Genomic DNA, 71,304 nt, shown 5'->3' on the forward strand with positions numbered 1-71,304 from the left:
TGCTGAACTAAAAATGAAAATAATAATAATAATAATAAAAAAGACCAGTCAATTTCCATAAAGTTGACTAGATTCTAGATCAAGAGGGAATGGCCTCAAGTTGCACCAGGGGAGGTTCAGGTTGGAAATGAGGAGACATTTCTGCTCAGAAAGAGCAGTCAGGCATTGGGACGGCTTGCCCAGGGAGGTGGAGGTCACTGTCCCTGTTCAAGGAGAGGTTGGACGTGGTGCTTGGGGACATGGCTTAGTGGTGACATTGGTGGTAGGGATGTTGGACCAGACGATCTCGGGAGGGCTTTTCCAGCCCTAATGATTCTGCGATTCGATGATTCTATAAAGGTGCGCTTAGCTTCATTTCTCACTCCTCGCTATGCAACCAACACGCTTTTTTATCACCGCTTTCCCCTCAAATCTCTCCCCACACTGAAGCGGGGCACTGCAGGGCCGCCAAGTCTACCCCCCACAGGCTGCTCAGCCCCGGTCCTCCCGCGCTCCCCCCCCCGCGCGGCGCCCGGCGGCCTCCCCGCTCCCGTCGTGCCCCGCGCCGCGGCCGCTCTGGCCGCCGTCTCTGTGGGCGGAAGGGAGCGGGGCGGCTGGGGTGAGGTGAGCGGCGGCCCCGGGGCCTTGCTCCTCTCCCTCCTCCTCCTCTTCTTCATCTTCATCCCCTGCCGAGCCCCGGGGAGGGGTTTTGAGGGTGCCCGCGGGGGTTGGGAAGCGTGAGGGGGTGAGGGGGAGGGTGTATGGGGGGGGCTGTGGTGTGGGTGTGGGGTTTGGGGGGGGGCTGAGGGAGCCCTGAGGGGGTCTGGGGGAACCCTGAGGGGATTTGGGGGAACCCTGAGGAGGTTTGGGGGTGAGCAGGGGGCCTGGAGGGCGCTGTGGGGTGAAAGTGAGGTTTTGGGGGAGGTTTGGGAGGGTAGAGGGGGAGGTGAGGGAGATGTGGGGTTTTGGGGCTTGCTTGGGAGGGAAGTGAGGTTTGGGGTTGTGGAGGGGTGTGAGGGGAGGGAGCTTGGGGCGCTGAGGAAGGCTTGAGGTGGGCTGGGGATGCCTGGAGGTGGTCTGGAGAGGTTGTGGGATGGGGTGAGGTTTGGGGATGTGGGGGTGTTTGGGGGGGGTGTGGGACTTGTCAGTATGGGAGGGCCCTTGTGGAGTGGCTTTCAGGTGTCTGGGGTGTTGGAAGGGTGTGAAGAGGGATGCTTGGGGGGCTCTGGGGACCCCTAATGAGGAGAAGGAGTTGAGCTGGACATACATAATGTGGTGAATGGAGTGGGGTGGGAAGGAGTCTGAAGGCTTGTGAGCTGCTGGAAGTACAGAGATTGTTTTTTAGGAGACCTCAGGTTGTTGAGGGGTGGGTGTGTACATTCCTGGTGGGTGCCAAATGTGTTCTCTGCAAGGAAGGCTAACGGTGTCCTGGGCTGCATGAGTCAGGGTGTCCCCAGCAGGACAAGGAGGGGACCCTTTCTGTCCTTTCTGCACCTGTGGGGTCACACCTAGAGCGCTGGGCCCAGCTCCCAGAGATGGATGTGGGACTGGAAACCAGCTCAGGGTGGCCCTGCTGGGGCAGGGGGAGCTGAACGTTGGGCTTTGAGCTCCTTGTGACACGTGGTATTTGTGATATTGATAGCCCTGTGTCTGAGCAGGTTGTTGGTGCTGGAAGGCTCTGAACGTCCCTTTGGTGATGATTACAGAACCTGGGGGCTTCTTAGTGGCCTAAAGGCTCTTATTGTCCACAAATAACATTTTAAAAGTTACGATACTGTGCTTTCAGGTGATTTTTTTGTTCACTGCTCAATCTGGAGAGATTTACTCTGAGCGTGGTGCTCGTTGCAGTGCAGGTCTGTGATTTCAGGAAGCTGGACAGCACTGGTGTGAGTGATGAGGGACAGAAGGGACACGGATATACTTACTGCAGTCTTAAAATATGAGAAATTTGACTGGACTTCAGTTTTGCCTCTACATATGTGAGAAAAGGAGAAAATCCACCTTGTAATCCTGAAAATTAGTAGTAACTGGCTTTAATCCTCCTTTTAAACCATTTCTAAATTCCTTTTCCTGTTAGGTGAGGTTCAAATCAACGTGGAGCTGCAGCTCTTTTCCATGTTTCATGTTTGATTGAGGGAATTTGAGTCTCTTTCACATTCTGTCATCCCACTTCTGGCTGCTTTTGACTCCCTCTGACTCTGACCCAGCTGAGGAAAGGGACGTTTGGTGCAGTAGGTTGCTACCACATATTGAGCCATTGTGTACAAAAACAACTTCTTAGCCTGCTTCAGGAGCCTCTTGGGTTATGGTAACACCCATGAAAGCTTTCTGCAGTCAGATCAGACCTTGACAAAACAGTTGCATGGTGTTAGGTTTGAACCTGACCTCTGTGCTGCCCTTAGAGAAAGGGGAAATTCTGACCAGGGAGAGGGAACGAATTCCTCGAGAGAGGAGCTGGTAGCGAGGTGTTCCCTGCTAGTGCTGTGCCATTCTTAAAAGGAAACTGCTTTTGATGGTTGGATAAAATCACTTCTTAAAGAACAGCATTTTAAACGTAATCCCCTCCCTCACCTACTTAGGGGTTTACATTTGCTCAGAGCCTTGCTTGCCAGCACAGAAGTTGAGGCAGGGGGTTACTACTTGTAGTTCAGGAAGTTTTGATGTGTAATTAATCAAAAGACCTGAGGACGTTGTCAGAGTTCGGGACGTGAGTTCAAAGGCCTGCCACGTAAAGGCCGTTGCAGATACTTTAGGCAGCGAGTCACACGCAGACAGAGAGACCAGAGGAGGAAAGGGTAGGTCAGGCTTCAAGAGCAGGATCAGATCTCCCTGGTTATGCTCGGTCTGGTAAGTTGTGACAGCATTTTCTTCACGGAGAGGGTGGACAAGTGTTGGGATGGGTTTAGTGATGGGATTTGGTGATCTTAGAGATCTTGGAGGTCTTCTCCAGCCCATCTGATGCCACAATTCTGTGCATTCCCTTACAGGTGGCGTGGCAAAACTGCTTGTGAGTAGTTAAATATTTGAGGTGTGTTAGTAACTTGTTGCCGTGGGCACAGAACACCTCCGGTGTGCGAGTAATGAGGCTGTGGTGAAAAACAAATAAAGGTGGTTGTGGTGCTGTGCCAGAGCAGGTGTGCTGGGGGAATTGGAGAGGAGAGGAGAGTTGGGTGAGCCTGAGTGGCAGCTGTTGGTGATGAGAAGACAGGTGAAGCAGCTGCATTAATTTATTTGTAGGTTTTGCCTTCTCTTATGGCTCTCACCTCTCTCAGCTACATCTATGCTACACTTCAAATAAACCCCTGAATTGCTGAAAACCTCTTTTCATTTTTTTTTAACGTTTGCACAGCAACCGCCCTACTCCCATTTTGCATTGTTGGGGAGCAGGGAGAAAGCTGTGCAAACGGAGAGCTCCGTGAGAAGCAGATCGGTGAACGTGTCCCCAGGTGATTCCCCCTGGGGTTGTGCTCACCTGCTCTCAGACATCTGAAGGTTTGAGTCACTGCATCACCTTACAATCTCTCGGGGATGTTTGTGGCCCTTCTGTTCCGTGCATTCACCGATTTTCACCAAACCAAAAGGCACGTAAGATACATGTCCCATGTGCTTGACTGTGTGTTCCTTAGACATCAAAGGTAAAAATGCACGGATTTAAAGCCAGAAATAAACACAGCCTTTTGGGATAAACACAGCCGTGGCAGGACGTTTTAGGACTCTACTCTCCTACTAAGGGGCACTGACTCGATCTGGCTTTCGGTTTGGAAGTCTCCTGGTGGGGACTGATACCCTGCTCTCTCCCAGGAGAGCACAGAGCCCCTTGGAGGGGTGTGCTGATGCTTGGTGCGAGCCTTTAGCCCTGAAGCATGAAGTTTTGTACACCCTGGGGAGTTGTGTCCCTGTCCATGCAGCTAACTGCAGGTGGTGATGTCCGTAGTGAGGGGTGTATATGTACATTTTTTATCTTAAAGTGGCACAGTGAGTTGAGTAATTTTGTAGGGTAGATATATTAGAGCAAATGTCTTTGTTTTCTAAATTTGTTTCCATTTTCCTGGTTGTTTTCTGGGTGTTTCTGAAAGGCAAATGAGAACATTTGATAGATAGATAGATAAATAGTTTTAATTTGCTTTTTAAGGAAATGACTTACTATGCTTTCTGCCTGTTCTCCGGACAAGCGTTAGTTCCTTTACCATGCTGGCAAATGCCAGCCACCTTTGGTAAAGGGGTTCTGGTCTGAAATTGCTAAGTTTTTGCAAGTTATGTGGAAGTGATGCCTGTGGAGCAGAACTGACACCCTCTTGGTGCAGCTCATGATGAGAACTCAGCTCCTGTTAGACATCCGACAAGCTCTCTGGGTGAGGGAGATGACAAAGGGCTGAACTGTAGGGGACTTTGCTCTCTTACCTTCTTAGATAGCAAAACCACTTGACAGTGAGACATGTTTTAAACCATCTTGGAGCGTTGGCAGTGATTCTTGATACAGGGCTGCTTACAGCAACCCTCTATCAAAAGTTAGACTTCACAGTGGTTTGTTTTGTCTAATGCTTCATTTATGTTGTTTGCCTGAAGCAGATTAAATGTTTGTTTTTTTATTTTCTTTAGAGTTTGTGGTAATCACTGCCTGTCTGCTGAGTTGGAGCTGTTGGTTTACAGCACTTTAAAGGCGGTGATTAGGGCAGCAGAAATACTTTGCATATCATTTCAGAGGAGGTGATCTGAGTGCCTTTGAGTGCCTCTAGCAACTGATGTCTGGGTTAAGGAAATGAGTTGTTTGTTTTCCTTGGGGCAAAATACTCCTTCGGTTAGGTTCACCCACTGCAGGCAGGTTTTACATATTGGTATGGATAAGGGTCATTAGTGAGTTATCTAAACTGCTCGTTATGGTTTATCTTCCAGAGACGACGTGAGCTGTGTTAGTCCTCTAACATCTTGTGCTGACTCCTCGTGGTATGTCCAAAGGACAGATCTCTTGTGTGATGTGAATGTACCAGGTAAATCCCAGTAATAATGACTTTTTGTGGGAGATGGTGACCTGCCAAAGAGTAAGAAGTCGAGAGAGAGCAACGTTTATTCTATTTTTAGCCATAATTGCTTCTGTAAAAAGAGCCTGATGGGCTATAGCCATTTTTTAAAATCTATTTCTGTGTTACGCTGGAAAATCAGGCCTGATCTGCAACGCTAATGCAACTGGAGACTTACCGAGGCTGCAGAGTGTCCGTGGGAGTGAGCTGCTTTCCATAAATACTTGTAAGAAGTTTACTCAGCATTTCTGGTACTGAGGTAAAGCAGAAGGAGAGAAAATAGTGGAAGTTTTCAGACAGGTAGCTCCCTGGCAGATCCCCAGCCTCACCTTTTTGTCTGAGAGAGGCAGCAGAGGGATGCAGCTCTGATCTTTGGGGCTGGTTTGTCTGTCTTCCGGGGCAGAGGTTGTACACAAGGTGTTGGTCAGCAGCAGTGGTGAATAAACTCCAACCTTGAGATGTTTCAGGCTTGTGTATTGGCTGGTAAATAACCGAGGTGGATTGTTAACCTAAAGCCACGTTTCGTTTTCAGGTTGTCCTCATGAGTACTCCAGCGGAGAATGTCCATGATCTTCTTTGCCTGCGTGGTGCGGGTGAGGGACGGGCTTCCCCTCTCAGCCTCCACAGATTTTCATTTCAACCAGGACTTTCTGGAATGCAGGAAAAGATTAAAGGCGTTGTCCTCGATTCTGGCCCGGTACCCAAGTCGAGGCACAGCGAAAGGACGTGACCTTAGCATCCAGTAAGTCACTGCTTCTGTCAGTTGCTTTCTGACTTGAATTCTTTAGATGGTTGTTCTGAGGATCGGTACAACGTCAAGGATTAGGTGTCTTCTACAGTGCCTAACTCCCATAGGAAATCCTATCATAGATTTGTAAACCCCTAGCCATATTTTGCAACTTTTTAGTCAGTACCAGAGCCACACAGCCCTGTCTCAGTTTAGGTAAGCATCTGTTAAGAATTGCTCATTTCAGTTGTTGTTATTTTTTGTACTAAATGCATTCAGCTCAATGGGCAATACTTGTTAGTAGTGGCAATTGGAGGAGGTGGAACTTCTCTAAATATCTTCTGAGCCCTTGTGCCTTGGAATTCAATAGCTTTGTCTAAAACTGAGCCCAGACACCTTTCTTCAGTGACAATCAGATCTTCCTGATGCTTGCTCTCAGTAGGTGATACGAAACCCCCTGGGCTCCTCCAGTTCTTATTCTGGTCAGCACAGAACTGATTCCTTCTTGACAGTGGCCTGTACCTGTGGAAAGATGATAAATCTCTGCTTTTATTTTTTTGGAGGAGGATCTGCGAGTCTTTACTATAAGAAATTAAGGTTCTTTTCAGAGAGGAGCATTTTATTTCCTATTCAGTCCAGTGTAGTTATAAAACTGCGTTTTAGCTTGTGACTCCATTCCTGATTAGCAAATGTAAGAGAACTTACAGTTCTAGCTCAGGGTCACTGCATCCATTTTTGGGGGGAGTGATTGGAGAAATAAGATCTATAAACTTGCACCGAATGACTTGGGAAAGCAGAGATTAGCATTTTAATTCCTTCTCCTTCACATTGAACTTACGCCCTCTGACAGTAATGTGTTCTGCTGCTTTTAATCTTCTTTAGTCTCTACAAAAGTAGTTACGTGTCTGGCTCTGAAATGAGAAGAGTGCAAACAGATACGTGGCAAAAAGACTATAAATAGTTGGCAAATGGGGAAAAGTAGTTTTATACTCAGGCATGGTGTTGATTCTTAGCTCGAGCTGGGGACAAAGGGAGTTTAGGGAACACACGCAGACTAATTAGGCAGTCACGGAGCTCATCAGAGCCATAAATCCCAAGTACACAGTTTAATGAATAAATAGAACTGCGATAAAATAGAAACCACAAATATTTCTGTGTGAGAGGGATGAAATAGAACAGAACCATAGAATCACAGAATCATTTAGGTTGGAAAAGCCCTCCAAGATCATCTGGTCCAACTGTTAACCTAGCACTGACAAGTCCACCACTAAACCCTGTCCCTAAGCTCTACATCTGCATGTCTTTTGAACACCTCCAGGGATGGTGACTCAACCACTTCCCTGAGCAGCCTGTTCTGATGCCTCACAACCCTTTCAGTGAAGAAGCTTTTCCTAATATCCAACCTAAACCTCCCCTGGTGCAACTTAAGGCCGTTTCTTCTTCTCTTATCACCTGGTGCTTGGAAGAAGCAAGGTGAAACAGCAGAAGAGAGATAATACAGAAAGTGTAACTGTTCAGCTCCAAAATGTAGTCTTTATACTAACATATTGTTAACAAATTGCTAGCCTGTGAGAAAAGATTTCCTCATTCCGTTAAGTTTCTTAGTAGGTTTTGGCGCATCTGTGGGTAGAAACCTCTGTATAAATATGGCTTTTGTGTTAGAGGGACACTTTAGAATGAGAATTTTTATTATGGTGCCTCTGATGCAAAATCATCTTACTTTGCTGTAGATGACACAGCAGTAAAAGTGTCCTTGGTTTTGTGCAAGATGACCCATACCTCTTGCTGTTAGTACAACGTCATGGTGTTCGAGGGGCACAAGGAGTACCTCTGCCTGCTTCTTGTGAAAAGCTTGCTTGTTCCTGTTCGTGGACCACCACTGAGCTTTGTAAAGCTCCTTCCCTCTGCTGTTTTCTGGCTCCCTCTTTTGTTATTAGCCTGATTTAAGGCCAGTCTGGGAAAGTAATGCCCTCTGTTTTACTGATGTTGCAATTTCAAAAATATTGGTGTTTTGTTCTTCAGTATGCTCAGGCCTGCCGAAGGAGTTGCAGTGGGTGATGGATTGGCAGGGGTTGCAGGACCTACACGTTTTTTTTAGTCTGCTCTTCCAGTCAGTGCAGTCTGTACATTTTGTTTCGATAGAAAGCACAGTTTACTTCTCACCTTCAGCGTGACCCTCCTGCCTTTGTATGTTGATACTACTTTTTTTCTTTTTTTAACGTGTATTTCAGTTTCCTTTCTTCTGGGGATATTGCCTGCATGGCGATCTGTTCCAGCAATTACTCAACCATCATGGCGTTTTGCTTCCTGGAAGAGCTTCAGTGGGAATTTGCTGCTTCCTATGATACAACGAGCATCAGTTTAGCTTCCAGACCGTATGCTTTTCTGGAGTTTGGTTTGTAGCTTTGTTCTCTAATAAGAATATCTTGTCTGATACTTTTTTTGTTAAGCAATGTCTCCTGGCCAAAGCCTGATCATAAAAATGACCGTGTGTGTGTGTGTCTTTGCATGCTTGTGTAGGAGGAGGAGGGAGTCTTGTAACTGCATTAAACTATTAGATTATTGTTCCTCCAGTTCCTGAGAGCCCCTGTAACAGATGAGCAAAACGCTGTGGTGGTTAATAAACAAGCACAGAAGAAAAAGAAATCCACGTCTCAAACACTTTATAACTTAATTAAAAAAAAAATCTGACAGGTGGAGACAGATGGGCACAAGGAAAAAGAGAAACAAAATAGATTATTAGGGACAGATTTACTTCTGGCACGATTTAGATTCACATAGTACTTGATAATCATGCCTAGTGTTTCTTTTTTAACCTGATATAAATGTTGTTTTTTTCTGCTAAGCAGCAGATGCTCTGCTGAACCTCACACCTTTTGAAAAACACGATTCCCTTGCAGTGAGAAACTCTATTTTGGGAAAGGATAAGATACTGGAGTAGGTTAGCACATTTCTACCCAGATTTCTGTAATATCGTTAAGCCCGCGCTTAAAAGATTGAGAAATCCCCAAGGAAAGTGCATTATGCAGCCATCTTATGTTTGTTTTTTGGGTACATTCCAGGTGTAATTTTATGCTGAGATCCAAATTATTCCTTTTTTAACTCGATTAAGAATTTTTAGCTTCTTTTAATACCATAATGCTCCTTCTTAAAGAAAACGCATTTTTCTAATTTTTAATGTCATACCATATTTTGTTACTGAGTCTACCTAAAGCTGCATGATTTTCTTGTGTTGGGATTGAAGATACGTAAGATCTTGACCTTTTGCCTGGTAGTTACAGATCATTATAGCAAGCTGACTTACTGAAAAATCCTATATTTTACTTTAATGAATGCTCATGGCACCGTGTATTCCAGCACAACATCCAGGTCCTGTGTGGTCTCTAAACTCACGCCTAAGCTATTCCATATGTATCATATCCAGTAGAGCTGTGCTCAATCTATGCAAGTCTTCTAGCATAGCAATACTTTAAGGATCTGGATCTTAATTATAGGATGTCTTAGCAAAATTAATGTTAGAGAATTTTATTTGCCAAAGCATGTGAAATTTTCCCATGTCTTTGCACAGTTAAATAGGAAGCAGCAGTATCCTCGGCTTGGTCCTTCAGCTCTGGGTGCGTGGGCAGTTCTTCCTCAGACACATTCTCAGTTTTGTCTCGGTGCTGTGGTAACTCCTGTCAAACCTGCAGCCACATTCGTGAAAAGGGACTCGCTTATGAATGGTTTTAAATGTAAAGTGTGAGAGGCAGAGCAGGTTGATCTGTACCTAAACCCGTGGCTTGGAGTTTGGTGGAGTCACTGCAATTGCCTCAGAACTGTTTTATAACTTGAATATGGGTTGAATTAGTTTTTCTGTGTGCCGAAAAATCCCTAATCCTTGGCATTATTAAAACATGAAGCAGATTTACTTGATTCAGGCCTCATGCTAGTTCATGGGTAGTTGAAAATGTGTTACATCTTCAGTCCTCTGCAGGCAGGATGTTGAGGTGGCTTATATAGAGCATCCTGAAGGGATTAGGTGTGATATAAAATACCTAGGGAAGGTCCTTTATTTGTTAACCAACAGTAGACTTTTATACCTGAAACTAGTAAGAAAAGAAGTGAGGGAAGTAATTAAAAAAAATCCAAAAAGCAAAGAATGTAGTGATTTGAGGAATAATGACCTAAAATTCTGCAGAGCTAATCAAAGTGTGTTTTATAACGTTTCAGATAACGTCATTCAGAAAGTAAAATGGCATTTCAACTGTACGAGCGGCTCTCGAGCGAAGGTGAACTGGGAGAAGGTTGAGGAGGAGATGAAGTTTCAGCCCCCAGTTGAGCTGAAGCTGGAGGACGCGGAGCTGATGAACGGGCTGGCTAACGGTGGGCACGCAGAAGTTCATGTGGAGGTTGGTAAGTTGCTACTCTGCACAGGTGACAGCAGACTTCCTAAACCTAACTGCAAAGGACAACGAAGCATATATGAAAGCGTACAGCAGCAGTTGTTCCTTTTACACTGAGAAATAGGGGTAACGTGTACAAAACCTGGGAGAAAAGGCTGCCTTTTTGCCACATTGAAGAGCGTGTGGGCTTTGGATTGTAGCAGGTATGCGTTAAGTATTCAGGGTAGTGCATTTTTTCCCCCCCAATTTTAGATAAGCTGCTCCACATGGGCAATCAGTTATAACCGGGCTTGGCATTTTGCATGTGAAAGTATTCTGCTTTTAAAGTTGCTGATTGTTAAATTTGATTTGGCAGAAGCAGTGCCAGTATTTTCACCGGCTGTTGCAGACTCAGATAGAAGATATGTAATTACAGACTCGTTGAGTTACTTCAGCCCTGAGGAAAGAAAAGATCAGAAGAACGTGTTTGAGCTGAGGGCAGAACTCTCATACTACCCACCTTGGGTTGTTCTCCCACCTGCACTTTCTGCTTTTACCCTGTTCTTTAAAATTTAGTGCATTTGACTAAATTTTTCGGAAGATGTGTCTGCACAAACAATGTGTAGAGGCTTGGCACAGGAACTTTCTGTAACAAAAGCTGATATTTTTCTTCCTTTTAAAAGTGCTACCCTCTACTTAATTTTCTCTGAAGTTGGTGTCTTGTTTGTGTTTCAGTTGCGTAGTCAAAGTCCTGCCTACTTCCTTTGCAAAATAAAATGATTTTAATCCTATTAGCATTGCAGTTTAAATGCAGCTTCTGGGGTACCATGAGCTTGTATTTCTTCTTCTTTCGTTGCTCTTGGCTTATGAAGCATTAACAAAATTAATTTCTACCTGCTTGGTCTTAATGTTTCTGATGGATGAGCTGGAATCTAATTTGACAAAGGTATTTTAAGGTAAAATGAAAAGGATCAGTGACCAGGAAGAATTAAAAATAGAAAACATTTGATTTACAAGTCAGACTTGAAAGTGTGCCTCCAAACCATGCTTGGAGGTTAAATATTTTCATGGTGTGGCAGGGCTTAGAAATTCTTTGCACTAGTGTGAACAATTTCAGTGCCAGTGAACATTTGCTAGCTAGTCTGTGTCTACAGATCAGAAATATGTTTTCAGTTTTCCCCATCTTCCTAATTACTTTCTTTTATTTTCCATCTGGCTTGTGTTTCTGGCTTCTTTTTTTCTCTCTGTTCTAACCCAAATACTCATACAAATTGTTCCATCTTTATTTTAAGGGCTGTGTTTATGGTCATCTGTTTCCATCAGCTGGAGTCAGCTTGCCTGGTTTGTTCCTCTCTCCTCTCATCACCACCGAGCTGCTGAATCCCACTTAGCTGCTCTAAGTTTAGCCGTGTGCATAGTGTCTGTTGCCTTATTACTGTTATTTATATTGCAGCTCTGCAATACAGGAGTCTTACTGAGCATATGTTGAAGTGGTTCCAGGAGAGCAGAACTTAATCACGTCTGCATTCTGTACTGACGAGAAATCCTGGACTGATCAAAACATCAGTCTCCTCACGTGGATGTAACCAGCTCCTGTCTGTTCATCTGTGTGAGCACATCCCCTGGCTCCTCTTCTTTGTAGTGTGAAAGGAGTCTGAAAAGTCAGGGCAGTTTTGTCATTGTCAAGTGTATATATAGAAACAAGACATTTTTTCATTTTTTCATTCTATCTTCCTTTTATTACTCCATTTGTTAACGAAATCCAGCTCAGTTCTTCCTAGAAAGACACTAACACCGTATCCTTGCTCAACATCTCCACAGCCTCAGCTTTTGTTGCAAAAGCTTAACCTTGTGCCCCAATCTAGGCTAGCTGGTAAAGCTTTGGAAGGCAGTGGGCTGTGTATATAAAAGAAAAGTGAAATGGAAGTGGCTTTCTGCATAGAGGGAGAGTTTTTTCCTCAGAACTGGCTATAAGAAATGGAAGAACAACTTGTACTATTTGTCTAGTAAGCAGGCTATTAAATTATGCAGCATTGTGCTCCCCTTGATGAATGTTCTTAGTCTTTTGGAGGCACACGGGGAGTACTTCAGAGTCCTTTTCAAGATGTTTTTTGAAGATTTGATAACCTCTTCTTACATCTCTGTTTTTCAGTTGCTCGCATTTTATTTTTAAAGTGCTTGAATCTGATTTCATCTTTTCACTCCCGGTGCTGTCTTTATCTGGAGCTTTGTGTAAGTGAGTCATTGTCAAACCCTTGAAGAGACAGAATGGAGTATGGCATTGGCACTGATGTCAGCCAGTTAAATAGCCAGAGGCTTCTGCTCAGAAAATCTCTTACAAATTTCCTCGTCTTCATTGTTCGAGTGTGTTTTCACAGAATTGTTCTACACCTGTTGAAACCTGCAGACGCATTTTTCTGGGTGCTGGATAACCCACGGTGCCCAAAATACCTCTGTACAGTTCTTGTACTCTGAAGTGCCTGACTTTCCTACTGAACAGTCAGATCAGTTTGAATCCCAGCTAGCATTTAATTGTGTGTGTGTGCGTGTGCAAAACTGCTGTTCTGGGCTAACAGAGCTTATAGTCTCTTGTTCTCTTATTTCGTGTAATAAACAATTCTAGTATTAAAGTGTTTTTATGAAAACATGATTGAATCTGCACACAGAATTGTAATAATCTTGTTCTAGCAGTACCCATTTCTCTTGCTCTGTGCAATTTGCAGTTCGTGGATTAAACCTCAGGAAGATGCAGCAGAAACAAAACTCCCCAGCAAACAATTTAAAGATCAGTTTTCACAGACTGTGAGCCCTGAGCAACTAGATACTGTAATCTCCCCTGCGTCTGTGAAAGCAATTCTTTTTATCCTAGTGGACAAAAATGTCACTTTTAAATAATATTTCATGCTCTTGTCTTCAGCCTGCAGAAGCAATATATTCCCCCTTGTTCTTCACTGGGGTCTGGAAACTCTTGATGCGTGTAGTTTGCAAGATCCTGTGCAGTGAACGACACTTGTACTTGATGATTTCTCTGTGTCTGAGAGACACAGCCTGCCTCTGAAGCAAATCTTAGCAATTCAGGAAGAAGAAATGGTAGTCTTTATCAGGAAATTTCCATGAGAGAGAAATACATAGCTGCAACATTATTTAATTTATCAAAAATAATAGGAAACTGAATGCTGCTGTCAGTATAAAAACAAACATGTTGGTACAGCTTCTGTTCAGCGTGTTGCTTGGATTTAAAATTTCCCTGTATAGCAGAAAAGCAAAATTGCCTTTAAATGATCGGGTTTCTTGCACCATTTATTTACGTGAAAATGTGCATGACAATAATACACAGTAATACTAAATAATGTGACATATTGCAAATGAGATTAATACAGTTCCCTTTGCAGCAGCTTTCGGGATGAAATTACGGAGGTATGAGTGCGTGCCAGAGAAATTAATTACAAAGACATTTATAAAAGAGGATTTATATCCCTACATTAATTTGGCACCAAGCTTTTTCACATCCATCTATCAAAATCCCTCTTAAAGGAGGAGACACAAAGTGTTTTCCTTTTTGAACTGTGCAGTAGTAGTGCAGTGCTCAAGTAGGTACGGGAATTTCACCTGGTACTGAAGCAAAACCAGAGTTGATCTCTGTTTTGCATAGTTTATCTCCTTGTCGGGAGCTTTCTACAGCTGGTCAGGGGACAGAACATCGTGAGACTGGGGAAGCTTCTTGAGGGCTCATCCGTTCTGTCCTGTATCATCTGTTGGTGCAGGAGAGGACCTGGATTTGATGCCTGAGGTGCAAATTGCCATTGTTGTTATGCTGAAAGTACTCTATTTGTGGTGAGCCACGGATAGAATATGGCAAGAAATAAACATAGGTGAAGATCAAGGTGTGGTATGTATTGTTGCACTAGCTAGGTTGAAAAATAGGCAAGCTTTTGGACAACCAAACCCTTAATTAGAAGTGGCAAATAGCAAACTTAAATACAAATCAATAATAATTGCTTTGGCCTTAGCTAGGTATGTATCAATTAGGTTGTCCTGAGGAAATGGTGTTTGGGTGTTCAAACAAATGCTAGTAGCAGAGGAGGTGAGACAGGTAGTTCCCTACCTGTGAGATGTGGGCAGAAAGGGGATGAAAGAAACTGTAGCGGGCTGTGAAATGTGTCTCAAAGGCCAAAAACTTCAGAATCCAATCCGTAGGCACCAGTTTTGATTGTGATTTGTCAGTCTGCCTTGAAGACTGGCACCGACAGTTTGTGTCATCCTGAGAACTGCCCCAGTAACTATTCCTGCAGCAAGGCATCTAAATCCTTGGTCTTGGTACAGTTTTATATTACACTGTGGCAACAGCTTAATTAGGGCACAAAGTGTGGTATGGAAATGATGCAGGAGAAACTAGATTTCCCTGTGCAGGATTAAACCCTCAAATTATCTGTCGGGAGGTGTGTGGTTACCAGTTGAGGGGGAAACAAATTGGTCTCTTGCTGTTACATGTGCCAGAAATCTAAGGTTTTTACTATCCCTTTGAGTGCTTAAAGCCTCTGATTTTTCTCCTGACCCATGAAGAATGGTCAGTTCTGTTAATCTGCTGTAATAAAGAGTTGAAAAATACCTATATGCAGCACAAAAGAAGAAATCAATGCTAAATAGTTCAAGAACAAATTCTATTACTTAACCTGTTTAAAAAGTGCTCCAGAGCTGTTGTATATTTTTTTAGATGTCAAAAAAATTGAGCAGTGTAATGCAACAACAAATGTGGTTCTATTCATAATTGGTCTTCTCCGGAACAAGCATGAAAGGTTTGGAAAATCCAGATAAGCTGATTTGAGTTGCTTTATGTTGAAATGTTTGAAGTTGTAGTGCTAACTTAGTACTGTAGTACTAATGGCTATCTTTTCATTCTCTTTTGTTGTTCTTTTTTTTTTTTTTTTTTTATTTTAAGTCCCTACTTACAGAATGCAACGTGTGACTCCCCTGGGCATCCTGTCCCTTGTTCTGAACATCATGTGTGGGGCTTTGAATCTCATTCGAGGAGTTCACCTAGCAGAGCATTCATTTCAGGTAATCCTGGTTGGGTTGAAACCTGAAAATGAGATGAAGGAAGAGAGTTATTGCAGTAACCAGATGAGGGGTGGCTTTTCCGCTTCATAGCAGACCACACATCTCATAAAAACTTTTGTTTGTCCAGGAACCGTACAGTTCTGATTGCTTACCTTCTAGAGCGAGTGTTTTGTTGTATATTCAAGCATGTTGCATTCTACTTTTTTTCTGGTGACACTGGAATTTGGAGAATGTTGTAATCTTGCTAGGCTGGTTGGATATATTATTATTATTTGTCTTGTATTTTGTTCTAGATGCTTCTGTGTAATTTTTGTTAAATATGTAACTGCAAACAACTTTAAAAAGAGGAAAAAAAGTGTCCTGATCTTGCAGGGTCTCACAGTCTTATTTCAGTCTTATTTATCTGTTTATAACAATCATTATTTAGTTATTTGTTGTCACATAAGCCTCAGTTCTTGGTATCTTGTTGAACGGTAGTGATCTTGCTGCTGTTTGATACTGTTCCAGTCAATTAACAGAAATTAGGATGAGGGGTACTTGATGATATACATTATTCCAAAATATCAAGTAGTGCTTGCTAAAAAAAAAAAAGTGTAGTTTATTTAATTCCTTGTTTGTTTTATCCAAACAGGAGGACCGTGAAGTAATTGGAAATGTGATAGCCTTTTTTCTACCTTTTCTAGCCTGTGTTTTTCAGGTATGTTAACTTAATGCTTTCTGAGTTTTGACATTATGAGTTACGATACAAAACCATTTTCAGCTAAGCAGAGGAACAACTTGTTTTTTAGCATCCTATCTAGTCAATTCCACAAAGGTGCTCCAGTGAAGTGGCACAAATATAATTAAGAGCACAATTTAACCTTGTCAAATTGGAGTTGCAGGCTGGCTTTTCAGTGTTTCCATGCTGTGGCATGCCAAATAGAGCTGAGTGTGATAAAGAAGTGCTAGCCCAAAGATGCTTCTCTTCCCAAAGTGATTGATGTGTTGTCTTTCTGACCTAGTGATGGGCTTTTGTAGCATAACCACTGTAAAAGAAAAGGACATATAGAATAACACCACCACTGAAAGTCTTCTAATTTACATGAAAAGTTATTTTAAAGTCTTGGGACAAATACAGTTCCCAACTTCCTTAGATTTTCTTTTTTTTCCAATGGATTATTTTCTCTTACCTCCTTATGCAGAAGAGTTTGAATGAGGAAAATAATATATGCTCCAAACAGGTTCTTCCTGAAAGGTTTATTAAATGCCTAACGTAGTGGTCCACAACCTTTAGGTTTCAGGGAAATCTGCAGTTTGCAAAATCTTCCATTTTTAGCCTGTTGTCACAGGAAGCTGCTATAGTTAGGATGCTAATTGACAGTATAACATAATACAATGTGTTTTTAGTGCTGTTGCCTTTGGCCAACCAAATTTGGGGGTAGCTATCTGAAGGCTTCTGTTCATCTGTGATATTTAAAACTGGTAATGATGCTATTTGTCATATCGTAAGAGACAATTGAGTGTCTTTCAGCCTTTTTACACCTCTGCTCGTGGCAGAGCTTTAAAATGGAGATAATAATCGGGATCTGAAAACTGGATGCAAGTCAGTCATCACACAGAAAGGCTCTGTCCTGCTTTATTCCAGTTAGCACCTGAAGCTAAAGAAGCTTTAAAAAAAAAAAAAGGTGTTCTTTCTTGTCCTTTTGATCTGTAGCAGTCATCTTCACAAAATGCTCGTGCATAAATTGAGCTCAAATGTGAAGTGCTTTCTACTTTATGGTATCTACTTGTGTCATCGGCACAGTTGGAAGCTGTGACCTTAAGTGAGAAAGCCTGATCTGTTACTGCCTGACTTAGAAAAGTAGCTCTTCTGCCAGCAATTTGTGAAGTTTTTAGTTCTCTCCTGCAAGGCTTGTTGCTCTTCACACTTGCTTAGCAAGTGGGTTCCAGCTGGTTTCGAGTATAAAAATACAGAAAGCCCCAAAACACTTTTGAGCCCTGTGTTGGCAGAAATGATGCTCTTGCTGCCAAGTCAAGTCTAGAGAATGAAATCCTTTACTTACCCCTAGAGCAAATCCAGCAGCAGCAGTTTGGGGTTTGCTTGTTTCCTGCCTCTGAGCCTTTGCCTTGCAAGAATCACAGGTGGGTTTTGAAAGCTGGTTCAAACTTTATACTCCTTTTAGTCCAGGCTGGGGTGGGCAGGAGGGACACCGAGTGTGCTGACAGGCTTCGTTTGCTGCCTACGTTTAACCAGTAGGTTTTGGACTGAGGCTGCTGTTTCTGGAGAACCTTTCAGGATGGGAGCAGGAGGAAAGCTTTGAAATTCTTAGTGGTCATGGCAATGGTTGGCATGTCCGAGAGGCGTGGATGTGCCAGCAGTCCCCAGCTTGCCTGTACGTGTTTATATGCGTAACTCTGGTCTTCTATATACATACTTTAATGCTAATGATCTCTCTTTGTCCTTTTGTAGTGTTACTTGTACCTATTCTACAGCTCGACGAGGAAAGTGAAGACATTTATACTCTTTTTCTTGGTCTGTTTATGCAATGTTTACTTGTACGGATTGCGGAATGTCTGGCAAATAGCCTTTCACATAGGAGTGGCATCTCTGTCTTCCTACCAGATACTGACAAGGCAGCTCATGGAGAAACAGCCTGACTATGGAGTATGAAAAAGACTGTGGGTTTGCTATTCTCTTTTTACGGCTCATTTTTTGTATTAAAAGGGGCAAAAATAGCTTGGAGTATTTTTAAAGCCTTGTGACAGTGGTTATTGCGCAGAGGATGTCTCAAAGCAACCTGAAACGAAGTGGGATCCATGTAGCAATGTCAAACACACAGTGAAGAATTTAACTGTATTCAACATGGCATGTGGTGATTGTGCATGGTAGATTTTGTTAGGTGTCGTCAGCGGATGGAGGTTCACCTTAAAACCGGCGCTTACTCCTTGACTGCTACCACCTAGACAGTATTTTACCATTTGTCTTACTGGCTCTGTAACAGTTTGGCAGGTCAATGTCTTGGCGTGGAAATGCTTCTGAAAATCCTAAAATTGTATTATAAGGAGAAGATAAAGTGGTGGGTAACACTTCTGTCTGTAGACTCTTGGTAAGTGTAAGTAAAGGAGTAGTTTGCCGTAGTTAGACGAGTTCATTATCAATGGGGAAAAAAAATGTTAGGATGAGATTCAGGGTATTTTTTTCTGGGTTTTCAATGAAAGGAAAAGGCTGTAGCTTCTTTAAAAAAACATACAGGTTTTAAATATTTCCTGGCTATACAGCACATTTTAAAGTACATGCTTGTTGGTTAATTACAAATATGCTTGGGGCAGCATAAAATAAACCAAGGGGATATTAGTGCCCTTTCAGCTCAGGCGGCCTTTATTTCCCCAGTTAAGGTCACCCTTACTGTATGGGCAGTTCCATGTTTGCTTGGTCTGTACAGATAATAAATCTTCCAAGCCTACTTACGACAGGCCACCGACTCCTTCACCTTTAGAAAAACGAATAGCTGGTGAGTGGAAAGCCATCTCCAGTAATGGAGAGCAAGAGCAGGTTCTCTTTATTATATAAAACACCTTTAGCTAATGGTGTTGAGTTCTTACCCTAAGAAGAATTTATGAGTGTGCACTTTTGAATATAGTACTTAGGAGCTGAATTTCTTAACCTCTGCTGCACTGGGTATTCTTGTAAGTGATATACCGAGGTGCATATGGGCATTTTAGCACGTATACGAATACTTTAGGCTGCTTGCGTTTAAAAAAATGAATAGCATTTTGATGCAGCTGTCCCCGAAGGATTGTAAAGACTCAAACTGAGATGATGTAGGGAGCTGTAGGTGTGTTATTGTCCCAGTATGGTCCTAGATTTCTTTATTTTTTTATTTTTTTTTCTGATGACCTCATTTCCTTCACCAACAGTCTCTCACCAAAGACTTATTTTTCTCTCACATAGTCTCTACCTCTAGTGGTTGCAAGGAGGTTAACACGATGCAGAGTTGTCTTTCTGAGTTTGCAGAAATACTTAACAAAATTATTTCCTTGCATCTCGGTATGTTTTCCTGAAATCCCAAGATGTAAACACACCAAGTATCAGTGGACCAAAAATGTGTGGCCTTTGAAGCACTTCTGGGATGCATCTAACTGCAGCCTGTTAGCCTGGACAGTTTCTAGGACATCTAGAGACTTGGTTCCAGAGCTTTTTCCAGTAATAAAATAGAGGCATTTCTCTTCCAACTCATGCTTACCCCGTTTACTGTAACAATTATGTAATGAGGTCCTTTAAACCATGAGGAATAGCCTAGTAGAAGTGATGGAGGAATGTTTTAGCCAGCCAGTTATGAAAACAGCTGGAGCTCTGTGCCATGAGGTAATGCTGTTCCGTTCTAGAGGAGTGGATTAAAATGGATTGCCTGTCGTTCACTCTGGCACAAAACTGGCGGTAAGTGGATGAATGAAGCCAGGACTCACACATTCTCATTAAGACACCCAGATGACCCCGCAGATGTGGGAGTTTTAGTGCTGTCAAGCTTTAAGTTTCTGTACAGTTCAGTCCCGGTTTTACTTGTCAAGGTTCTCTTTCTGTGTGATTGGAGGCTGCAGGAAATTAAGCCATGATGTTGGGTTACAAGTCAGGAGAAACAGAACAAAACTAAATGCACAGAGTATTGACAGCAGGGGGGGCAGTGAACCATGATGTGCTTTGTGTTCCTCAGCCTTTTATTTAGCTGATGGGAGGAAAGAGCAATGGTCCTGATGCTCCGTGAGTATTCGACTGCTTTATCCTAAAGCAACCACCTCTCTGTGCCAGGTGATGTGAGCAGCAGCTCTGCAATGCAAGCGATACAATGAGGTGTTCGGATAGCTCGTGTAATTAACATCATTAGAGTTGATGAAGGTTAAAATCAGCTTTTGGTTAATGCTTTCTTTTTTCCTGAGAACACTTTGTTGAACAAACTCCGTTGGTACAATTCTGCCTTCATATAATTTTTTTTGGCTTTGTGGATTAGGCAGAGGATGCAACAAGGTCTCTTCTGCTCACGGACAAAGCTCTGCTTTGCTGTTTGCTTGATCCCTTTGCAACTTTTCTGTAATGTGTGCAACCTGTGCTAAGGAATCTGTGTGGATTAATCTGTGTGCATTGGTATCTGTGCACTTTGTAGTTCTGGATTGTGATTTGGGAGCGAGGAAGAGCAAGCATTATTTGTTTTTATTTTGTGTTATTATTTAGGATGGCTTCTGTATCTGTGGTATTTATACAATTAAACTTTTTGTCCAGTGAAACAGCAAGAGGAATAGAATAGCTTGCATCGATCTCAGTGCTTTAAGATTTAATAAAAAAGAATGACTTGCAGTTTGAGTACATGAAATCTGACTCATAACGTGGGATTACTCTGGTGTTGAATCAAATCCCCAAACAGGAATCCATCCCTTTTTGTTCGACTTCAAACTGTTTAATGTGGTTTGACTTGTATCTCCTTAACTCTGTCAGTTTTCAAGATAAGTCCCTTGGAAATTCTTTTCCTCACCCAGCAGCATAGCACAAGGAAATCGGCAACAAATGAACTTCATTAATTTAAAAGATTCACAGTGCATAGTCACTTTATGAAACTGTTTATTTTTTGTGTGTTGTTTTTTTTTCTTCTCCCAAAGACCTGTTAAGTTTATAGAAGGTGGGCTGGTACCTTTTTAGACATTTTTGCACTGTGTTAATAACTGAACCTGTGTAAATGTGTATAAAATCATTTTGCATGTATGTGTATATATGTACATACCTAATAAATGGCTTTTTTGTAATGGTTGCCTTCATTTATACCTTCGTTTGTAGTTTGGAAATAGCTGGGTACACTGGACACAAGGTAGATGAACTGTTTGATGCATATGAAAATGAGTGTTCCCTGTGGCAGTGTCCGAAATATCTCAAAAATAAGAGTGTCTGAGTGACTGAGCTGCATAAAATGTCTATAAAAATGTATACAGAGACTTGCTTTTCCAGGCAGCAGGCTATGATATAGTCTCTGTAGCTTCAGCAATCTTGCTTTTTACTTTGAGACCACATTAGAGAGGCTTTTCCTGCAAAACTTGCATTTTGGAGCATTGAATTATGTGAAGTCTGATGCTACACAGTCCTGTAGGTCCTTTTCCAGCTGCTTGGCAGAGAGAGATGGGGATTTTGCAGATTGTTACTAGATTTTTTTTGTAGCCTAGTTGGTTAAATGAACTAGGCCTAGTAAGTATCCCTACTAGGGATGGTCCTTAACCCTTCCCTTGTGAACTTTACTTTTATTTTTCCCAGTTTCAGCTACCTTTGAAGCAACCTCATCAGGTTTTGATGAAATGCATGACTGAGTCCCGCATCCCCACCATCTGAACACGGCAGGGTCAGGTCTCAGCGACCAGGCTTTGGGAGAGAGATGCTTTGAAGGGCAAGACTTGCAGAGGGGGTATCTTTGGAGCCTGCCTAATCAGACACCAAAGAATCAGGTAAAAATCACAAAATTGGAAGAAATCAGGCTTGTGCGCCAAATCCTAGAATCACAGAGTCATTAAGGTTGGAAGCAACCTCCAAGCTTCATCAGGTCCAACATCTCCTACCCCCAATGCCACCACTAAGCCATGTCCCCAAGCACCACGTCCAACCTCTCCTTAAACACCCCCAGGGACGGGGATGCCACCACCTCCCTGGGCAACCCGTCCCAGTGCCTGACTGCTCTTTCTGAGCAGAAATGTCTCCTCATTTCCAACCTGAACCTCCCCTGGCTCAAGGCACTGCAGTGTCAGCAGTGGGTTCGAGATGGTTGCGGTGCCGCAGCTCATCGCTGCGCTGACAAAAGGAAAGGAGAAGCCCGTGGCTGGCCCTGTAATGAGGGGAAGGCAGTGCAGACAGCAGGCGGTAATGAGCAAAACTGGGGGGGGGGAGCCTTATTCTTCTGAACTGCTCTGCTTTTTGAAATCTAGGAGTGTTTTTTTTTTCCTTCCTGTACATAAACAGTTGCTCAAAGCATCTTTTTTTTTTTTTTTTTTCTTAAGATGCCAGCAGAGAAGAACAGCAGCCTTATTTCCCCCCCCCCCCCCCCCCCTTTTTCCCCTCTTAAGGTGAGGGGAGAAAGCAATTATAACTCCCTTTTTCTTTTGAAGATGCTGATAAAAGGAGGTGGGAGGATCAGAGGGCCCCTGCGCCAAAAAGGAAACAACTCCTCAGGTGATAGAAATGCACGGGTTTGTTTTAAACAAAGTAACTCGGCTTGTGCTGTGCGCTGTCTTTCCAATGTGACCTAACTGCATGTAAAAACTGGGGAATGGGGAAGGCAACAGAAGCCAGAAGAAGCAGCTGAGCTCCGTTTTCACACACGTTGCCTCCTTGGGGTGGCTGGCTTGTCTCGGCTGTTGTAGGGCAGGGAGAAAAAGTGGCATGAAACCCCTTGCAGCAAGGCCAGGAGCTTGTAGGTAGGAGGTGAGGGCAGCTGAGAGCCTCTGTTGGGTGCTGGCTGCCTCTAAAAGCATGTCTTGGCACAGGCAGAGGAGCTCAGATGCTTTATTCTGCAGCTGGTGCCTTTTGTAGGTGGTTTTGTAGGGTTGTTGGCAAATAAATGCCTGCTTGAGACATTCGGAGAATGTTTTTGGAAAGAAGCAGCATCCTGTTGAAAGGGAATGAAGGTGTGTTTGAGCTCCCTGGGGACGGGAGTGCTCTTCCACCTCTCGTTTCTTTTCCAACAGGCTTAACAAAGAGATTTTAAAATATGACCGATTCACTTGCTTACAGTGCTGTGTTTCCCCTCCAAAGCATCATTCTGGCAAAAATGAGGACCTGGGAGGGGCAATGAATGGTATCCGTGTACGTGTGCCCTACTGCAATGTCTGATGTCATTGACTTGTGCTCTGCAGCCACTTCAGGTAGGGTTGGTGGCTCATGTTTGGAGACCAGGGCTGTTAACCTCTGCCCATGGGCAGACCGACCAGGAAAGGTCCCTTCCCTTGATGGGAGGAGATGGGGCAGTGCCCCCTTATTGCAGTCTTAGTAAAGAGGAACACGAGTTCACTCATCCTTCTTTAACAGCTGGCTCAGGCTCATCCACCAGGAGGACTTGGCTAAAAGGTTGGGTGGCTCCCCATTATTTCTACCCTCTTTTTCTAGCCCTAGAAATGCTGTTTCAAGGCTGCCTTGGAGAACTGGGTGTGTAAGGTAAGGAAATGGTCATGCAAACCTCAAAGAGCCCTTAAAAGCCAGCACTTTCTGCTCTTACTTCAGTTACAAGAATAGCAAAACGTGGAAGCGTGTAGAATTCCCTTAGCTGGGATAAATCTCGTTCATGCAAGAGCGGTAAGAAAGGCTCGAAGTAATGACCGTTAAAATGTAGGGCACCAGTCGGTATAGCCTGACGTACAGCTGGGGAGCCCTGAGATTTATTCCTTCATTATGCGAGGCAAGACATTAACATACAAAATCCCTTACTCCGTGGCTCTTGTAGGGAAGCACTAAAAAGCAATTAGGCGGAACGTTCAGCTCCGAAACACATTAGTGCTCATCGGTATGCACCCTGCGAAACAACCACGGGGCCTTCTGCTAGGAGATGCCAACTCCTCCAACTTGCTCAGCACTAAGGGCCCAGCTCTCCTGGCACGTTGAGCCCCCCAGAAAATTTGTGTGTGCCTGCTGGATGAGGCCGGCTGGAGGCTCAAGTGGGGATCCTGGCCTAGGATTTGGAACTAGAGCATCCTTCCAAAATATGGCACTCCTGGCAAGGTAAAGGGGCCTGTGCACAGGAAAAGTTGTTCATATTTGAGAAACTTACTGGTCACGGAACAGCAACCTCTGATGCTTGAGGTATCTCCAGAGCTGGCAGTGTAGTCAAGCCGGCTTGGATTCAAAAGCCAAAATTCCTCCATAGTGTCCCATGCTGGTGCTGAAGCTGCTGCTCTGGATCCACACCTCACTCACGGGGTCATTTTTCTCCTCTTGCTTTGGAGCTTCTCTCTGAGGCTGGTTTGCTCTGAGGATGCTGGGGTCAGAGGGCGCAGGCTCTGCAGGTGAAGGTGCTAAACCCAGCTGGTTCCCCTCCCATGTCCTTGGCTGCACTGCCCACGCTCACACAGGATTTCCCGATCCCCCAGGCGTGATTTGAAGGTGCGAAGTGCATTTGAAGTCGAAATCAAAATACCTCAACAGCCTTTAAGCGTTATTTCTCCAGCTTTCTGCTTCTCTCTCCTGCAGGCACTGGGAGGCACCAGTGTACAAGCTAAAGCTGGGTGCCCAGGCTGGGAAGCGAGCCAAGCAGCTGATTCAAGGAACCTGCCCATTTTTCTACCTGCTTGTACAAATGCTACGGTTCTCCCAGAAGATTTTGCTGTGGGATTCGCAAAACAGAGATAAAACACCCCAGAGACATTAGGAGGATCACTTCAGGGATGCAAATCCACCCTGCTAGGCTGGAACTAATTTGTCAAAAGCAAAATCATCGCCTTTTCTTTTTGCCTCGCTAGTCTTTAAGGAACAAAGTGGGATTCTTTGTGCTAAATATTGGCTCTGCTGTTCCGAGCATCGGGGCTTTGTTCTCAGCCTGAAGGATTCAGGAAGGGACCGGAGGGTTTATGAGAGGAGAATCCAGTGGCTTAATTAGCGAGAAGGCTGGAGGCAGGCACGCACGCATTTCTGGCACTTAATCCACCTGCAGTAACTGCTTGGAAAGTTAAGGCAGAGAGGAAGGCGTTTGAGGCTAAAACCCTGTTTCTGAAGCTTTGCTAATAAACGGGAGAGCAGTGATGCTGGCAGGAGCAGGAGGTGGGGTGTTTGGGGTGCTGGTGGAGCTGCAGGGCATGGGGGGCCCGATGCTGCTGAAAGGGACCTTGTGGGATCCTGTTAGTCCTTCCTCCTCCTCAGCACCTTCTCAGCTCTTGTATGAGCTTGTTTTTGTAGTGGCTGCTTCCTCTTCCTGCCCTGCCCACAGCACTGCTGGGATTTCCCTGTGCCCCTCTCCATGGCTGAAGGGGGGGTTGGATGGGAGGGAAGAGGGACCTGGAGCTGCCTCCATGCACCAGCACGCCACAGTGGGCAGCATGACAAAAAGAAGCTGGCAGAGCACTGGAATAGGCTGCCCAGAGAGGTTGTGGGGTCTCCCTCTTAATCCCGTAGCAAATCCGCTGCAGCTGACGGGGTGAAGGGGAGCTGCTGGGCTGGGGAAAGGAGCTGAGGTGGCAGCTTGAGATGATCAGCACAGCTCCTGTTGTAGTGAGGGACCTCCTCTGGGTAGCCGTGGCCTGAGATTTTCCCTCAGAGATATTTTTTTTGTGTGTGTTTGTGCCAGGAGCTCCTCGGCCTGCCAGGCCCCAGGCCTTGCTCCTTGGGATAGCGGGGCTGGAGCTGGCTGCTCCACAGAGAGAGATGGGGAAATCTGCTTGGCCTGCTCCTGCTATCACCATGTAGTCAGGAATCATTTCCTTCCCTATCAAAAATCTTAGGCTTTTTCACCCATTTCTTTCCTTTTAATCTCTTTCTGATCGTTGTGTGGAGAATGATGCTGTCACACACCAGCAGAGAGCTGGGGGGCTCTCAGCAGGCAGCGTGTGCTCACAGCTGAAGTTTCAAGGCTTTGTACACAAATTCTGGGCTCCCAAGTGTGCTTCTGCCTTGCTTGGGAGCCACCTGCCAGCTTGCCCTGAAGGTTTTTGACCATGGTTAGGGGTTGCTGGCAGGGGCAGCAGCAAGCCAAGCAATTGCACGGTCATTGCTCCTGCCTGGCCGAGGAGTGATAAAGGTTTCTGAGTTCCCCATGGGAATAATTCCTTTTGGGAACAGCCATGGGAGGTTCTCTGCAAGCCGGGAACACCCAACGTGACCCAACATCTGCTGCTGTTTCCTGGACATGAGCATTGAACCAAACTCCTGGGTCAGTGAACTAATGAGAGCGTTTTGAGTTGTGATACAGCTCAGACAGCTCCCAGCTGCTTGCTCGCCGTGTTTAACCAGGAGCAATCAGACCTGTAGCTGCCAGCTGATGTCTCAACAGGAGCTCAGCTCTGGAGCGAAATTCATCGTGAACTGGCATGAAAGCTGTCCACGCTGCCTCTTCCCAGAGGCACATCAGAGAGGGATGCTCCCTGCTTGCCTGAAGAGACATCTCAGGCCCTTGGAGGAGTGAGTTGCCTGGAGGGCTCAGTTTTAAACCATTCCTGCATTGGCTTCACTGCATTATTTTGGCATTAGCTCTAACACTGATAACCCTTTGTTCTCCCTGGTCCTTTATTTTCACAGTAGTGATTTGTTCAGCATTTCTTGCAAAAGCCCTGACAGGACATGGTCATCTCATGACCGGTGGGTGGTTCAGATCCTGCTCTGCACCCCTACATCCCATCCAAAAGGGATGTAGAGAAACTGGAGACAATGCTGTGAAAAAGCATCAGGATGGCCATGGGCAAAAGGCATGGACACCAGATAAAAATCCCCCTGGGAGGGAAGTGCAGCACTGGAATAGGTTGCATAGGATGGGGTTCCTCCAGCCTCAGAGGCTGTCCCATCAGACCACATAACCCGGTGTTGGCAGCAGGAGGCCGGACTACGTGTCCCTTGCAACCAGTATCTCAGAGATGTGTCCTAGGGTGTGCTGTGGTTTAGGATTCTGGATGCTGCTTAGCTACTTCACATCTGTTGGCTCATAAATTAACACGACATTAAAAGGATCCCAAGCGACAACCCTAAATCAAGTTGACCATCCTGAGGGTTCTCTCGCTCTAAGCTGACCAAAATTTGGAAAGAGCAGGGAGGTTTCGCAGTGTAATTTGTAGGCCCTCACTGTTATCCCTTGACATGGGCAGTGTCTGGCTTTCCTGGTAGGGACTCATCTGACCTTACACACACAAAGCAGCCAGCAGCGGGTTCACCGAGGCTGGGAGCGGTGCTGACTTGCAGCATGGCAGATTTAGGGCTGGTGATACCATCTGAGCAGATTGCTTTTGCTTTAATGAGCTCGCTTCCCTTTTAGAAAGATGACCTTAGGGCCTGCTGGTAGCGAAGCAGCATAACTACACATGGATTGTTATTTAAAGTTGCCTCAACTGTTCCTAAAAAAAGACCCCTCCTTCTATTTATTTATTTATTTTTTTTTCCTGGGCATCATCCTCACATCATTTTTTCAGTTACTGGAAATCTGGCTTAATAAATCTCCAATTCACGTTTGCTGTGGGTTATGTTTGGAGAAAGGCAGTGGTGTTCCTCTGCACTAGGGTAACTGTTGTTTGTCTTTTTTTTTTTTTTTTTTTTTTTTTTTGGTGTGTGTTTGAGACACATAATGCTCCAAAAAAACACCCAAACGTGATTGTACCAGAGACCTACTTGACTAATTGGGTGTGTGAGGAGGATCCGACCTGAAATGGGAAGCCCATGACATACTCCCAACCCTACCTTTGTCCCCATTCTTGGGAGCTTCTACTCTCTGGAGGACTTCCAGCCACTTTTAGTCATTCATCGTGGCAACGAAGAGTGAGACTCTGTCTTCCTGAACAAAATCAGTGTGATGGGGCCTGCGGGACCGTGTTTTGGTTTGCCCGGCCAGCTGCTGCCACGCTGCTTGGTTCTCAGCAGCATCCACGTGGACCTCGCTGCCTTGGCATCCCCTGGGGGCTGGGTGAGTCAGGTTCGTGCAGAAAGGAGGTGTTGATTTGATCACTTCTGGCCATTTGAAAGCCCTGTGAATCACTTCTGATTGCAAACACACTGCGGAGTTCATCTAATGGCTAGGAATGATGCTCATTAGAGATGGGGATGACAGACACCACAATATCTGCCACTCGTGATGCCTGCTGCCTTGGATTTGGACAATCCTTTCTCGCTGTTCCAATCAATGAATATTTTATAATGCGTCAGGGCCAAGCACAATATTTTTGGTGGATATTTTCTTCAGAAAAAAAGGGAGATTTTCAAACATGAACTGATATAATTAAGTTGTTTCAGTCACAAAGTGAGAAAAAAAAACAAAGATGATGATGTATTTTTAACTTGAAATGTTGCAGTTTTTGTTCAAAATGTTGTCTTCCTTCACTGTCAGCTGCAATCTCAGTAAAAGCTAAAAGGAAAACATCCTGAAAATGAAACATTTTGTCCAATTCAAGACAGTTTTTGTCCCGAAAGGCCTAGAGACAGCAGCAGTAAGCTGTGAGCAAACAGCTTGATCACGAGGATTTTAAAGACAGGGATATATCTGGCCTCAGCACCTGTTTTGACAATCTTGAGCAGCTAAAATTCAGTGTTCAGCCCCGTGTAAACCTCACTGCCTTTTAGGACTGGCTGAAAAACTGAAATACTCAATAAATAAAATAAAGAATGCAACTGAGTGCATCCACTGCTGGCTGGTCAGCTGTATAGTGCCCAAATCCATTGATGTACTCAGTAATTACGGGTTTCAGACAGCTAATGGTGGGACCTGGTGCTGATTCAGACACTTGGGTATTTGGGCAAAGGAAGAAAAGGGCTTTGAGAGTTTTTTTGACCCAACTTAATAAGCAGCTCTTCCTCCCGGCTCATATCTACCCATCCAGAACTGCTTGGGAAGAAAATCAATCATTTTTGTAGTGAAGAGCATATTTAATAATGCAAAAGGTCACAGTGCCACACACAATGCGGCGGTGTCTTACAGGAGGAATGGTCTATGGCTCTGCCTTTTAAAACCTGCACGTTTGTGGTTCAATTTGTCACAGCAGCCAAGCCATCTCACAGCAATCCAGCTGCCTCAGCACGTTGTGCTGCCCAGGAACCTCCAGTTCAAGGATGACCCCATCCTATCGGAGTCTGCTCTGTTTAGGGACATCAGGAGCTGCCTTGGCCAGGTGGGACTGATTTTCTATCTAGCAGAGCATTGCTTGGTGCTTGCAGTGGGACAGGTACCAACCCATGGCATGACAACAGCAGCTTCTCAAAGGACATCTCTGAGAGTCATGGCACGATTTTGGGCACCAGGTAGATGCTCATGGTATTTGCAAAAATAAATATATATATATGGGTATTTGCGAGGGCTGTAATGTCTCCAGACTTTGTGGCAATGAGGGTTACACCAATATAGAAGATTCCTTGGTGGAGGGGTTATTTCCCTTCTGGCTCATCTGTGCCATCATCATGTGCTTATCATGGGCACATCCATGGTAGGGTACAACATAGCCTGGTGCCGTGGTCTTCTTGGGTAGTTGGGAGATCAGGACAAGACCAACTGTGTGTCGATTTCCAGCGAGAGTGTAGCCCTCAGATGAAGAGAAGACCTGGTTCCCTCCCAGCTGGCACTCATGAGACTGCACCTGGGGTGTTGTGCTCACGTTTGGACCCCCCAGCACAAGAAAGACACCAACATACCAAAGTGAGTCCAACTGAGGTGAGATGGCTCTGGGGCTGGAGCACGTGGCACAGAAGAAGTTGGGAGAATTACACTTGTTCATCCTGAATTGGAGGTGGCTTAGGGGAATCTAATTGCTGTCCTCAACTACCTAGAGAGAAGACAAAACCATCTTCTTCTTGGAGATGCCCAGCAAAAGGATGAGAAGCAACAGGCAAAACCTGTAGCAAAGGACATTTCAGTGATGTTAAGGAAACATTTTTCACCATGGGAGTGGTCAAACACTTAAGCAGGGGTCTGGAGAGGTTTCATGTAATCTCTGCCCTTGCGGGTAGTCAAAACTGGACTGGAGAAGATTACCTTGGTAAATGCTGAAGCTGGGTCTGCTTTGAGACAGGGAGTTGGATTAAAGACATCCTGAGATTCCTTCAAACTAAATTGTTCTGCTTGATCAGTAACTCTAGTTACTTCAGAGTGGCTGCAATGTAAACCTACTTCGTGAGCCAGGACAGAATATGGGGGGAATAGAGGAAAAAATGGGAGCTGTGGTGTGATGGATGCAGAGATTTATGCAGAACTGAAAAACCAGAGAACTGTCTGCAGTCCCTGAGGGTGACAGCTTAGATCTGGTCTACCTGACGGCTACGAATGGCTCAGTAAAAAGGATCTCAGCTGTAAAACTGCAGCATTATATGAAGCTACAAAAGGAAATTGTCAAGATGGACGAGTCCCAAATTTTTTAATTGGCCTGTGGGTGCTGAATGCAACAGGCTGGATTTAGAAAGAGCAGTTAAAAAAAAAAAAATATTGCACCAAGGATCAGTAGGCATTGTTTTATGGGAGTATTTGAGAGGTAAGGAAATGGTGCCAGGTCCCATGAGACCGATGGGAGTGCTCATACTGCTCCACTAGGAGAGACCCGAGGGTTTGGGTGTAGCGGGGAGGGAAGAAGAATGAAGCCCAAGGAACACAGAAAGAGAACTTCACGTCAGAATATGAGATGCATGCCCAGGAACCCGAGCAGCAGGACTAATTTCAGAGCACCTTTGACAATTCAACTCCTTTCTTTATGTACATAGGTTGGACTTGGGGCCAGATTTCTGAAGCTCATTGTACTGAATCCAGCTCATAAGTTTACTTAATTTGATAATATTTTTCCAACTTGAAGACTTAGAGGGTTCCCAGTTTGGATTCACCAACCTAGGTCTCAAAAGAGAGTCCTGCAAATCCAAGGAGATGAAGTCTTTGACGCCCTTGTTAAGGACCTGTGTTCAATTCCTCTCTACAAATCCCGCATGATTTTGGGCAGCTCACCTAGGGCTCGGGCTCCACCAGGTAGGCACAGAAATCAGTCATCATGGTTAGGAGAATGTCTAAGCTCAAGAAAGTGAATTGGAGCATCTCCTCCCCAGGCTCAGGTCCCCTTGAGAGCAGTAGATCTGACACTGATGGGAGGCTCTTTTGGCCTGTGCACAGGCTGTGGGATGTCTCACTTTGTCTTCATGCACAAAATGGCCACACAAGATTTTGTTGGACTATTCTCTGTCAAAGAAAAGTCCGATGGAAATGAGCCTGTTCTGATGAAATTTCTCTTGAAAACACCGGAGCACTGGGAAATTTTGAAACAATTCCCCCTCTTCCAGTTTGGTAATCAAAGGAAACAGAAGTCAAAGTCTTCACAGAATCACAGAATCACAGAATTTCTAGGTTGGAAGAGACCTCAAGATCATCGAGTCTTGCCACAGGGTTTAGCTTTATTGCTGTGGGAACATCTGAATGAGCCCAACTAGAAGTTCTTTCAGAAAACAGGCAAACAAACCAAAACAACTCAAAAACAACAACAAAAATATCCCTCACCTTAGCTATTTTGCTTCTGTTGTGGAATGGCAATACTTCTGCAAGCACATTTAAACAGAAAAGAATAATAGGGTGTCCAAGCAGCTATTATTTTTTTTTTTCCTTTGTTTCTCCTTTACTTAAATGCAGCATTTTCAAGAACTGTGCCTTTGAACGCAGGTTGGGAACGCTTTCATTGCATATATCATGTTTGCTCAGAGAGAGGCCGTGCTTTGCAACCACAGCCTGCAACCCGAGAGCAACTGTCTGCGGAGCAGAGGGGCATAGCTTCAGTATCTGGATGCTCGAGGGCAAACCCCACAGCTGCTGGGGCATAATTTCAGTGCCTGAATGCTCGAGGGCAAACCCCACAGCTGCTGTGCTTCATACAGTGCCTTGCACGGCCGGACCCCGCTCTCGGCTGAGCTTCCAGCTGCTGCTGCATTAAAATCTCTGTTGTTTCCACCCGCAGCTTATTCCCCTAAAGAAAAGCTCATAGAGGCTGCAGAGCGTGTAGAGCCACTGGAGGAAATCCTGCCCGTGGTTTAAGGGGCTGTTTCCAGATTTCCACCAGGAAAGGATCAGAGCACCGGGTTTCTTTAGCCTGTGAGAATCAAGTTAAGCTGGAATTTCTTGAGAAAAGCCTCCCTGTTTAATTTCTTCTCTCTCTTTTTATTGTTTCGTATAAAATGTTGCTGGGCTGTGTTTGCCACAAGCCTCCCCAGCAGAGGAGTAATTACATTTATTGGAAATGCTTCCTGATCACATATTCATTTACCAGCTGCTAAAGTAAAATGAACTGGGCAAAGTGCCACTGGAGAGTTGGATACATAAGCTGGAGAAAGCAAATGAAACAACTGCTCAGTGTGCAGTTGCTTTCCCTCTCCAGCAATTCATTATCCTCCTGTTCAGCTGATTTAGGAAGTTAAAAGGCAGTCAGGATGGCAGCATGAGATGCTTTGTAGCATCAGCGTAGCTTTGGGGTTGCTAAATTTACCTTACGTTGCACTATAAAGGGCACAACAAATACCTGAGCTTTATTTCTTGCATGTGATGTAGTAAACAATAACAGCAATAAAACACCTCGCTCTGACCGTAGTGCTGAGCTGTCACTGACCCACTTTTGTCCTCCTTCTCCTCCTCCTTCCTAGGATCTATCCCCTTGCTGGACACCATGAAAAAACACCAGCTCCAAATCACTATCGAGGAAGACAGCTCTCACCTTCAAAACCAGCTGCCTGAACATCCAGCCAGCCTTCACTGCTACACAAATCAGGGAGAGAAAAAAAAAAAAACAAAAAAAACACGTATCAAGGAACACAAATCAGGGAGACCCAGCATCGAGAGACTCTGAGTTGTCTGTGTGTATGTCTGTGTCTTAACACACCCAACTATGTGGTAGAAAAACATGAAAGAATTATACTCACAGAAGAACATATCCTGAAAAAAGGTTTCATAGCATGATCAAGTCTTCAGATGTCGCCTCCATCCCTTCTGGCTGAATTTACAGACTTCGCATGGACCTGTGCAGTCTCAGGAGCCCAGTGGTGGTGAGGAACCAAATGCAAAGATTATCTGTATGTATCCTAAGAAATGCACCACTAACGGACTGCCAAAATCATAGAATCCCAGAATCCCAAAATAATTGGGGTTGGAAAAGCCCTCCAAGCTCATCTGGTCCAACCATCCCCCTACCACCAATGTCACCACTAAGCCATGTCCCCAAGCACCATGTCCAACCTTTTCTTGAACACCCCCAGGGACGGTGACACCACCACCTCCCTGGGCAACCCGTCCCAGTGCCTGACTGCTCTTTCTGAGCAGAAATGTCTCCTCATTTCCAACCTGAACCCTGTACAATCATGTGGCAGAACTGGATATATTTCATATTATTTCACTCAGGGTATCAAATACCTCTATACACCCTGTGCGGATCGAAAAAAAAAAAAACAAAAAACCACCAAAAAACCCAGCTGGGCAAATGTGTACAGGCAGAAACACTCTGACGCCCACGGGAAAATATTTTTCATGGGCTGACACTTTCATCTCCAATCACTCCATCTTCATCCCCAAGCAAGACCTATAAAATCTGTTGAAACTTGAGCCTATCAAGTAAAATATATAAATCTACTAGATGTGAAAAATCAATAGAGACATTGATTTCATGGTATATTACACTTTCTCCCACACTGTATCTCATCCCCCCTGGCAGTGGCAGGCAATAAATAAGTAAATAAATAATTACATTCCTGCTCTCTCCCTCCCCTTCCCATCATGTTGTGCCTCAGGAAGCTTATGGCCTCACCTGAGGCCTGCAGGTGCTAACTACTTGCTTCTTTCAACTTGCCTGTATGTCCAACGTTATTAGTTTTGGAGCTTTTCCTCTCTCACGCTATATTTAGTTTCACTAGGTTTTGGTGTCAGTCTGAAGAAGGGACTGCTTGTTCAGAAAATCCTCTTTGTTTTTGGAATGATATTTTCTAACAGAAGACATGAGCTCACCCTCCTTAGATGTAGTTAACACATGTAGGGCAGGAACCCAGTGGTGTTTCTCTAAAGATTGAAGGAGACTTTTCACATTTAAATGTAAAAGCTGCTCGGTGGTCTTTCTATCACCTTGCATCTTGGGTGCCCTTTGATGACGTGGATGCATCAAATTTTATCCATAAATTTAGTCGATACCCATCAGTATGAAGATCACTAATCAGACTTGGAGGATTCAAGCAGACAGTGCTAGTATGCATGCTAGACAAGCAGACACTGAAACTGGGCCGATAAAGGCTTGAATTACTTGAAGAGAGCTTAGCATAATTGCTGGTTTTCTTCTGCAAAGAGATTTATACAAAGCATATAAAAGCGGTGCTTAAAAAGAAATGATTTGTGGTATAAGTGGTGTGGTAAACATCTGAATATTAATGTGGCTCTGATAAAGAGACATGTAAATTCGTGTCTTTGGTTATTTTTTTCCCCTAATTTAGGCACACTGAGATTCGGTTGTTTGAATGTCAGTGCCTAATGCCTCCTGAGGTCCTCTTGGGCTTCCTGACTGGTCCCATGCTGCCAGCCCAGGATGGGACCTCCTGAAGGTGTGTGCCTGTCCTGTGTGGGCACCTCAGGTGTCTCAGTGCTTCTCAGATTAGCACACGTGCAATGATTTTCCTGATGCTCATTTCCCTGAGGTCACAGCAGGAATAAGCTGCTCACCCTGTCTACTACTTGTGTTGTCCTTGGTGTATGACCTAGCCACGTTTAAATCATGTGAGATTTATATAGATTAATCTTACATAGATTCCTGTGGCCGCCCACATCAGCACTTTGAAGGCAATCTTCTCTGCTTGGATGGCTGTTCGCAAGGTGGGCTGAATTTAGGGGACCTCTTTGGGGTGTGGAGGAGCCCAGGGTGACACAAAGACACGCACACACCCTCATGTATCCACCGCAGGGTACGTAAAGGTGCAGAGATCTGTGGAGAAGTGCATTTGGGTAGATATGTGGAAGCTGAATTTGTGTGTATCCCTATTTCAAAGGTCCGTCATCTTCCAGAGCTCACGTGGCCAACATAAACTTGCTCTTCTTGTACTCTAGCCAAGAAAATATCACCAGTCTCATCCGTATCTTGACAGTAGCAGGGCATAGGATTTTATTGGGAAAAGTTAATTAATCTCTGTCTTTCTGTTGAGCTGGAGCCAACCTGAGGTCATGTTTATTTGAAAAACCTCTCTCTTAAGTCTGGTTATTTTTCCAGCACCCTCTGTTAACTTTTCGCTTGTCTCCGGCTGTTGTAGCTCAGGTCGCTGCCAGTTTTCATGCGACTGAGTTCAAAATAAAAGCCTGGATTCTCAGCTGGAATAAACTGGTGACACACTCTGACAGTGATGGGGCTTTTGGGACTCCCACCTGCAGGAATTTGGATGTCCACATGGATGGGGCTTGCTCTGAAATGGGCTGTGATGGATGAAGTTGGTCTTGAGACATTCCTGTAGCAACAGCTCAGCACCAAATGGGGTCAAAAGCACCACCACAGGGACCATGTACCTGGAGAGAACTGGATGCAACGTGCAGTTCTCAGCCAAGGACATCTCTGGTTTCCCCCTCTTCCCGCTGACTGGGGTATCCTAACGCCTTGGAGGATGACTTTTAGAGATCTTGGAGAAGTGCTTTTGGAGGATGGCTTAGCTTTTAGAGATCTTTCCCTCTGGGAGACTGAGTGCTGCTCCAGGGGTGGTGGCAGGCAGGCAGATGGGTAGATGGACATCCTTTTTCTCAGTCCATCCCTCCTAGTTTTTTGTGCTTCAGGCAGGAAACCCCACCCATGGTTCTGTCTGAAGCATACCTCTGCATCCTGGAACTTTGCTCTTTTCCTTATTGAGTCTACTGCCCTGTGTTTCCTCCTTCCTTTAGGGCCACGGCCAAAACCTGCCGTGGATTTCCCAGAATAACTCCTGCTTTTAGTCCCATCATCTCCTGGAACATTTCCTCAAACCAAAGCCAAGCTCACTGTCCCCGTGCCAAGCTGAGCTGCTGCAAGGGCAGCTGTGAGAGGCTCTTGTGTATGAAGATGCTTTCTGTTCCCACAGCCAGTGCTGAGGTCAGGGTGTTTATGAGAGTTATGAATGGAAGGAGAAGCTACTGTGCTGAGCCAAACCCCATTGCTCTGCCTGGTGGAGACAACAGTGATGTTACCAACCAGGTAAATGTGCTCTGTGCTAACAGGAGTGCCCGTTTCTCTAGCAGGAAAATGGCAATGAGCGTCTTGCAGAAGTTTGATTTCCTCCAGTTTTCTTTGAGTAAATTTATTGAACTCCTCCGGAGTTACCATAAAAGTGGTTTCCCACTTTGTTCTGGATGCCAGGATCTGGAGAGCATGTGATAGTATGCATGCTAGACAAGCAGACACTAAAACTGGGTTGCTCAAATGGCTTCATCATGGCAGTAATGGTGTGAAAAATCCCACGTCCTTCCTGCTATTTTTTTTTAAATTTTAAAGTTATTTTTTTACAGGAGATAACAAATTATAAAAGAAAACCCTCTTTCCCTGGATTCTACAGATACTTTGGCTGATGGCTGGCGTAACTGAGCTTGTGGTGCTCTGTGGGATGCTGACATCTGGATCACAAGGAGGTCAACCACTGATTCACTCCATTCCTCAGATCCCTGGGTGCAAGAATGCATCTCCCTGAGAGCACAGGGCTCTCTCACAGGGAATCAGAGATGTCACGAAGCACCCTCACACCTGATGGGATTGGCAGTGGGGTTAATGCTGCCCTGTTCCTCTGGGATCTGCTGCATGGGGCTGCTTCATTCAGCTGCTTTCCTATTGATATGGCCATTCCCAGCCTAGTCTGTCACCTTGATATAAAGCCAGTCCAGCCCTGCTGTGGCTTGTCCTCCATAAATAATTTCTTTTGCTATTTTCTGTTGCTGTTCTTGGGCCTTGCCTTTGGGCTTGTTTTACTAGGATCAAGTTAATGTTTTATAAGGAAAGTCACCTGAGGCAGCTGCAGCCTGGTCTGAATGGGAGAACTGGGCAACGGTCTCATATCACCCATTGTCCCAAACAGAAAACAGAGGGAGGTAAAGTTTTGATGGCCTTTGCCTTCTGAGATGCATCTACTTAGCTTCTTGCAAGATTTCAAGGCCTGCTGCTTTAGAAAAAAGGTTTTACAACAAAATCAGTGCGTATTTATGAGCTGGCAGCAATGTATTGCAGTGTTTTATGCTATGGTGTGTCTTTGCTTCTCTGGATGTGTTTGGGGAGATGCCAAAGGGTCACAGCACAGCTGAGGTTGGCAGGACCCCTGGAGGTCATCAGGTCCAAGCCAGGACTACCCAAAGCATGGTGCTGGGACCACATCCCCCTTGAACAAGTCGAGCTTTCTTCTGAACTGCAATTTTTTGTCTTCGTAACTTGGATAAATCCTTTAAAATGGTGATAATACCATTTTTCTTTCCAAAGGGAGATCTGCCAAGGGCAATATTGCGCTATTTTTCACAGGGGATATTTGCTTGTTTGTTTTGATTTAAGTTATATCTATTATCACTGTAAGAGACTGCACGCTGGCTGTCAGAAACAAAGCAGACAGTCGTGTTGTAATGAAGCATCTCACGCTCTGGAGGAATTGTATTCACTCTGAGGTATCCCTCTCATCCATTAAGTATCGATTCAAGGGGCGAACGTTAACAAAACTGCCGACTGGTTCTCATCCGTTCAACCAGCATAAATCCAGAGTGACTTCTTAGACGTCAGTGAAACCACTTCAATTCAGAACTGCTGTGAGCAGAAGAGCAAATGAATGGGGCCCTGGTGGAGGAAGCTGCAGGAGAGCCCTCTGATCACACTGGGAAGGTAACGAAGGAGATGGGCCCAGCAACTTCACCATTCTTGGGTGAACCATGAGGGTGCTTGGACATGTTTTTTTTTAGGTGTGTTTGCCTTGCCTTCTGATGACTGCGTTTGGTATGTGTCTGTGTGTGTGAGAGGCATGTGCAGGTAAGTTTGCACCCCGAGAAGAAGCAGTGAGATGGGTTGATATGAAAAACCTTTCCATTTTGGTAAGCATAATGGTGCTTCTGGGCTGCAGGATAGAAGATCCAGGGGCTGAGCTCAGGTCCTAGAGTCTGGGTTTTCCTTGCTTCTGAACTTCTTGCTCACTTCATATTTCATCAGCAGATATTTAAGGAATGGGGGAGACAAGGAAAGATTCTGCGAGTGAGGCTGAATCAGATAAAGGGCAGGTTTTGAGAGCTGCTGGCAATAAGGGTGTCAGAGCACCTTATATCATGCTGTCATATGGGAGAAATGGATTTGTTCAGCGCTAGGGGAGAGAGCAGAGGAGATGCTAATTGTCTTCAGGAAGGTAATAGGGAGCTATAAAACCAAAGGGAATAAACCATTTTCCACATCCAAAGGGAAAAGGTTAGAAATTGTAGGTTTATGCTGCAACAGGGGATTTTTAGTTAAATGTTATGAAAAGCTTCTTGATGGTAAGGGTAGTTCAAAATGTGAAGGGATTCTGGGGAAGGGCTTACGTCCCTGGAGGAAGAAGGTTAGAAACACATTATCAGGACAGTCTGGGTAAAACTGAAGAAGCCTTGAAGCAGAAGGTAGACAAGTGGCTTCTTGATGTCCTTTCCCATCATGTCTTCTGTCCTTTCCCCAGTGCTCGGGGCGATGCATACGTCTGTGTCTGAGCATCACTGAGACTTGCACCTGTCCTTCCCTCTAACATCAAAGACAGCTAAAAACAACCCAAGGAGAAGCAACCCATTAGGAAAAGGTGATCAAAGCACAGGCAGAGCCAGCACCACCTCCCTCGTGCTTCCCGGAGTGTCCTTCTGCAGGGAGTCCCTTGTTGGCCTGAGGCTCCACGTCAATTTGAGGAAAAGGCTGCTCCAGCCAGCCACCACGATCCACAGCTCAGCCCTCTGGCCAGAGCAGACAGAAGTTTAGTGTCCTCAGCTGATATTCGGTCCCTGGGGTTGAGTTTTCCTCCTTGCTTTGTGCTATGGATTTGTGACAGAGCTCTGATAGACCCTCCCATAATCAGAATTGCTCTGCACATTTTCCAGCAGGGATGAAGCCTCCAGCAGCTGCCACCAGCACTGGTATCCATTCATCCATTTTTTTTCATGGAAAAAGGGTCAGGAAAGCAGATTTCTCTCTGCTAATTTCTGTTTCTGAGAAATTCTCTCTGCTAATCTCTAAGATATATACAAAAAAAAAAAAAAAAAGAAAAAAAGAAAAAGAAAAAGAAATGAACTTTAAAAAAAGCCCAGAAACCTGGGATTAATTCCTTGTCCTGTTATAGATTTCCTGATTTTCCTCCACAGGTTGCTCTCTTTGCCTTGGCTCCCAACCCCTAGGAATGACTTTATGGACTCACAGAGTAGGGATGTTATTGTCCAAGGAGCTCAGGCACAAGGACCTGAGGTCATAAGGACAACAGGCTCTAGGTGTCCGCTGTTGGGCACCATCCAGAAGGTTTGTGTCTATCACTGAATATTTTTTACGACTTGGAGAAGAGAGTTGAATAAACCCCTTTCCATGTGTCATGACTTTTCTTAAGCTTAAGCAGCTGCACAAAACTTTGGGGTTTCTCACAGCCTCTAGTCTGCACCACATCCTCTTCAGTCACGTTCCTTGCTTCATAATTAGCAGTGGTTGGAGTAGACATGATGAAAAAGGGCTTCACAGCACCCTATTTAGCTGACTTCACTACACTGTCAGTGAGGCACTGAGCTGTTCTCAAGCCAGGACCTGCATTATGCCTAGGTGTCTATCTTATTCATCAGAAATTAGGTTAGGTGGAGTTGGAAGGCTTTGGACATTTGCCCAAGATCTCTGGCCATGCCCTGGGAATATTTGGGATGCACAGGGCTGCAGGATAGCTGAGGCTTAAAGAGGTCTCTGGAGGTCTCCAGTGCTTCCCTCTCCTGAAACTAGGGTCACTGACAGCAGGCTATGCCCAATCAAGCTTTGTGTATCATACAGTCATTATGGTTGGAAAAGACCTTCAAGATCATCTGGTCCAGCCATCAAGGATGGTATCTCCAAGGATGGAGCCTCCACAACTGTGCTGGGGAGCCTGGTCCAGGTTTTGATCACCCTAAGAGTAAAAAAAGTATTTTTTAAGGTTGAAGTGGAATTTCCCATATTTTAGTTTGTGCCTATCGCCTCTCATCCTGCCACTCCTCTCGGCACTGAGAAGAGTCTGGCTTCATTTTCTTTACTTCCCCCAGCATCAGGTATTTGTACACCTCAACAAAATCCCTCTGAGTTTTCTCTTACTGAGGCTAGCCAACCTCAGCTCTCTCAGAAGGATTAATCTTACCTAACATGTCAAAAATACGGGGAGGAAATCCTAAGGAAGAGTGCTGAAGGTCACGATCAAGCCAGGGTTAAAGGTGACCTCTAACTCTAATTGTAGATGTTGGGAGGGTTGTGCAAGTAGATGGACAGCAGCATTAGAGACAGTGAAAATGAAAATGCTGCTTATGGAAACTGAACTTGTGCATTGGGCTAATATCAACCGGTTTTATGACTTGTTAAAGTTGTTAAAGTTGTGTTCTCACAAGGGCGTTGTCTCTAGACGTTAACAAGAGCAGCTATAAATAGCTACCCCTGACAATAAAACCAGTCCTTTTGCCCCCTCAGACCTGAATGAGAACAAGCAGCAAGGAAACTTGAGAGGAGCACCTCCTTTGTGCCTACTGACATTGGATTTAGAAAACACGGCCTGCCCGATGGTCAAGGTTCAGGAGATTGATGTTGAGGGAGGGGATAGCAGCGTGTGCTCAGGATTTTATGGGCAAGGCTGGCTGAGCTGTGGGCAGACAGTGATTTTTAAAGCTGCCGTGAGGATCTGTGTGCCTCTGAGGGGAACAGGAGCTGCCAGATAAAGTCCTCACCCTGTCCATCGTGCCATGAGTTTCTCACCTCCAAGCCTGGCTGTTAGGGATGTGCTTGTCTCAGAAGGATCCTCCTGGGAGCTCTGCAGGTTGCTAAAACCCAAACAATTTGTAATCTAGCTTGGGTTATGCCAGGGGCTGCACGTCCCCATGTAACGGGGATTAAATTTACACCTTAACACCGCAGAGCTGAGCTGAGGGATCAGAGCTCCCGAGATGATGGAAATCTGTGCCATTAGCTCAGATTCATTATCATTTACATCTATATGAAGTGAGCATAAAGGGCAACAGGGTGCTGGCACTTTCCCTTCTCTTCGCTCTGTAGGGGCAGGAGAACACAGGGCTGTGTTTTATTTGATGGAGATCAATGTCTTGCTTGTTTTCCTTCTGTGTTCCTAACAAGCGTGGAGCAAATGCCCATGTCAGACACGACTGCACAGGGAAAACCTGCTCCTCCTCTGCCTGTGAAGTGCGGTGACTTGTAATTCAAAGTCTCTGTGAAAAGGCAACCAGAGCTGTGAAGCTGGCTGTTAGGAGAAAGCAAATTTTGCCCTGTTTGTGGGAGGTGGAACAGACCCCGCTGCATTTACCAAGCGTGATGCAAAGAGCCATAAATATTTGTAATGAATAAGCAAGAGAGGATTTCTGCTGCTGGAGACAGAGGGTGAATTAAAAACATGTGCCTTTGCTTGGAGGGGTGTCGAATGGAGCCAAATGTGCCCTAAACACTGCTGACTTCTTCCTCCCCTAGCATCATCACCAGGACACCCTGCAGGGAGCAGCATAATGATGGGAGAGGATCGACCCCAGGTGCTAATGGTGCTGGTTACCCCATCTCACTTTCAGCAGGACCTTTCTACAGCCATGACCAATGCTGAGCATTTCAAGCAGGGGAAACCGAGGCATGGTCAAGAAGCCCCAGTCACAGGTTTGTGTGGTAGAGGGGATAAAAAGAGAAGCAACACTTTTGTTGGGCAGGTCCTTGAGCTATATAGCAGTCCAAATTTCCCCAGTCTGCCTTTACTCCCTCTGTAACGGAGCTGGGCTCTCGAGGATGGATGATTTCCCCCTTCGGAGACCTCGGATGAGGCTTAGCTAAAGCAAAGCACACTCTCTCCCTCTGTTTCGCCCTTCAAGGGACAAGACATCCCTGACATGCCACATACGCTGATTCTTTTCTGTACGTTGCCAGCGGCTTTCAGCGCTGGCAGACCTGTCAGGGCCTCTCTTTATTGTGCTCGTCAGTGCCAAACAACGCTTTCTTTCTTAATCCACAGGGATGCTTAAGCCTGGGTGATCTCCGGAGGGCAGATGCTGTAATTAACTGCTGTGCATGGTGGGGAGGAAACCGGTGTTTTGTGAGCTCCCAAAAGAGCAAAGCTGAGCTCTCCTCAGGCCTGCCGGAGGACGTTTTCTCTTCAGAGAGGCTGAGGAGTGAAACTCCGATGTCTGGTAGCAGCCTGGCCTCACAGGGGCTGTCACCCAAATGGGGCAGGCAACAGCCCCCTTTTGGGGCAGGGTGTGGGATCGTGTGGGGTTAGAGGGAGCCAGCGGTCAGCAGAGCCCTGACTGTCTGCAGCTTTGAGGGATGGGTTTTGGTAAGGGACTGGGGGTCACTCCTGTGTTTGGATGAAGTTTCAATGTTAAAAAATACATTATTATTATTATTATTATTATTATTATTATTATTATTATTATTATTATTATTTTGGTGGTAGTGGTGGGAGAGAATAGGGAAGAGCCAAGGCTTTATATTTCTCTGTCTATATTTCTCTACAAGTACCGTCCCCTCTGGAGATACAACCCATAGTGTCACTTCTTGATTAGGATTTCATTGCTGGCCTGGGCACTTCCAATTAAATTTTTCATTAAAGAATAGCCTTGGAGCACTAAACACCTCCTGGCACCACAAATTCCTGCTCGGGATGTATTGTTATGGTGCACACTGGAGATCTTTCACACCACACAGCATCACACCTATCTGCAGGAATAAATCAGCAAAATTATATTTTGGATGTATCTAGAGTGGGATATTTGCACGGCTAGAAGCATTGCAAAAAGGAGGAATATTTTGGGGAAAAAAAGGGCCATGAACTTGAGCTTAGATGCCTTGCTAAAAGGTGAATGAGGGCAGATAAGGTGACGGCTTGAGATTGTCCTTAGACGTACAAGGTGAAGACCTGTATAAGAAGAGGACCGTATGACTGGTGGCTTTGTCTTGGTTGTAGGAAGGAGTCAGAACATCCCAGTGCCACTAAATGTCTGTACAAATCCATCTGGAAGGGCCTGGCTGTGCTTCCCCTTGACCTAAACAGGTAGACACGCAGGTGAGTCCCACGGGTGCCTCCATGGGAGCCTTCTTACACACATTGGTCGTGCACAATTACGCAGAACCCAAATGCTGTTTTCTTGTGTGCCATTAGGTGGAGTTGGAGGAAGCAGGACACAGTTTCAAGCTGCAAAAATAATCAGAAAATTCTTTGAACTCGTGGAGGGAATATTCCTCTGTCAGCAGCTCAGGGAAACAAAAAACTGAGAGGGGAAGGCGATGCCGTGTGTGTGCGAAAGAGGGAAAGGGGGAGGCAAACCAGCAAACCAAGACACTGCTCTCCAGCTCTTAAAGCAGACAGTGGGGGTCTGCTGGGGAGGACACGAAGCTTCAGCTCTTGGTGGGGGCCTCCAGGAGAGGAGAGGGAGCAGTGATAAGTCTTGTCTTCTCAGCCTCGTGCTGTCCCATCACCAGTTGAGGAGAGAGGATGGGTACCGAGAGCATCCCGTGGGGACTGCATTTTGCAGCATGTAGCATTGGTGGTCTTGTTGCCAGCGCTGAAGGACCAGAGCCTGAACACCCTCCTTTGAGCCACTAATTTCAGTACAGCAGCTAATATTTTTGTCATTTTCCAATTTATTTATTTATTTATTTATTTTAAATCAGCACTGTGTATATATTTGCATTGGATTTCACCGTCTTGCTAAATAAAACGCACGCGGGGATTTGCAGACATGTACAAGGATTAGGAGCTCCCAAATCGTGGCATTTGGGCATCTGTCCCTGACACCCCCAGCCTCAAATAGCGATTTCAGTGCTGAGCAGGTGATGGGAGTTTTCACCTCAGTGGTGGGATCAAACCAGGGTAAGAAACCACGGCAGTCGATTTTGCCATAGCACATCGCATGTCTTTGCCTGAGCCTTTACCAATTGGGAATTGAATTAAAGCCTGAAAAGTACAAATATGAAAAGCTTCTGGTGCTCCAGAGGAAAATCCTGCAAGGAAACATCCTTCCCTTTTCTGGAGCTGACCCTAAGTTTAACCCCATGGCTTCTCATTGTGTGTCTATGTGTCTTGGGTTCTGGCAAGCTGCATTTTTCCCTTTTTCCCCCTCTCAGAGCTTTTATTTTTGGGTGAGGCAGCAGCAGCCCCTTTGGGCTGGCTTGGAGCCTGTAGCCCATGTGGAGCTGCTCTGGAGCACCAGGCTGGGCCTTTCTTAGAGTTAAAAAGCCATTTGGAGAGTGACAGGAGCAACAGAGGCCACACCAAATTGCACCAGGCACTCATTGGTCCTCGAGTCCATTGTTGCTTCATTTTTAACACACTTTTCTCAAATTTCCCTATGGAAAGAGTGGATGCTTTTAAGACACCTACCATGCCCAGAGCCAGACGTGTGTCGGGGTGTGTGTGTTTTCCTGTACACTTGTCTCAGCAGGCATTCAGCAGTGCCTGCATTTGCTGACCTCGAAGCTGACACCAAGCTGTGGCCACCACCCTGATTCCCTGATTACTTCCAGGAGTCTTCACGGGTCAGCGGGCAGAAATGGGGCAGCTGCGTGCTGCCAGCATGTATCATCAACAAATATTGTCCCCGTGCTGCTCTGGAGAGACGGGTGGCAGGAAAAAGCTCAGGTGCTGCAAGTTTCATCAGTTGCCACTGGGTTAATTGGGATTTGTTTGCATCTTGGACGCTGAGGCCAGTTTCTGGTGCTTCCCATTGGAAATAAAAAAGACACGAGGCTCTTGCAACAGTCTCTATAGGTTTTCTTTTTTTCTGTTTTGTTGGCAATCTCTGCAGCATGATATTAACCTGGTTACTCTTGGAAGGAATGAAATAGGATGCAGGCTACCTGGAGTTGTTAAAAAGACGATTTTATCCTGTTACAGCATTAACAACACTGCTCAGGCCCAATATGCATCCTGCTGGAGGTGTTCCTCATGGCCAGGAACAAAGCTGCTGCACCTAAGGGTAGGTTGTTTAAAGAAGAGTAAATGCTCAGATACTCAAGTGCTGACACCCACGTAAATATTTGGACAGACAGAAGCCTCCCATCGCAGGGGGATATGCGAGGAATGCCGAGTACTCAGAGAAGGATATAAATGGCTGGCAGAGCAGTTCACCAGGTTATTCCTGATGTAAACACAGAAACGTGTTTATAACCCAGCCACCGATTCTCAATATTTCAGAGAAGTTTGATCCCAACACTTTGGTGCCTCTTCTGTGAACCAAAGACAGGTCTGGGACAGCAGGAGGTCCTGGGGCAATGCCTGGGCTGTGTGAAGCACTCGCTGATTTTCACCTTGCTTCTGCTTCAGCTCTCTTTTGCTAACCCCTGACCTGTGCATGCTCCATCAGAAGTCACCCATCCTCGTTTGCAGCCATCAGAAAGGAAAAAACTTGCCATTTCACTAAACCCAGTCCCACTCCCTATATATGTTGCTAGTTCCCAAATTAACTTTATCCAGCTTTAGTTTCCACTCTGTTTTTCCTGCCAAGGTGCCCTCTGCAACCCAGGGTTACCACGAAGTTTTTATACACTTTGGTCAAGTCTCCTTTAATTCTCCTTTCTGGTAACTGAACAGATTCAGCCCTTACATCTTGTTCTAAGGAATTTTCTGCTGCCTGTGAATCACTCTCAGGGTTATATTTATCTTCATTTTTTTTTGATCAGTCTTTTAAAAGCAAATGCATCTGCTTTTTTTTTTCCTTTTTCTTTTCTCTTCTGGCTGCAAATTGTGACCTTGGGCCATGTGAATGGCTTCTTAGTGAGATCTGTGACTTCGTTTGTCTCTGCTCATTGCACTTTTCCCTCTCTCAGTCAAAATGTAAAGTTGTCGAGACTGCCAGTCTGTCACTGAGGTTATCGGCATCGTCCTGACCGAGCCAGGACCTTCCCGACTTAAATAGCCAGCCTGTGACACTTCAGGCTGATTGGAAATGCCAAAGTGCTCTGAAGGTGCTCATTTTCCCTCTCTATTAGCTGGAAAGACACTCCTGGGATGCCGCTTTAGCTCTGCAGATCTGATCCCTTCCTCTTAAGGACTTGGCAGAGTTGTTCCTGACCTTCCTGGGGGCTGCACTGAGTCCCTCCAAGTGTGCAGCTGCGATAACGAATGGCAATGTCTTCACCTAGGAGGAAACTCAGAAGCCTCTCTTGGTCTTTCTGGTGCTCTCTTTGGTGAAACCAGCCCCAAAGAAGAAATCCAGGGGTTGGAAATGTCCACGTATTTATACTCTAAATGAAAAACAAGTGTCCTTTTGCTTTTCTCTGTTACTATGGCTTGCGAAAACCCTTCTGATAGGGACTGGGAGGTCAGAACGGTTTATTAATGGCATATTTCATAGCTTGGAGGCTGTTATTGCTGGTAGAGAAAAAGCATTTGTCCTCAGCATTTGGTAGGACTGGAAATGATTTAGCCTGTTGGATGTCATTGGAAGCTGCACGGATCACTCTTGTGCTGAGGAGGATTTGCCTTGCCCTGTAGCCCTGGAGCGAAGCCTGGATTTAGGCTTTTGTGAGCAGGAATATCAGAAAAAGGCAAAAGGCTGACAAATGCCTCTCTGCATGCCTCTGCTAATGACATTAAATTGCTGTGGCTAAGATAGGAATCTTCATTTCTTTGCTTTCTGGAAAATCCCGTGACCTGTATCACAGCCAACAGCAACACAAAGGCTCGGGTCCTGCCCTAGGATGAAGGGACCCAGTGGTGTAGAGTCATTGTCGGAAATTTCATCAGTCTCATTAGCTATGCTTCATATCTCTGCCCTGTGGTTTTGGATGGTATCCTCTATATCTGCACTGTGCAGAGAGCTTCAAAAAGTTGAGAGATTGTGGCTGTGTTGGATGGCAGCAAGACCAGAGGTTCAACTCTGACCACCTGCATCTTCAGAGTCTGCTCCATTCTCAGCTGCACTCTGTGCCGAAGTGAATATCCACAACTCATTTAACTTGGGGTATCACTAATTATCCTCACATTGGACAGCATTTTCCAGGGATTATGGGTGGCCTGAGAGGACTGGTGGGGTACTGGTGCCTCTCCTGAAGTGCACACTAATTCTTAGGGAATGCTGTCACTTGGATCCCGGCTGTATGGCTGCATGGGGGGATGGAGAAGATGCTCAGTGGTTCTCCAGCCTGTTGTTTGCAGCACAAAGGCCAGCCTGGCTCAAAGCAGGTGTCTTGGCCAAACTTTTTTGTGGATTTTGGGTCAATGATTCTCTGGATTTTTGCCATGACCAAGCCAAAGCCATTCTGCTTCCATTGTAGGACAAGGAAGGAGAGAAGCAGTGTGTGGTGTGAAGCTGCCTGCTCCTTCTGCTCCCAGAGCCAGCTCTGGCTCTGGCCTTAGGGGAGAAATGCCCCTGTTGAGAAGCTCAGGAGAAGAACTGAGCACCATTTGGGTTTCTACAGCAGGAAGGCGTGATGGAGAGAAGGTTTGCCATTGTCCCAGGACTCAGGACGTGGTGACCCATGGCCCTGTGATGCCACAGGTTTCCTAAGCTAGAAGTCAAAACCGGATTGCTTTCCTCTCGTTAGAAGCACAGGAAAAGGCAACTTTCTCTGGCAGCATAAGGGGATGTCAAAGAGGAATGAACAAATGCTAAACTCATCTCTCACAGCCTATCCGTGCAGTCCTTGGGCTGTGGGACCAAACCAGGGACATCCTTCCCAAGGAGTGCTGGAGAAGTGTCATTTCTGAGGGCAGGGCATAGCCAGCCCCTCAAGATAAGGGGCAGGCTGATGTCTGTGAGGCGTCTATCAGTTCGTGGGCAATGAGACATGTGGGAGCCCTATCAGCACAGTCAGCATTTGCAGACAGCTTTTTATCTTAGGCTGCATCAGCTGTGGCCAGCTGCATTTTTTTTATTATTATTTTTTCTTTTATGGGGGTGGAGGGGAAGGCTATTTCTTTCCTCCCCCACCAAATCTTTACAGTTACAGTTGTCTTTGCAAGACAAGGTCTGCTTCCTATTTTAAACTTGTGGTCAGACAAGAAGGCTGGAGGAAGTGTTGGTTTAAAATCTGCTCTGAAGCAGCATGGTTATGACCTTGGCCTGCCATGCTTGGGTCTCAGTCACGTATTTACCTCCAAAGTTCACCTCCTTGCAGCATTGCTTCCTCCTGGACGTGCATCCTCCATCACCAGGTTGCTGCTCATTGCATGGCGCTGGCAGCTGACCCAAGAGGAACAGCAGTGATGCATATTGCTTACCTCAGAGACAGAAACAAAGCCATTAAGACAAACAGATACGTGTGTGTGTGTGGGTGTTCAAGCTTTTATTTCAGTCATGCACATGTGACTGTAAGCCACGATCCTGAAACACACAATATATCCTTGTGGTGAGCTTGCTCAGTGCTTTCAAAGATAACATCCGTGCAGCAAGCTGATGAGTCTGAGAAAGACCAAGACCATCCTCCCTTTAATTTGTGAAAGCTCTCTGCATTTCTCTCTCCACTCTGTTGTCCATCACTTCAATGGACATCTTCTTTGCTGCTCTCTTTCATTTTGGTTTAGTCCAGGCCTATCCCTGCAGTGCCCCATGTGTCATAAAGTAGGCCCTGAAAGCCCCCCTACAGAGCAACAGACCATGATGACATTGTGGATTGTCACTGGACAGTGTCTGTGCCTCCGTGTTATTTGCTTACCAGTGTATAAACATCTTATTTCAACAGAGAGGTCATGTAACCTCAGGTTTTTAAACACCCACACACCCTCTTCTACTTCCTCCCAGGGCCTGGAGCACCTCCTGCCCTCCTGCTGCACGCACCTTGGTGGCTGCAGGGCTGCTTCTCTCCCATTTCTCTCCCCTCTCTTCCAGCTGCTGTAGCACACCTGATTTTTTTCCTTAAATCTGCTCTCCCAGAGGCCCAACCAGCATCACTCATGGCTTGGCAAGTCAACGCAAGTGGTGAAGGTAAATGCCTTCAATAAGAAAATATGTTTACAGCTAAGGGAAAAGTCATTTCTTTGTCATGACAACAGCAAGGTCAGGAAGGAAAACCCAGCTGGTGCAGGAAACCAAACCTGTGCATGTTCATGGTGTGTGATGTTCTCACAAGAGTCAGATTTGACTTTGCAGCAAACAGACATACTGATAGAGACCACCAAACTGACACTTCTGTGAAATGAGATTGTGAACAGGCATTTCTTCCAGGCTTCCCTGGGGCAAGTATAGAGTCACTGTCCTACCATCCCATCTTCTTGATGGAGAGTTGAAGCTGTTCCAGCTTAGCAGTGTTTTTCTTAAATTCCCTACTAAATCAGTTTAGCAGTGCTAATCTCTCTTATTTTGTCTGCTGTGATCTGGGAGGGCTCACACAAGAAGCCTGGCTGACCACCAGTGGCCTCACCCGAAATGGAGGAGAAAAGCCTGTGAGGTGGTCATCTCACCAGCACAGCTACATCTGCTAGAGCACAGCTGCCTATAGCTTGAGGTCTTATGTTTCATCACCAGGGCTCAATGTACACAGAAATGATGGAATTATAGCTCTGTAATTTTACCCACAATAGGGACAGTACTGGTACAATGGTCCAGGTGTAGTGAAAGAGTACTGCATGACCAAAATAGGTATATCCAATAGCAGAAATGGGTTGCCACAGATGTTTATACCACAACAACCCTACCTGCAGCACCAAACTAACTGTGCTGGTCAAACTGGAACCATACTGGCCTTATTTTACAACTTGGGGCTTCGAAGGACAAAATTTCATGACCATCTCCATCACTGGTTACACTGGTACAAACAGTATATTGTCCAGGCCTTATAATTTGTTCCAAAAAAAAAAAATATTTTCTTTCTAAGTCACATTTGAAAGAGAAGAGATTTTCATCTTTTTTGTTAACAGTTTTCACAGACTGAACCACTCTCTTTGGTGCCCTTTGGACCTCTTTCCTTGCTCTGCACACCCCCTATTAGTTACTGAGTCCAGCAATACAAAGAACTGCAAAAGGGATGACGGATGAAGTGAGTAAGTACTGCAAATCCTTATTTTTACATTGTTTGAATCTTTAATGGTTCCTGGCAATATTCCATTTATATAGCATCTTTTATCCCAAAGTGTATTATAGATTCCATAAATAAATGCAATACTGTGCTAATGAGGTCTAAGATCTGCCAAGAATGAAGCCTGAGGCTATGTAACTGTAGGTATTTCTCATCAAAATTATTTTGGTCTTTCTCTAACCCTCACTCTTTAACAAAGTGCTCATTAGGCTGCCTTGAGCACAGGTAGACCTCTGGCTAGGACCAACAGGAAGGATGTTCACAGCGACGCAGGGCAGGAGGAGGGAGGAAAAATGCTTAGCTGAACTGAGGGACCAAGGAAATATGTGGCAGTGACAAAGTAAGAAATGCCCCAGCCAACCCTCATGATTAAAAATGTGCTTCTCAGAGGTGGTGAAAAGAGAAGGGACCCACAAATCAGGGCTGGCTTCTTCCACCAGTGAGACAATGAGAGATCAGATCTGAGAAGATGGTGATTGTGAGTGGAGGGCTATGGGGACAGTTATATGAGAGGTGGACAGAAACGATAAATTTTACTGTTTGGATGTGAACCTATTGACCCCAGTGCCAGAGAACAGGACCTAGAAAGCACCTATAGACATAAAGTCCTCAGGAAAGCAGATGTTTCCCTCACTTACTGGGTCACCACAGGGATCAGTGCACTACAACCTATGGTCTACCGCATACCTCCATGGTGGGACCACCTGTGAGTTGCCGTAAGGTAAGAGATAATATGAAAAAGGACCAAGAGAGTCTGAGCTCTAGCTCTGAGAATTTCTCATTTCAAACAATGATGAATTAGAAATTGAAATGTTATTGCCTCCATAAAATCAGCCGAGATGGTATGACTCCCTTGCACTTTACTCCCTCCATTTAGAGGTGCTTTAACTTACATTCATAAAGGCTGTAGTTATATTAGCAGCAGCTTTTCAGTTATTAGGAGCTCTCAGAAGAATCTTTGTGTGCCAAGCAACCGTGCTTTTTATTAGCATTGATGGTATGTGTCAGTGGTTGGCCTCTGTTTATGCTGGCATTAACAAGCATTGGGAGGAAATTGTGTTGTCAAGCGCAAGTCAAGCAGAAATAATGGTACTTGAATTTGTTCTCTGCATCCATGAACTGATGGCGTTTATGGTCTTTAGCATCTATTTTATGCATATGTGTGACAGCAGAAATCTTGCCTTACGATATTCCTGTTTCCCTAGGACGAGTTTAATTTCATCTTCTGTGAAGACGTTTCTGGGGTTAAGAGCAGATTATGTGCAGCCTTCACCTCCTCTCTGAATGCAGTCTCTTTCTCAACATGTAAAATCTAGCCTCTGTCTGGACTGCAGAGCTCTGATGTGATCTTCTGCCATGCTGCTCTTTCATAAAAGTCCCATTGTGTTAAGGAAATCTCTCTTAATGCTCAAGGGAAGCGATTGTTCCACTCTGAACTGGTGCTGCCTCACCTTGAGTACTGTGTACAGTTTGGGGCACCACAGTATAAGAAGGACATAAAAACTATTAGAGAGTGTTCAAAGGAAGGCTATGAAGTTGGTAAAGGGTCTAGAATGGAAGATGTGAGGAGCAGCTGAGGTCCCTTGGTTTGTTCAGCCCAGAACAGAGCAGGCTGAGGGGAGGCCTCATGGCGGCCTGCAGCTCCCTAGCGAGGGGAGCGGAGGGGCAGGCGCTGAGCTCTGCTCTCTGGGGACAGTGACAGGACCTGAGGGAACGGCATGGAGCTGGGGCAGGGGAGGGTCAGGCTGGGGGTTAGGGAAAGGTTCTGCACCTAGAGGGTGGTTGGGCAGTGGGACAGGCTGCCCAGGGACGTGGGCATGGCCCTGAGCCTGCAGGAGTTCAAGTAGTTTTTGGACAGTGCTCTCAGACACAGGGTCAGGTTTTGGGGTGGTCTTGTGTAAATCCAGGAGTTTCACTTAATGATTCTTGTGAGTCCCTCCCAACTCAGGATATTCCGTGATTCTGTGACTTCTCGCTTTATCAGGGAGTGTAGTGACTGGGCAAGGAGTAATGGCTTTAAACTAAAAGAGGGGAGATTTAGATTAGAAAAAAAGTAAGAAATCCTTCACTCCGAGGGTGGTGAGGCCCTGGCGCAGGCTGCCCAGAGGAGCTGTGGCTGCCCCATCTGTGGCAGTGCCCAAGGCCAGGCTGGATGGGGCTGGGGGCAGCCTGGGCTGGTGGGAGGGGTCCCTGCCTATGGCAGGGGGGTTGGAATTAGATGGACTTTGAGGTCCCTTCCAACCCAAACCATTCTGTAATTCTGTGATTCCATGATCCTATGATTCTATCTCAGCTGATGTGCAGCTGCATTTTCAAAGCATAGATATCTGCCTTTATTACTGTCCATGCCATGTCTGGAAAGGACATACTCAAGGTTTCCATACCAAAGCAGATTTCAGGAGATCCGTATTTGTGCTGCTAAGGCAGCTCATTGACAGAAGAGCTGTGAAGAGCCAGAGTCAATGATGTGAGGTACCTGGGCAGCCACAAAACGCTCTGGGTAGATCTCTGAGGGTTTCTGCTGTGCATCCTCCCTGATGCCAGGTCATGATTAATCTGTGCCAAGTCATGATAAATTATGTACTCTGGAGAAATGTACCCCAAGGCCCACAGAAATCAGAATCCGGATGCGGCTGTGTCTCCATCTGCCTTCATGAAGGATCCATTGCATGCAAGTGCCAGAAATGCCCATAGCCAAATTATTGCCCTAATGAATAACCTAAGAACCCCATCATTTTAATTCTTTTAATTTGTCATAGCTCTTTATTTAACCTGAAAGACTAACATATATCCAAAACTCTCTTTAGTTATTCACCCCTCTTCATTATTCTCTGGAGAGTGAGCAGTGATATATCCCTCAATTCAGTTCTGAATATATGTTTAAAATCAATCATGAGCAAGTTCTGCTACCACTTTTCACTTTTCCTCAGGTGCCTGCCTGTACGAATGCCCAGACAGCATGTACCTACTAATGCATTTGCTCGATAAGTTTAAAGAACCTCAGTGTAATTGATTTTTCACTGCTAATATTAGAGCAGGAAATCAGAGCTCCTATCCGTCCTGCCAAATGAGGAGGATTTATGGTTAAGGCAGCCTGGTTTCAGGTCATTCCTGACTTTGGTTGTTTCTCTGCAGTAAAGTTAGCACTCTCAATTTCTTTACTAGACCCGAGTGTGGAGCGTTGTGGTGTCCTGGTGGATGACTCCAGAGTGACAGAGGGGTGCGTTCAAATCAGGAGATGTGCTGAACCCTGTAGGGAGGGAGGCCAGGAACCTCTGGAGCCAGGAGGCCTGGTCCTCCTCAGGAGGAAGAAATAGCATGTGTCCTTCACATGAAACTCTTTGCTCAGGGCTGGTCTCTGCACTGCAGGTGACATCCTGCTCCTACCAATGTCTGGTGGCACTGCCTTGAGAAGACCATCCCCTGGCACCATGTGGAGCTGTGCAAGGTAAGCTCTCTCTCCATCTAGGAGTGGGACATGTGAACTTTGAACCAGGTCCTCAGGTAACATTTTACATGCCTTGAGTTGGTAGGCAGTGTTTTCTTAAGCATGACAGCTTCGAAACACCTGAAGCAAAAGCTAATGTGCTGTCAGAAAGACAACCTTTTCTTGCTCCTGCTCTATTTGTAGCCACAGTTTTTCCAAGCCATTGGATTTCTGTGGCCTGGCATTTAGCATAAACTCTTTTTTTTTTTTTTTTTTTAAGTGCTACCTCACTCACAGCCAGTGCCATGCTAACCTCCTAGGAGCATCCAGCCTCCAGGACAGCCAAGGATGGCCAAGGCAGAAATTCATAGCAATGTCATTTATTCTATTTCTTCTACTGAATTTGGTCAAAAGCCTGCCACAATCCATGGTGCCAGCTTTATTAAGACACATATATTTCCACTAACCAGTGTTGTGCAGTGGCACCATTTGTCCAGAATAACTTTTGGCCCTGTTTCTCATAAAATAGGTGAGCTATTTGCTCACACCTCTGTTGACAGTGTAAGGTGTAAGCATGGCGAGACATTCAGATTTACACTTCTGGATTTAAATTGATTCATATCAATCATGCTACCATTATTTAAGGTTTATGAGAATGAGCTATTTTGCCACACTCATTCTTGCATTGTTATGCCCAAACTGGACCGAGGGATGTTAAATAGCTTTAATTACAGTGATCTGAATCAGCAAACTTGCCCATGGACAAGTTGTTTATCAGCTGAGTGAAGGCGACTTCTCAGAGGTGGGTTTTCAGCAGGGTGCAAATGTGGAGCAAGGAAACAGGTTAGGACAACTGTCGTTGTCAGGGTGGGAAGAACTTGATTTCTAGCCTCCTTTCAATCCTGTTTGTTGGGAAGATCTTGACAAAGAAGAGGAGCAGGGGGCTGCTGAAATACACCTGCTGTGGAGAAGAGTGGTTTCACCTGTCCCCTCTCATACAGACAGGTAGGAGAGGGAAGAGGTGTCTGATTGATGGGTGAGGATTTATACCAAATGCAGAAACTGAAGCTGCTTCCCTGAGACTTTACTTTTTTATTACAACAAAAACACAAAAACAGTTAGAAAATCAGCAAGGCACACATACTCCTAAGCTCAGGCAGTCCAAGTAGATTCTAGTTTACAGGCTCATCCTTTTCTCTGTGCAAGTGGTCATCCTATCTTTCTTTCTGAAACAAGAAGGAAAAGATACATTTCACCTGTGCTCTCAGATGGATATAAGAGAGGTGATAATTTTAAATTATTCATCCAGGGTCTTTCTATTCCAGCCAAGAGAAGCAGATAATTCCAGAGGGTGGTTCATTCTCTGACAATGTCCTGGGCAGTTGGGTGGCATTCAGCTGTAAATCAGTAGGTTTAAGTCCTTCAGATAAAATTTAGAGGTTGGACTCATGGACTGCACATGTCTAACAGGTCTCTGGCCAGGTACTCTATAATCCTTATCATTTAGATTTCTTTCCCTTCCTTTTTTTTTTTTTTTTTATTCTTCTTTTTCTTTCCCAGGGCAGCAGTAACTTCTTGCACCTCTGTTCCTGAGATTGCTGGTTCAGTTCCCTTATTTGTCAGTCACGAGGACATTTGTCACCTGTACTCTGCTAAAATGCACTCTGATGTATTGCATGAGCTAATTCCTCTGACTTTGCCTCACAAATCTCTGTTTGTCTTGTTCATTAGCATAATTACTTCCCTGCATTAGCTGACGACTGTAATAAATGTCTCTGTTCCTCCTGCTGAAAGTGGTAGAGGTTGATAGCACGGTAATAAAAGCCAACAGTACAGGTGACTGAACAAATGACTTTCCCTTCAACTATTTGGCTGTTTGGCAGAGCTCCCTTCCCCCATGCCCTTGGCATCAAAGGAACTCGGTAGTTCACATGCTACCTTTTTTTTTTCCTAGTTTTACTAGCAATTCCTTTAGAGAGCTCACCTTGATTGCTTACCCCATGGTAGCTAAGAGCAGGTTAGAGCTGAGATGAGGTTAGAGGAGACTACTTGCATTGTATGGAGCAAGATTCATTCCTGAATGCAAGAGTGACATTCTGTGCTAGAAATGATGCTTTCAAGGGGCAGAAATTGGTTTTTAAGCAGACTTTATTGTATACTTGCAATTCTGGGTCCTGTGAACTACGTGCACTGACTGGGAATTAATTCCTTTTAAGAGCCAGTTTCCATTCAAAGATTATTTTTGCCCTACACTGCCTATTGCTGGTACCCCTGGAAATGATCTCAGAACTGCAAAATAGATCTTACTACAAGACCTCACAAACTATCTACCCTGCTGCAGTCAATAGGGGGATTGATTGTGGTCTTTAAAAGTACATCACTGAGAGGAAAATATTGGATGCTAATGGGCCCTTTAATCTCGACAAGAGCACAACACAGCAAGGAGAAAAATATTAATGGTGAGGGTGATTCACTTACTGGAGCAAACTCCTAAGGGAGTTACTGTTTTCTCCATCTCTTGAAGTTTGTGATCAGCTCTGTTCAGTTGACTAAACATATATGTTTAGGGCCTTTTTACATGTTCTTGGGTCTGAGAAATCTGTATGGGGCTGGCTGTACCTACAAGATACGCAGGGTCTTATGAAGGAGCAGTTAGGCAGGAGGTGGGAGAGCTCCATGGGTCTCAAATGTCACTATAAGTCTTCTTTTAGGCAACTAAACTATGTCTCTAGCCAGGGATTACCGATTTAAGGGAGAGGCTGGTACTTTTACAGACTGAGATGTTTGACCTACTTATACATCCTCTTTAGGATGAGGTGAATTACCCCCTTGACTGATTTCATTTGGGATGAGGAGCTCAGAGAGAGGCAGCTGAGCCTACTGAGATGGATGCCACAAAGGATGCCTAAGAAAGGAAATAGAGTTGAACCCTGACTCTCACATCCCGCTCCATTGTCTCTCTCACAAGACCAACCTTTACAGAAAATAAATTAAAACTAAAAAAAGAATACTGCTTTTATCCTACTCCGGACGTTGTGGTGACCTGTGTGCCTCGGCTCTGGCTCTAGGAGCAAAAAGGCCATTTGATACCTCCTGCTTTAGGTAGGCGAATTGCCCTTCCTCTGCAATTAGAGCAATTAGAGTAAGCAATGTTTTGAGCTACTAGCAACTAAGAATAAAACATTTCATTTGAATCAAAGTGCTCTGATCAAAGTTTGAGTACTCAGATAACAATAGAGCAATTAAGGAAAATTTGAAAATGAAAAGCTCGTGTGGGTGGAAATAGTTTCTTTCAAAAATGTCATCAAAACATCTGAACTCTTTAAGAATGCTCCTTTTCCTTTTGTTTTGGAATTGCTCATTTAGGAGAACAACATAGCAGCAGGGCTGTATCATAGGCTGGTATCACCTGTTCTTCTCTTTTTTTTTCCCCATTCCCCAGAACATTACACCACACTGTTTGTACTACCTGGGCAGGTCTCAGGCCTGAGACCAAGATTTGGCTGCTGAAATTTCCACCAGCCTACACACAGGAGTGCTTATGACACATCTGGGGGCAAGTTCAACAAGTTCAAACAAAATGTTGTCCAGCAAAGGTTATTCTATTGGAATCTTTAAAAAAAAATTAGTGGAAAGACTCACAGGGACTGAAAACTTATCTAATGGGCTCCAACAGTGTGTGAATTGTCCCAGTCTGCAGTGGTTTTGTGAAAGAAAACCCGAGGGTGGAAAACAAAGGAAACGATGCCTGGAAAATAGTGCAGATTGCACCTAGCTTCAGGCAGCAAGGTATTTACTGTAAGACATCCTGTCTGAGGCTGATCAAAAAGGTTCTGTCGTGCTGACAAGTGAAATGATTTCCTGGTACTGAGGAAAAAGATGAACTTTTGGAGAATGCCTCCAAGCGTAAATGAATGCAGAGCATGGGAGCTGCTCTGCCTCTGTAATGAGTCCAGCTCAGGCTGAAATCATCTCGCCGCACAGGTAAAAATTCAGGCGTGCCACCTTTGTCATCGTGCGGTATGAAGCAGCGCTCCCCTGGCGGGGTGTGATTCAGCTGTGATCGTCCTCTTATGCAATTGCGATGATCTTATCAACCTATTCCCAAGGGAAGGTAGAAAGGAAGGCATTAAATAAACCAAACTGAGCTCTCTAGGAAATACAGGATTTCATCGTATGTTCTGTGAGTAAGGGCTTTGGATGTAACTTAAACGCAGGTGGCCTTCACTGGTGAAGCCTCATTTACTTTAGTGGACTGATCCAGGGGGATTATTGTATCAGATTTACTCTTTTCTTCCCATTAACCTCCAGTTTGTGCTTCTCTTGCTGTGGCTGAGCACCCACGTACTCTCACCACATTGCTGTGGGTTGTTTCCTTAACCCAAAACACAGAAAAGAGTCCACACCTGATGTTCTTCAGGTTCTCCTGAGGTCGCCAGTATCTGCCAGTGAGCCCTTCTGAAGGACCCTTTCCAGACAGACCTTAGACATTTATTTTACAGTGAGACAATTTGCCCTCTGGATGTGCCCATTTCTCCATTTTGATTGTAGGAGACGAGGGTGAGAAGTTCAGGCTCAAATGTCTGCATTTTAGACTTATCAGGCCCAGAAGTAGGTTCCCATCCTCACCTTTGCCACTGTCACCAGGGCTGCACCTACCCCAGGTCTTCAGGAGAGCAATGGTTGGAGAGATTCTGGCCCATAGCCACATCAATGCATTCAAAAAATCCACGGTATTTTAATCATTGCGAAGCTGTGTGTTCATGCATGTCTATACAGATCATGACAGCTTCTCACAGGGGAGAGATTTGCTAACAAAAAGGTGCTGAATACCAGTTTAACTCCTAATCTACCTCTTTTAGGAATATGCTAAACTGGGTATGTATGGACAAGCCCAGAATTACTGTGAATTGTGTTGGCATGTGAAGAGGTGTCATAAGCTGGAGATGGTCCCTCTGTGCTTATTCTGGAGGTGTTAAAGCTGTTCTGGACACATTCACTGCTTGATCTCTATTGCTATTTTATCTGCCAGAGTTTGGCATACCCAGCAGTCATGAACAAAACTTTATCAGTTCAGGCTTGAATATGGAAAAAGATCTATGTGTCAGTACTAAAGCAGTAAAAATATAATGAGGAGAGAACTTCACAGTTTATAATTTTGCAGATATTAAATGGAGAATAATTGAATAATTGAATAATTTTCCAGTGATTCAACCAAGGGGCTACTAGAAGTGACAGGTGAAAACTTTTTCACCATGTGTAGAATTCTGAAGTCTGGGTGACACAACCTGAACCCTACCAAAAGTAAATAGTTTGTGGGAAGGGACTAGGGATCTGACTGGCTAAAGAGACACATCCAAAAGGTTTATAAACTGCCTTAACCCTTGGTACAAGGAATGGGAAAGAGAATCTGTGATTCAGGAGAGAATGGCATTGGCAATTAGCTGAATTTTAGCATGTAAATGGAAAAGAACAAGGCGCATGCAAGTCCAGCAGAGAAGACACTTGACCATCTCCCATCTCAGAGAAAATCAGCTGGTGCTCCCTTCCTAAATGAGACCTGGAGCTCACAAAGCCATCTGGGAAGCCTTCCTTCTCTTCTACTTTATTAGGCTGAGCCTGGTGACCAAAATGTCATCACAGAGCCTGTTATGAAGTATCACGTGCCTTGGGTCAGAGCTGATGGAAGTTCCCCAGCCCAGCCAAGTAGACTGCAGGTGAGCTTATGCTGAGAAGATCAGCCTCCTGGCTGCTCATCTGAAATACCAAAAATTACATGAATTATAGCGAGAACATGAGGATTTTTTTTTATCTTTTTATTTTTGTTATTTTCCCTCTTCTTGAATTTTCAACTCCAGACATTTAACTTGGCAAAAGAAAGACCCTAGGCTAGACTCATCTAACAGGACAGACCCCAGCACCATGATGAGGTCCACCCCTAGGTACACCAGCAGAGATACATACCACAGTCCCTAGAGATTAGCCATGCCAGCCATGGAACTCAGCCTGTCCTAAAGAAGGCATCTAAAATAGGTGAGAAGAAACACTCACCGAATGTGCCCATTTGCCTCCATCAACTGAAGTCTGCAGTGCTTAGCCTAGCTGAAGGTAATCTACAATGGAGATACCTAGCATTGCGTGAACTGAATCCCAATTTCCCTGGGCCCCTGTTTCTCCCAGCCAGGCCACACCTAGGGAGTAGGGCTGATGGTCTCAAATGCTGATGTTGCAATGCCAAGTTTTGTGTTGTTAAAATTACATCAGAGGACTTGGATTAAATTACACCAGAGGACTGGGATTAGCTGCTGTCGCTTTCCCTCCTCTCAACAGTGAAATCTGAATTTTAGTGATCAAATTTGTGGTACACTTTTGGGTTTGGGTTTCCTCCCCCTGCTTATTTCAAGCAATTAGCACCTTTGCTAATATGGTCCACAGCTTACTGGGCAAGAACGGTACTTTCCCTCTAGATCCAATAAGTAATTTTTTGAATTAATTTTATGTTTCAGCTATATCACGACACAAGTCAATTCCTTTTAGAACTTGCACTGGCTGTTGCTAAAGCTCAATAAATTGCACTGGTTTACACCAGAAAAACTTCAAAAGCGTAGTTGATATACATGCATTTTGGAGCACAATTTCAGACAAAGAAAAACCTTATTGTGCCTACTTAAATGTGGCACTTTGCTCAGGCTGGATTGTTACCCAGGTGTGGGAGAAGGGCAGCCTTTTGAACTTTCACATTTAGCTTGATAAAAGAAAGACACAGTGTTCCACAAATGGTGATAAGCGGTTCACGTGAAAAAGAGAATCTGTCTTGCTCACTCATTTTTCTTCCTCTCTGATTGCATACATACACATTCAACGGTCACAAAACATAAAAGTCAACCAAAGCCTAATGAATGCAACGATGAAAGTTGCCCGCACCTGCCCATCTGGGGTAGAGCTTCAGGATTCACCAGCCTTCTGCCCACTTCTCCCTCTTTCCTTCTTTTCCCATCAGTGATAGTAAAACTGGAAAAGGACAAAGAGAGCTGTGGAAGAGAGGGAACAAAATATTTGAAATGCTGAATAAGCAACAGCCTGTCCCCTCCTGAGACCTGCAATCAGAACTGGGTTTAAATAGCCTCCAGCCCCCCTCCTTGCCAGCTGCGTGGCTCTGCTCAAAGTGCATTTGGTTACCTGGTGGAAATTGTGATTTTACTGCTGGAGGCACATCTAGCAGTGGTGCATATCAATCCTAAACTTGCCTTTCTCTGCTGGAAATATGAGATCGGCTTATCCATCTTAATCAAAATAAATCAAGAGTCTCTGTTAAAAAGATTTTCAGCCATAGGTCACCCAGTCACCTTGAAGCTGCAATTTGGGAAGAAAAATGTGATTAAATTTCTGGCAGTTTCATATATGGGGGTATGTGAAGGAAAAGTGTTTAAAGCCGTGGAATTACACACGGCCTCAATAGGCCTTGAGGCACTTTTGTGTGTCCCCAGAGGAGAAACAGCAAAGCCGATTTTGTTACTCCCCTGTTAATTGCATTAGAATTTGGGCCTTGCTGCAACCGGTGTTATTAACAGTGATCAGAGACTTTTCAGCAGTGGTAGCCAGGAGCTAGGAAAACATCCTGCGCTATTTCTTTGATTGCATCAGGCCGAGATGACAGGAGACTTGGGGGGCGAATACGGAGCTGAAGGGATGGTAGGCATCGCAGCTCTGATACATTATTCAGACCTTAAGATACTGGAGTTGACGTTACACAGAGAAAACGAGACTTCTTCCTAGGAGGGCATCTGCTTCTAGCAGCTGTTTGAGTGCCACCAAGAGAAAAATAACAAGCTCCTGTAGGCGACTGTGAAGACCAAGCATGGGACATGCCTGTTATGTGCTTGCTGGGGGAGAATCTGGCTACCAAATCTTCACTGAAGAAATATCTGACTGACACCCATCAGTCTAGTGGTGGTGAGATGCTGCAAAACTGGGTATCCACTGGTTCTGAAAGTTTTCAGGAGATATTTGAGACTGAAACTGAAGGAGCACAAAGAACCAGAAGGGTTTGGGCCCTCTGTGTATAGTGGGGCAGATGGGGAGAGGCAGGGACTTGGCGAGGGCAGGCCTGACTGGGCTGAAGAGGAGGAGGAGAAGTTGCCCCCTTTGCTGAGCATGGGTGTAACTGGGAGAGGTTTGTTTTATAAGTTGTTTAAAGTTTTGGGGCCCTAGTGCTGGTGACACAACCATGGATGGCAATTCCACAGCATCCTTTGGCAACAGGTTCCTTGCCTCTTGATCTTCTTTGTGGCTGGAGAACTCTGCTTAAAGCCTGATTTGAAACTGCCTCTGATCAAATTCCAAAACTTGCACAGTGCTATTGACTTAAGTCAGTTGTGCCTATCTTTGACGGTTGATTGTTGTCTTCTTCTTCCTTCCATCATATCCCTGAGCAAACAGGGATGAACTATGCTCCTCCATTTGCTCAAGGTAGAAGCCAAATTCCTCCTTCCCCCTGACTTTGTCTTAGTGAAGGGTGTTTTGCATGTAGGTGCTGTCCCTCACTCAGACAGAAAGGGAAGTGTTTCCTCGTAAAGAGCTGGAGCTGCCTGCTCTGCCCCACCTGCTAAAGGAAGAGCAGATGGTTGGGAAAGCCCCATTAAGCCTCTGTGATGATATTTTAGGATCCTGTTGTGCAGGATTCACAAATTCATATTACTGGGGCTCAGGTTCCTGCATTTTCCTTGGTGCAGAAGCAGCTGTGGATTAGATGAGTATTTAGTCACAAACACTGGAGGCATACATACAACGTAATTTTGGATGGGCGTGGTTGGGAAGGACACAAAGGCCCCTGAAGAGCATCCCATCATGGAGGAAGGAGCAGTGCCATCGATCAGGGCATCCTTCCTCCTTCCAGCTCATGGGTGCAGCACCAGGAATGATGGGGGCAGCTGATTTGCACCTTCGTGGACTAATACATTTGCATGTATTTTAATTCCAGGGCTGATTTGCCATTTGAATAGCTATTTTCTCCCACCCTCGCTGTCCGGCGCTTCAGTTTCTGTTGAATAGTGCATTTATCTCTCTCATAGACAGGGTTGAGGATGATACATAGATACCAGGCTAAGAAGTGTACTGCAAACTCTGTAGACAGTTAGTATGATAAATGCATAATGTTTCCTCAGATGAAAAGTGCTGTCTGTAGAGATACTGTCACAGTGATAGATGGGTGCATTGGCTTATTCTCTTTCCCATCACTGTTAAGGGCAGGCCCAGAAAGAATTTCCCAGCACAGACAGAATATGCTTCTGATCTGATGCCTTTGGCTTTGCTCATACTTTTCCACATCAGCCACCCGTTTCTGTCCAGGTTAGCAACCCTGGAGTCCCTCCACTTCCACAGAGATTTCCAGGAGTCTTTCAAAACCAAAAGCTCAGCCCTGTTCCACCTGTGATCTTGGGAGCTGCTGAAGAATTAAAGTAGCCATGAAAAATGAATGTGTTTGCTGGCACCAGAGAGGTAACCTGGTGTCCTCTCCACCCCTTTGCAAGTTGGATGTTCAAGAAAATAACCCCATATTAGCTATTTTACCATTGGGTCTGAGGAGAATTCAGCAGCTGGAGGAGGGTGGACTTTTTGCAGAAGCACAGGTAGCCCTTGCTGGGCCAGAAGACTGTCATGAGCCACCTTAGATAAAGGAGCAAACCGTGGGCAGCAGAGCTAAGATCTCACCTCCCTCTCCTGGTGGCAGTGTGCACACATTCATTTTGCATGGCATTGGCATGTTTTGCTTTGTAATGCATTTTTCTCCATTTTCTCCAGCATGTTGGAGCAACACATTTACCCATGGATAGCACAGTTAATCACAATTACAGGTCTCTAGAGTCCACTATGAAATAGTTGAAGGTTGTGGCTTCTTGACTGCTCTGAGCTGATCTATGTGGCTAATTTCAGACTGCACTATAATACACTTGAAAAAAAATAAAACTGCAGCCCAAGTCCAACCATTCTCAGCTTCATCACTGTTGAAAAGACCAAGGCAGCAGCAGACATGGTTGTTTTTTAAGGCTTCTGAATCTTTCTGTATCCCCCAGCCTTGAACAGAGAGTTCAGGGAACGCCCCCCAGGAAAACAGTCTCTCAAACAAATAGAATAGAAAGGAATATTTGCTTAAAATGTTAAACATATCATAATTAGTAAATAAAGAGCAATTCAAATAAGGCATGAAGAATTCCTACATGGCAGCCTTATGCCACTTGTGAAGTTTCTGTGTGCAGTAGAAGAGAAAAAAAAGACACAAAACAAAACATGAAATAGGTGGCAAAAAGCTGTAGATTCAAGTCAGAGTTAGAGATTCAGATTTTTATTGAAGATCACTTAAAATCGATGGACAATACATCTTTCTGATTTTACCCAAATTCAAAGACTGAGTTTCCAAAAAGCTGGGCCTTTGCAGGCAGGAATTTAAGCATGGACACAGGTCCCATGCCACAGCAATGACACCTCAAGGTCCCTTTTCTGCTGTCACGAAGATCACATCTTCATCTGCTAAAGCCAATTGGATATTACAAACAGAAACCAACCTTCACCTCTGTAAAGTACATTCGTATAACTCTTTATAGCACCGAGTTATCTTATTTTGTATAAGTCAAACTGTTAATCATTGAATTGAGTCCGCTTTCTGACCTACGATCACAGAAAGTCCTTGGCTTGGTTTTCATTCCTGAACCTTTTGCTCCTGGCAGATGACTTTCTGTTGGCATAATTAAAGGCAGGGGAGGAATTTATTACCTCTTGTGTTAATTCATGCTCTCCTAAGTCACTAGTATAGCTGGGAAAGGCTGCTGGGTGTGACTTAGATCACCTCCTCTGCCTAGCGGGTCACCGATATCTCAGTGCTGGGTGCTTAGTGCTTTGTGCAGGTGGAAGGATGCTGTGGGAAGGGGTTGAAGGAAGGCAGAGCACTGAACAGGCAACAGGAGCTTCTGAATTATCTTCTCCCACATAATTTTTGGAGATTTTTCCCCACTGTTTCCGCCACTGAAAAAAACCTTTTCACTTTGGACTCCACATCTCATAGCTTTATTATTTATGAGTCTCTATCAGTTGAAGAGAAGCAGATTATGTTTTATTTATGTTCCTCTCTCAGATTAATCACAGGCTATCTGGCATTTGAGGCATTTTCATTCCTCCTCTTTGTCAGGTTTGTGAAAGCTTTCCCCATCACAAAAAATGTTGAGATTTACAATGGAGTTTTGGTGGGAGATATTAAGATAATTTTCTTTTAAGAAAAATTAAAAGAAAGGAAGGAAGGAAGGAAGGAAGGAAGGAAGGAAGGAAGGAAGGAAGGAAGGAAGGAAGGAAGGAAGGAAGGAAGGAAGGAAGGAAGGGAGGAAGGGAGGAAGGGAGGAAGGGAGGAAGGAAGGGAGGAAGGAACTCCAACAAAAAGCAGACTTTTTTTTTTTCCCCTTTTCTGATAATTATCATGATCTGGAACATACTCACACACCCCTATTAAAAAATAATAAAGAGAGAGAGAAAAAAATAAAAGAAAATAGAAAAGGAAAGGAAAAGTAAAGGAGAGGAAAGGGGAAGGAAAGGAAAGGAAAGGAAAGGAAAGGAAAGGAAAGGAAAGGAAAGGAAAGGAAAGGAAAGGAAAGGAAAGGAAAGGAAAGGAAAGGAAAGGAAAGGAAAGGAAAGGAAAGGAAAGGAAAGGAAAGGAAAGGAAAGGAAAGGAAAAAGAGAAAACTGTGTCAGAGATCCCTTTGCTCCGTAGTGTATCTGCATGTGCTGCTCTCCTGCATGTGATCTTTAATTTTATTGATTTCTAATGGATACTCCTTTACCTTGAACCAAGTAAGAAGTTGGTAGAATCAGGGAAACATGGCTCTGGGAGGTGCTCTGAGTCATTCTGGGACTGAAGAACGTTTTGTAAAAGCAGTCATAGATTCAGGCTTGCTTTGTACCTGGTCCATATAAAACTGGTGCTGCTGCCCTTGCTGTTAGGGAATAAATGGGGAAGAGTGCGAGAAATCACAGCTCTGTACTCAGACTGCATCAGTTTCTTAGAGACTGCTGTGTGCCCAACACACTGAATTAATATGCATATTATATGCATATGTATTGCGCTTATTAATAGTCAGAAAGCAGCAGCTTATGCTTCTTTCTCTAGAGTTGTATTCTCAAAAAAAAATAAAAATGTCAAAACTCGTGTGACTGCAGCATGTAGCTCCGGGCGTGTGACTTGTACAGGCAAGAGCAGCAGGACGGGGTGGCACATGGGGTGTTCCTGTGCTGCTGCCAGGCACGGTCTGCAAGCCCACAATTTTCTTTCTGCAATAAGAAAGAAAAAGGCCCATCTTATTTTCTTAAGAAGTTTGCAGCACCAGGAACTGCCTTTTTGATATTTCTTTGCAGGCTGACAGCAGAAGTTATGCACACAGATAATGATCCTGCAGCTGTCCTAGTTTCTGGCAGCGCGAGGGAAATGCAGGCGAGAGAGGGACAGCAGGGTGCTGAGCCTCATCTCCACCCTGCTTTTCACCCAGGAGAGGTGGATGGGGTTAAGGATGGGCTTGTTTAGCATCAGTCGAGCTGTAATGGTTGCTCCTGAGGTCTCTGCAGGTGTGTGGCTTGGGCAGGAGGTTTCTACTCCAGGTGACTCAGTGGGGAAGGTGTTAATTTATGGCAGGTTCTGCCAGCCTTTGGTGGGCTGCAGGACGGCACTGGAAGGTGAGCAGAGGGGTGGTGGTGTCTGCAGGGAGCCCAGGTGAGGTGGGGACCACCAGACATCGAAGCTCCTTGCTGAGGCTGACCTGAGAGCATCAGCTTTGACCATTGCTGCTGCAAAAAGCAGATGGAGGGTCTCCTCCCAGAGCCCAGCTGTGAGCTCTGGGGCACGGCTCCAGCAGAAGAAACCCATCCTGAGAGCTGTGAATATCCCTCAAGAGGACTGTTATATCTAATCCTAGGCTGGCTCTCTTTTCTCTTGTAGGACAAAGCTTGTTGGCCACTTCTCCAGCTGGCAGCGCTGCCTGATGAGGCTCTCCAACACTCATCATTGATCTGTGCCAATCCTCTCAGGGCTGTCAAGTCTCATGAGCTGCGTGCGAGCTGAGCACACCCTAACCCACGGTGAGGACAGTGCCTGGTGCTGTGCAGAGGTGGCCTTGTCCCTGGTTCCTGACCTGTGAGCCAGAGGGGCTGGAGAAGGCAGGAGCAGAGCTGTGGCATGGTACAGCTTCTGCTGGGTCCTGTGCCCACCAGCACCTCTCCCTGTGTTTCATCCCACATAGAGCATTTGGAAGATACAGCCCATTAAAGCTGTCATCCAGGGGGCTTCACATTTCAGGGAAGAAGCAATGCGAGGAGTCTGGGGGCTTTTGGTGCTATTCACTGCCAAGAAACTAAGTCTGTCCGAACTACCTGCTGGTCTGAGATATGAAAATAAACACCCTGAACAACTCCCAGGCTGTTTCTGTGCTTCCCCAGGCTCACGTGCCTTTGGGATGTTCCCTTGTAGATGAACTTCAGAGTTTTGACTCTAATCCATCCACTCTGAGCTCAGCAAGCTTTTTTTTCCCCAGCAGGGAGCCTGCCTTTGTGCAGGGCTAGGGGCAGCATCGCTGTGCATCCTTTGCTCTGCTAACAGAGCGAGTGTGCGTGAAGTGAGCAGCACTCAGGGATTTTCCCAGATGCACCCAGCACTTGCTCTGACTTTTATCAGTGAAAAATAGTCATCTCAGGAGGGCGTTTATTTATTTTCTTTTGGACTAGGGCTGGAGTGTCTTTAGTGGGCATCTTCAAAAGCTGCGGTAGCCTCGACTGCTGTGCAGATAATGATGAGTCGTTCTTTGAAGCTGGGATCTGCATGCCTGGCGTGTCAAGGCTTCATAGCACTGAAGATCCTTGCTTTGGGATCAAGGGCTGCTCTGCATCTGGTAAATTATATGCCAGGCACGAATCTGCATCCCTCTTAGAGCAGAAACAATAAAGACTGCAACAGTCCTGCTGAGCAGCTTGGACAAGAAAAGTCTAAGAAAATGAAGAGGGGCAGGCTATTATGTAGGTCACACTCATGTCTGGCCAAAGGTAGTAACTGGGCAGAGTAAAAAGGGGAACTTTGCAAATATCTTATTGCATGAGGTGCTTTGGTGCCTCCCTGGGATGGGATGAATGGCCAAACTTCCCGACTGAAAGATTTTAAGGTTATGTAGAGCTACAACCAGGAGGAGATGCCATCTGCTTCTTAAAATCTGCTTTCAAAAGACATCCTGTTCTACAAAGCCCTTTTTAAACTCACCTTTTTTTTTTCTCCATAGATGGGGCTAGCTTGAGAAAAAAGCAACATATGGCAACGCTTTATTAATTCAAGGTCTTACAGACCAGCTCCTCCTTGAGGAACTCATCCAGTGCATCCTGCGGCAGTACTGCAGCAGGGTAGGTGGTTATACCATGTAGGATTTTGAACTGAGTTCTCCTTTGTGTCTGGAAAGAAAGACAAGCATCAACATTGTGTGACAAGCCAGGTTTTTAAGCATAGCCAGCAGAACTGCCCATCAGCCCCATTTGAAAATGCTCTAGTTCTAAATGTGCAAGCCCAAACCACTGCAGACATAAAGTAACACAACTCTACAGGCTTTGGTAAGGTAACACCAGCTCTCCTGGCTGGTTTTCACTGGTTAGGATCTTTGCTTGGAAAAGAAATACATCCATTTATACCAGTGAGGAACCAACATTACTTCTATCTAGCTGCTTTGAGACTCTGCCTTGACTTCGGTGGGTGTAGATCTATTTTAGCTTGGGATCTGGCCTCTCATGGTGTCGTGCCTTTCATGTCATGGCCTTTCATGGTGTTGTGTCCTTCCAGCTTGTCACCACCGTATAATTAACCAGTTGCAGGGCTCTGCTTCAGCTCGTAGCTGGTGAGAGGATTCACAACCTTCAGGCTGCCTAAGTGCTCGCACTGCAGCCAGCACATCATCCACATGAACTTCCAGCACTGTTTGGATTTGCTGTGCTGGTTTTGATGGTCTCCCTGCTAAGTGCAAGCAACACTGCAACCACCTTACTGCAGAAATGTGAAGATCTTAAAGATACCACCATATGTTCACCAAATGCCTTAATTTCTGTTTTGGAGAATACTAATGGTGTGAACAGTTGATGCACATGGCAGAGGGTAAGCTTGATATCTGTATGAAGTTAATAACATATTTGTAATCCTTTATCCCATTTTTTTTTTTTTATAAAGTTGAAATGTTTTTTTCTACTAGTCAGATATTGGTAGCTTTTGCAAAAAAAATCTCATAAATCTTTAATGCTAGTAAAGAGCTCTAGTCAAGCATCCTTAAAGAAGTTGAGCTGCAAGTAACTGTGTTAGGTTCTCCTTTAATGTGAAATTCTCCGTTCTTCCTCCAACAGAGCTGCAGGCAAAAACACAATGCTTTGGTTATTCTGAGCATCTGTGCATTTGACCCAATTACTGTACGGTATCTGTCAGTTGAGAGCAGTGTATAATACAGAAATGTCTGATGCTGGAAGCTAATTACTATTTCTTTTGTAACTGATTTTGGAGGGGGATGAGGAGGAGGTGGGAAGAAGGCGATATGTTGAAAAAAGTATTTCAGGAACTTGCAGGAGTTTTCATTTCAAGTATGACTAAGGTCATTCCTGCCTGCAGTTGAATGCTGAATTTAATATATATATATATATATTTATATAAACACGTGTGTGCTTATAAAAAGAAAGAAATATAACTGGAAAATCTGTACAGTTTGGATTGACAGCATATAATTAAAGAAACAATCAATCCATAGCATAATAGGCTAAGCTGCCAGTGAAAAGAGAGATTTAACTTTTCCTGAGCCAGAAAAGTGGCAGTGGCAGAAATCTTCCCTATGCAGCTGATTTCCACTGGTAAGGGAATTGCTTTGAACACCAGGCTAGAGAAAGTAGTTCTGGGAAGAGCCAAAGTGTAGAATTTCCCATAATTTCAGCTGTAATGCTGTGGGAATCATGGGTTGCACCCCACCCCCCCCGGCTCTGTAGTGCAGAAATGATTTGCATGCACCCAGCCAACACAGCATGCCCTGAGGGATGCAGGTCTGATGGACCACGAGCTACAGGGTCCAGCATGGCCAGGATGTAGGGGACTTATCTTGCATATGGTATAGACACAGCCTATGTGTCCCAGAGGGACATTATCCAGGTTTTATCCAGGATTTTGGAGGTGACCTACGCTGGAGGAGCTGGTATTAAGTCTTAATTAATAGGTGGCTTCCCTGCAGCCATCCAAAAAAAACCCAACACAACACAATGGAGAGGCGAAGAGAAGGCAATGGTTACGTGAAGAGCTGCCTCTCAGGCCAGACGTCAGCACAAAGCTCTGATTTCTGAACGCACTGGAATGGCAAAGTCCCTTCTCAGAAGGATAATGGCCATTTGGCTGAGTTGTCCACCAGGTAATTAATTACTTTAAGGACTTCTAGAGTCTTGACATGGACTGCTGGGTGCTGCTACACTTACTGCAGTAGTTCTGAAATTCTCTGTGCTAGACAGCGACTACATTGCAAACAGCTTTTCATGGGGCTGCCAAGGCATTAGTGTTGCCACTACAGGTTTTTCTGAAGTGAATTCATGCTCCAGTCCCAGCTCTGGAGCAAGCATTCTGTTTGCTCAGCAAAGCTGAACTTCTGTACTTCTGGACGCTGTGCAGTTTGCAAATGGTGCCTTTTCTCAACATCCTCCTAGGTAGGGAAAGGTGCAATGAAAAGCTGGACAACATTTCATGGCTAAACCTTTTTCTAGGGCAAGCATCCAGATTTAGAGGTACCAGAAAGAATGCTGACTGCTGGAGTTGTCACTTTGATTGTGTGGAAAGCAGACAAGCATTAAATTTGAAAAGATCTTAAAATGTCCCTTTTCCTGCTTTTCAGAACTAAATCCTTGAGCTTTTTGATTTGATTGGAATTTTGTATTTTCACAGTGACATTTAAATAAAAAGCCCTTTACTCAAGGATCTCCAAAAGAAAACATTTGAAGCTGAGACTGAAAATGTTATTTACCTCCAAACAATGTTTTTGAACCATTGATTATTTTGAATTTTTGAAAAAAAATTGAATTTGTTTTATCCTGAAATAATATTTTTTTTTCTTCTCTGAATTGTTAGCAAGCTGAGAAAGCAATGCTCTCAGAGCTCTATTAATAAATGTTATGAGAGGATGTGGGTTGCAGCTGATGAAAAGCTACTACCTAAGTAGGATTCTGTATTATTCTATATACTTATGAAATCTAAGTATTTTTTTCCCTTCTTTGATTTCTGCTATTTATATGGGAAGGTGACATATTTTGCTCTAAGTACTAGAGTTGACTTTTTTTTTTATATATATATAATTTTATTTATTTATTTATTTGTGCTTGCTAATTTGGATCTGCCTGGCTTGTCACAGATACGTGCAACCCCTTTTTGAGGTTTTGAGCTCCACGCTTCTATTTCCCGGAGTCTGAAGGGACACTAGACCTTCAAATGTAATTCTGCTGACATCACTGGCTGCATTAATAGGAAAAAAATTGAGCCTGCAATGGGTTTCTGGCCACGAAACCAACATGAACATAACTCTTTTTCATGCATCTGAGCATATTTATTCTCCAGATGAGCACAACGCATCCCTTAGAGCCATGGTGGCTCCTGATGGTGCCTGGACAATGACTGGGGGAGTGCTGTGTGGCAAGCTGTCCTGAGCCAAAATGAGCTTTTATATGGGCTTAACAGTATGGGGAGCCTGTGCTAGTGTTTGGCTACTGGTAGGGATCTTGCTGGAGTGTTTCTCCTGTTTTGTTGTATTTTATTTTATTTTATTTTATTTTATTTTATTTTATTTTATTTTATTTTATTTTATTTTATTTTATTTTATTTTATTTTATTTTATTTTATTTTATTTTATTTTA

General features: G+C 44.8%; 1 protein-coding gene across 2 annotated transcripts; it reads left to right on the top strand.

Annotated features, from left to right (window-relative positions):
- Window positions 1-549: 549 nt before the first annotated feature.
- Window positions 550-20,915, top strand: SEC22C (SEC22 homolog C, vesicle trafficking protein). Of its 2 annotated transcripts, none has more exons than XM_068673284.1 (8): window positions 550-603; window positions 4,873-4,967; window positions 5,530-5,739; window positions 7,956-8,119; window positions 9,934-10,116; window positions 15,025-15,143; window positions 15,775-15,840; window positions 17,593-20,915. In XM_068673284.1, the coding sequence occupies exons 3-8, from the start codon at window positions 5,558-5,560 to the stop codon at window positions 17,791-17,793; spliced, it is 915 nt and encodes a 304-aa protein (XP_068529385.1). In that variant the 5' UTR covers window positions 550-603; window positions 4,873-4,967; window positions 5,530-5,557; the 3' UTR covers window positions 17,794-20,915. The 2 variants fall into 2 exon arrangements, with proteins under 2 accessions (XP_068529385.1, XP_068529386.1); XM_068673285.1 differs by lacking the exon at window positions 550-603 and adding an exon at window positions 2,392-2,826.
- Window positions 20,916-71,304: the final 50,389 nt, after the last annotated feature.

This window comes from Anas acuta, chromosome 2 (assembly GCF_963932015.1).
Source record: "Anas acuta chromosome 2, bAnaAcu1.1, whole genome shotgun sequence".
Classification (NCBI taxonomy): Eukaryota; Metazoa; Chordata; class Aves; order Anseriformes; family Anatidae; genus Anas; species Anas acuta.

Bases quoted from the DNA above. Each gene is read 5' to 3' on its own strand.
- SEC22C (XM_068673284.1), top strand. From the start codon at position 5,558: ATGTCCATGATCTTCTTTGCCTGCGTGGTGCGGGTGAGGGACGGGCTT. The intron at 10,117-15,024 runs GTAAGTTGCTAC...TTTTATTTTAAG, and splicing joins AGAAGTTCATGTGGAGGTTG to TCCCTACTTACAGAATGCAA. The intron at 15,841-17,592 runs GTATGTTAACTT...GTCCTTTTGTAG, and splicing joins TTCTAGCCTGTGTTTTTCAG to TGTTACTTGTACCTATTCTA.